At 44.3% G+C, this 72,089-nt stretch overlaps 1 protein-coding gene and 2 non-coding genes across 3 annotated transcripts; 1 reads left to right on the forward strand and 2 right to left on the reverse strand.

The window, feature by feature from the left end:
- Positions 1 to 12,875: 12,875 nt before the first annotated feature.
- RNASEH2C (ribonuclease H2 subunit C) lies at positions 12,876 to 37,024 on the reverse strand. The gene is made up of 4 exons (XM_075836883.1): positions 36,755 to 37,024; positions 33,975 to 34,087; positions 33,733 to 33,852; positions 12,876 to 13,071 (listed from the first exon to the last, which is right to left on the reverse strand). The coding sequence occupies exons 1-4, from the start codon at positions 36,912 to 36,914 to the stop codon at positions 13,051 to 13,053; spliced, it is 414 nt and encodes a 137-aa protein (XP_075692998.1). The 5' UTR covers positions 36,915 to 37,024; the 3' UTR covers positions 12,876 to 13,050.
- A 5,219-nt stretch (positions 37,025 to 42,243) lies between these two features.
- TRNAL-CAA (transfer RNA leucine (anticodon CAA)) lies at positions 42,244 to 42,353 on the forward strand. Its single transcript has 2 exons — positions 42,244 to 42,281; positions 42,308 to 42,353. It is a non-coding gene; the product is annotated as a tRNA-Leu (tRNA).
- A 456-nt stretch (positions 42,354 to 42,809) lies between these two features.
- On the reverse strand, positions 42,810 to 42,881 carry TRNAQ-UUG (transfer RNA glutamine (anticodon UUG)). The gene has a single exon. It is a non-coding gene; the product is annotated as a tRNA-Gln (tRNA).
- Positions 42,882 to 72,089: the final 29,208 nt, after the last annotated feature.

Here is a 72,089-nt window from a genome sequence, read left to right on the forward strand (position 1 = left end):
GCAGTGTATTATAAATGCGATCGCAGAATCGCATATTATAGTCCCCTAATGGGACTAGTAAAAAAAAAAGTTGAATAAAGTTAATTAAAAAAAAAATTTGAAAAAAAATGAAAAACCCAGCTTTTCCCCTTACAAAATGCTTTACTATTAAAAAAACAAAATAAAGTTAAAAAGTTACACATATTTGGTATCGCCGCGTCCGTAACGACCCCGACTATAAATCTATTACATTATTTAACCCGCACGGTGAACGCCGTAAAAAAATTAATAAAAAACTATGGAAAATTGCTGTTTTCTGTGAATACTGACTTTAAAAAAATTTGATAAAAAGTGATAAAAGTGTCGCATCTACTCCAAAATGGTACCAATAAAAACTACAAGTCGTCCCGCAAAAAAAAAGCCCTCATACAACCGCATCGGCGAAAAAACAAAAACGTTACGGCTCTTCAAATATGGAGACACAAAAACAAATAATTTTGAAAAAAATGTGTTTTTACTGTGTAAAAGTAGTAAAACATACAAAAACTATACAAATTTGGTATCGTTGCAATCGTAACAACCCGCTGAATATAGTTATTGTGTTATTTATACCACATGGGAAACGGCGTAGATTTAGGACGCAAAAAAGAGTGGCGAAATTTCAGATTTTTTTCTATTCCCCCCAAAAAAAAGTTAATAAAAAAGTTAATCAATAAATAATATGTACCTAAAAATGGTGCTATTAAAAAATACAACTTGTCCCGCAAAAAACAAGACCTTATACAGCTATGTCAATGCAAAAATAAAAAGGTTATAGCTCTTGGAATGCGACGATTGAAAAACGTAAAAAATAGCTTGGTCATTAAGGTCCAAAATAGGCTGGTCATTAAGGGGTTAATGGGGATATATGATTGCCATCTAGTGGTTGAAAGTGCGCTACTATAGGTTGCTTGCTACATGGTAGTTATAACTATTTCATTTTTTACTAATAAATACATTCTCTTCCAAGCTATCTATTTGAAACATACTAGTTCTTATAGTAATAGGGTCTAATATGGACCAACTGACATTATAGTCTAGGATGTATTTCTAACTCTACATATAAATGAAGTGCCTGCTTGCTACTAGATGACCATCATTGGATGACGGTCTTTTGAATTTTATTAGTATATGAGAGGATCATGATATATAACTACATATGTTTTTGAAGTCTAGCGATTGGTGAAAGGGGCTGCAAAGCGACCGAATGCGGATATTGAGAGTCTTCCTGCTGCATAGGTGCAGTCACATAGAAAGGGCTTTAGCCAGTAGTTAACATGGCTGCCGCACGTGTGCAATAGAGGAAAGAGAAGTTCATTGACCTATATTGGCTAGCGCATGCGCAGTAGTTGATTGCGAACCTTGAGACAGATGGGCATCTTTGAGTGCAGCAGCGACATCCTACAGCATGGACTATGTAAGTACACAATGTTTTGCACTTAATAGATGTTGAATATGTAATATATATTACTCTTATTATTCCCACGTGTGCTCTAAAGGAGTGTCTACAATACTACCTTTGGATTAGATGTATTCGCTTATGGGAGGCATATTTATAACCCACATTTTCATTTGTATTTTATGCTTGAGAAAGGCTCCTGCGGAGTCGAAACGTAGCTGGTTTTGCTATACTTGGGATATGTTAATAAATACAATTATATTTTTGCCATATGGATGCTGTCCTTAAGTTTTCTATATGAGTTATCTGTCTGGATGGGATTTCTGGACACGGAATTTGCATCTTCTTCTCAAAATTGAAGTGGAAAGAATCTGATCAAGTGAGTGCTGTGGAATATTTTTTACAATATCCACAGGATATGTCATAAATGTCAGATAGATGCGGGTCCCACCTCTGGGACCTGCACCTATCTCTAGAACGGGGCACCGTAAACCCTATTCTACTGCTCTGTGGCATGAGATTTCCGACCATGAATTACGGAAACAGCGCAGCTCGCTGTTTTCGTAGCTCCCATAGTAGCGAATGGCAATTACGGAAGCAGCATAGCATGCGAGCTATGCGGTTTCCGTAGCTACCATTCAGTTCTATGGGACTTGGGGACACAGCGTAGCTCACCAAGCTACGCTGTTTCCGTAATTCATGGTCGGGAATTCCATGTGACCGGCAATGGACCAATAGCAGTGGCCCAATTGGTGGGTCTGTTCAGACCAACCAATCACAGTGAGTTTTTACCCAGGGTTGGTGAAAAATACCTCACAAAGGTTCTGATCTCTTTGTTGGTGAAGAGAAGTTGAAGAGATCAGAGCCTGTGTCAAGTTGCGTGCCCCCCCCCCCCCAGAGTAAAAAAAATAAATAAAGAATAAACCCAAATTTTCAGTTCCACTGACCCCACCACCTCCCAATGTATAAGGGAAATAAATTTTTGTCATAATTCACAAAAAAATAATAGATTTTTTTGTTAGGTAGTTGTCTGTCGCGTTAGCGTCAATTCGTTGCATCAATCCATCACTGTCAGTTTAGCATCAATCCGACACTGTCAGTCACGTCACTTGTTAGTGACGGATTGACACCAACTGATAAGTGACGCCACTGACAGTGACTGATTGACACCAACTGTCAGTCGCATCACTTGTCAGTTAATCTGCTTCAATCTGCCACTGTCAGTCACATCACGTCAGTTGGTGTCAGTCACTGTGAGTCGCCTCACTTGTCAGTCAGCGTCAATCAGTCACTCACGTAACGTGTCAGTTAGTTTGGTAAATGTTATAGAAAAAAAATTCTTTGCCAGTGTTGTGTTTTACATGAAAAAAATTAAAAATGCCCAAAACTTAGTGTGTCCGTGTTAGCGTCAGCAAGCTTTAGTGTTTCATGTTGAAAAGAAACAAAAAAAACTTTGTTGTACAACTCTTTGTTATAGTTCACAGAGCTACTACATATATATATATATATATATATATATATTTATTTTACACACACACACACATTTATAAAATGTCAGCGAGACGTTACAACGTTAACTTTATTGTTTGAATCGTTACGATCGCGGCGATACCATATATGTGTATGTGTTATTTTTTTTTTTACACTTTTACTAAATAAAATCATATTTTATTTTTACTGTCATCTTTTTATTTTTTCATAAACTTTAACTGTTTTACTTTTTTTTTTTTGTCCCACTAGGGGACTTCACCATGCGATCTGCTGATCGCTTATATAATGCTTCGATTCCGGCAGTTGGGGCAAGAGCCAGGCTGTGTATAACAGCCGTGCTCCTGCCGCTGATCGTGTGGGTACACTGGCAGTACCCACCCGATCGGAGCGACGGATATATCCGTCGCTATGCGGGAACTAACACCTGCTTGTCGTTAAGGGGTTAAATTCCGGCACAAAGTCAATTAGGCAATCCAACGTATTCCATTCACGGTGAATAATTGTAAAACAGATAGTAATACCACACCAAATAGTTACTAGCTAACATCCCCCATGTGTCTACTTTATGTTTGCATCGTTTTTTTCACGTCCTTTTATTTTTCTAGGACGGTACAAGACTTAGAACTTTAGCAGCAATTTCTCATATTTTCAAGAAAGTTTCAAAAGGCTATTTTTTCAGGGACCAGTTCAGTTCTGAAGTGGCTTTGAGGGCCTTATATGCTAAAAAAAGTCCCGATAAATCACCCCATTTTGAAAACCGCAGCCCTCAAAGAATTCAAAACAGCATTCAGGAAGTATTTTAACCCTTTAGGCGTTTCACAGGAATTAAGGCAAAGTAGAGGTGAAATTTACAAATTATATTTTTTTTGCTGAAATTCATTTGTAATACATTTTTTTCTTTAACACAGAAGGTTTTACCAGAGAAACGCAACTCAATATTTATTGCCCAGATTCTGCAGTTTTTAGAAATATCGAACATGTGGCCCTAGTGTCCTACTGGACTGAAGCACCGGCCTCAGAAGCAAAGGAGCACCTACTGGATTTTGAAGCCTCCTTTTCTTAGGAATATATTTTAGGCACCATGTCAGAATTGAAGAGGTCTTGTGGTGCCCTTAACCCCTTAAGGACGCAGCCTAGTTTGGGCCTTAAGGCTCAGAGCCCATTTTTCAAATCTGACATATTTCACTTTATGTGGTAATAACGTCGGAATGCTTAAACCTATCCAAGCGATTCTGAGATTGTTTTCTCGTGACACTTTGGGCTTCATGTTCGTGGTAAAATTTGGTCGATATATTCAGTCTTTATTTGTGAAAAATTGCAAAATTTAGAGAAAATTTACAAAAAATAGCATTTTTCAGAATTTAAATGCATCTGCTTGAAAAACAGACGGTTATACCACCCAAAATAGTTACTAGTTCACATTTCCCATATGTCTACTTTAGATTGGCATCGTTTTTTGAACATTATTTTATTTTTCTTGGACGTTACAAGGTTTAGAACATAAACAGCAATTTCTCATATTCTTAAGAAAATTTCAAAAGCCTTTTTTTGAAGGTGCCAGTTCAGTTCTGAAGTGGATTTGAGGGGCCTATGTATTAGAAACCCCCATAAAACACCCCATTTTAAAAACTAGACCCCTCAAAGTATTCAAAACAGCATATAGAAAGTTTTTTAACCCTTCAGGCATTTCACAGGAATTAAAGCAAAGTGGAAATGAAATTTGCAAATTTCATTTTTTCTGCTGAATTTCAATTTTATTCAATTTTTTTTTAGTAACAGAGAAGGTTTTACCAGAGAAACACTACTAAATATGTATTGTCCAGATTCTGCAGTTTTTAGAAATGTCCCACATGTGTCTCTAGTGCGCTCGTGGACTAAAACACAAGCCCTAGAAGCAAAGAAGCACCTCGTGCATTTTGAGGCCTCTTTTTTATTAGAATATATTTTAGGCAGCATGCCAGGTTTGAAGAGGCGTTGAGGTATCAAAACAATGGAAACCCACCAGAAGTGACCCCATTTTGGAAATTACACCCCTCAAGGAATTCATTTATGGTTTTTGTTATCATTTTGACCGCACAGTTTTTTCACAGCACCTATTTGAATTGGGCTGTGAAATGAAAAAAATGATATTTTTTCCAATAAAATGTCATTTTTGATCAAATTTTCTTATTTTCACAGGGAACAACATACCCCATTTTGTTGCCCAATTTGTCCTTAGTGCGGCAATACCCCATTTGTGGTGATAAACTGCCGTTTGGGCCCATGGGAGGGCTCAGAAGGAAAGGAGCGCTATGTGTTTGTTGGAGTCCAGATTTTGCTGGATTGGTTTTCGGGTGCCATGTCACATTTGCAGAGCCCCAGAGGTATCAAAGCAATGGAAACCCACCAGAAGTGACCCCATTTTGGAAACTACACCCCTCAAGGAATTCATTTATGGTTTTTGTTATCATTTTGACCGCACAGGTTTTTCACAGCACCTATTTGAATTGGGCTGTGAAATGAAAAAAATTATATTTTTTCCAATAAGATGTCATTTTTGATCAAAATTTCTTATTTTCACAAGGAACAACATACCCCATTTTGTTGCCCAATTTGTCCTTAGTGCGGCAATACCCCACTTGTGGTGATAAACTGCCCTTTGGGCCCATGGGAGGGCTCAGAAGGAAAGGACCACCATTTGGCCTACTGGAGCTTTTCTGGTGCTAAGTCATGTGTGCAGAAGCCCCTGAGGTACCAGTACAGTTGAAACCCCCGAGAAGTGACCCCATTTTAAAAACTACACCCCTTAAGACATTCATCTAGAGGTGTAGTGAGCATTTTGACCCCACAGGTACTGTGTAAAAGATAATGCGCAGCAGATGGTGCAGTGTGAGATTTGCAATTTTATATATGTATATGCCATTTCAGTGTCCAATATAGTGTGCCCAGCATGCGCCACCGGAGATATACACCCCTTAAATTGTAATGTGGGTTCTCCTGGGTACGACAATACCCTACATGTGGCTGTTATCAGCTGCCTGGGCATACGGCAGGGCTCAGAAGGGAAAGATGAGGGGGGTAAGCTGTGCGGAGTGCATCAGGGTAAATTAAAAATCAAGGGATGTATGATACATTTTAAAACAATCTTTTATACAGAGCCCTGGTTTTTCGGGACACGTGTCGCATTGGTATATTGTGTTCTTCCTTATCCCCCTCTTATAGCAGACTCTGCACCTCTTTTGACTCTTTCCCTTTCCACCGGTTTGGGGACCTTCTCCTGGAAAGTGTTGCCCTGGTACGATGCGTGTGGCCTCGCTTCCAGAAGTACTGGGTGCCCCCCCTTCCTGGTCCCTAAAGATTAGATCTTGAAATTCCAGGAAAGTTCCCCTCTGGCCTGCACATCGACGTAGCACATACGCATTGTACAAAGCCATCTGTATGATGTGCCCGGCCAGCTTCTTATACCACACCGCATGGCGCTGTAGGGCTTCAGGACTTGATTTGACAAGTCCATCCCTCCCATGTACCTATTGTAGTCCAGGATGCAGTCTGGTTTGGGGGTGGCCTTTCCTTCATATATCCTAAACCTGTAGGTATACCCTGATGCACTCTCGCACAGCTTATACATCTTCACGCCATACCTTGCCCTCTTACCTGGCAGGTACTGGCGGAATTGAACCCTCCCTTTAAAATGTACCAGGGACTCATCAATAGAAAAACACTTCTCGGGGGTGTATGCTTGGGAAAACCGGGCACTGGAACGGTCTAATAGGGGTCTCCGTTTATACAAACGGTCAAAACTGGGGTCATCTCGGAGTGGGCACGGCTCATTATCAGTATAATGTAAGAAGCGAAGTATTGCCTCATTTATTTATTTTTTTAGGTTCCAGTTCATTTCTGAAGTTGCTTTGAGGGGCCCATATATTAGAAACCCCTATCAAACACCCCATTTTAGAAACTAGACCCCTCAAAGTATTCACAACAGCATTTAGAAAGTTTATGAACCCTTTAGGTGTTTCACAGAAATTTAGAGCAAAGTAGAGGTGAAATTTACTCTTTTTATACCATTTTTTTTATAACACAAAAGGATTTATCAGAGAAACACAAATTAATACTTATTGCCCAGATTCTGCAGTTTAGAGAAATATCCCACATGTGGCCCTCGGGCGGTAATGGACTGAAGCACCGGCCTCCGAAGCAAAGGAGCGCCTAGTGGATTTTGAGGCCTCTTTTTTATTAGGCACCATGTCCGGTTTGAAGAGGTCTTGTGGTGCCAAAACAGTGGAAACCCCCCAAAAGTGACCCCAATTTGGAAACTAGACCCCTTGAGGAATCCATTGTAGTTTTCTTGGGGTGCATGCGGCTTTTTGATCAGTTTTTATTCCATTTTTAGGTGGCGTGGTGACTAATAAACAGCAATTCTACTATTGTTTTTGTATACTTTTTTTTTTACAGCGTTCACCGTGCGCTATAAATGACATATTCACTTTATTCTGCGGGGCGATACGATTACGGTGATACCAGATGTTTATAGTTTTTTTTTATGTCTTATGGCGTTTGCACAATAAAATACGTTTTGTAAACAATCATTCACTTTTTGTGTTACCTTATTCTAAGAGCCAGAACGTTTTTATTTTTCAATCAATAAAGCCGTGCGAGGACTTATTTTTTGCGTAACGAACTGTATTTTCCATCAGTACCATTTTTAGGTACATGCGACTTTTTGATCTCTTTTTATTCCATTTTTTGGGAGGTGAAGTGACCAAACAATTGTGATTGTGGTACGGTTTATTAATATTTTTTTTTACGGCGTTCACCGCGCGGGATAAATAACAAAATAATTTTGTAGTTCAGGCCGTTACGGACGCGGCGATACCAATTATGTATAGTTTATTTGTTTGTTTATATATTTAAATTAATTATAAATGACTGATAAGGGAAAAAGTGGGACTTTTACTTTTATTACTTTTAAAACTTTTATTTTCTTATTTTTACACATCTTTTTTTAACTTTTTTTTTACTGTATTACTTTGTCCCACTAGGGGACATGAGGGCAGGAGGCCCTGATCGCTATTCTAATACACTGCACTACATGCGTAGTGCAGTGTATTAGAACTGTCAGCTACTCACTGACAGCAAGCATAGTGGGTCCTGACGTTGTCAGGACCCACTAGGCTTCCGTCTATGGCATAGCCGGACGCCATTGTTTGGTGTCCGGTTGCCATAGTCAGCATCGCCGGCCGCTATCGCGTAGCAGGCCGGCGATGGCAGCTTAACCCCTAAAAAGCCGCGATCTCTATAGAACGCGGCTTTTAAGGGGTTAATCAGCGGGGACACAGCGATCGGTCCCCGCTGTAGGAGCTGTGACAGCTGCTGAACAAGACAGCAGCGTCACAGCTCCTGTATGTGTCGGGAGGACGGCCGAAACGGCCGTTACTCCCGAGACGTACTATTACGGCATGGAGCGCGAACGATACAGCTGCCATGACGTAATAGTACGTCAAGGAGCGGGAAGGGGTTAAGGTGTTTTTCTAGAGGTATAGTTAGCATTTTGACCCCAGCCTTTTTGAAGAATGTAGTGGAATTAGTCTGTGAAGATGAAAATCTCCTTTTTTTCTGCGAGAACATAGAATTCTTTCATTTTTACAAGGAATAAAGGAGAAAAAGCACCGCAACATTTGTAAAGCAATTTCTTCCCATTACGGCAATACCCCATATGTGGTCATAAACGGATGTTGGGGCTCAGAACAGTGCTCAGAAAGGAAGGGGCGCCTTTTGGAGGGCAGATTTTGCTGGATTGGTTTCAGTGCCATATCGGGTTAGCAACTCCCTGGAGGGACCAAAACAGTGGAAACCCCCCAAAAGTGACCCCATTTTGGAAACTACACCCTTCAAGGAATTTTTCTAGGGGTAAAGTTAGCATTTTGACCCCACAAGTTTTTTTTGTAGAATTTAGTGGAATTAGGCCGCGACAATGAATATCAACCTTTTTGTCCACTAAAATGTTGAATTTTTGTATTTTCACAAGGGATAAAAGAGAAAAAGCCACCCAACATTTGTAAAGCAATTTCTCCCAAGTATAGCAATACCCCATATGTGGTCATAAACGTTTTTTTTTTTAAATTAGAATTAATAAACCCTTTCAGGACTGATCCTTTTTTGCCTTTTCATTTTTCACTCCCCGCCTTCCAAGAGCCATAACTGTTTTTATTTTTCTATCAATAGAGTGGTGTGAGGGCTTATTTTTTGCGGGAGGAGTTGTATTTACTATTGACACCATGTAAAAGTACCATAAAATGTACTGGGAAAATGAAAAATAATAATTTGCAGGCTGAAATTGGAAAAAACTGATTCCTCCATTATTTTTGGAGTTTTGTTTTTACCTCTTTCACCGTGCGGTAAAAACAACAACTTCAATTTTATTCTGTGTCTCAATACGATTACGGTGATACCAAATTTATATAGGTTTTTTTATATTTTAGTACTTCTACAAAGAAAAGACTATTTGTTAAAAAAAATAATTGTTTTGTATCATCACATTCTGAGAGCAAGAACTTTTTTATTTTTTGGTCGATTGAGCGGTGTGAGGGCTTATTTTTGGCGGGATGAGCTGTAGCTTTTATTGGTATCATTTTAGTGTACATACAACGTCTTGATCACTTTTTTATTACTTTTTTTTAGAGCTAAAGTGACCAAAAAAAAAGCGATTTTAGGGTTTTAAAGGAACAGTGTCATCACAAATTATTTTTTTATATGTTAAAGATGTTAGTGCTTTATAAAAAACGTTTATATTCATTTGTGTTTTACTTTTTCTTATTTTTACACTTTTTCTTCCCTATGGGGGCTGCCATTTTTTGTTCCATTTCTGTCTGTGTCGATTAACGACACATACAGACATGGAATACGGCAGCCACAGTCCCATAGGGACTGCGAACGGCTCCCGTCCCATTGACTTCAGTGTACGGCGTCTGTGTGGGAACTGCGCATGCGCCGCTCCCACACAGTCCAATTCGAAATTGGCGCCGTCCGGCGCCATTTTCCTGTGGACCGGAAGTCGCGGCCGGACAGTAATATTACTACTTCCGGTCGCGGCTTCCGGATTTGTGCACTTGGACCAGCGGCAGCAAACGGAGCGGACGGGCCGGAGGGAGCCGCGGCGGCAGGAGCAGGTAAGAGATTTCAATGTATGTTCGTGTTTGTGTGTGTTTACTACTGTATGTAAACCTACTACACTGTGTGTTAGCTCAAAAAATGGCGACACACAGTGTAGGAGGTTACATCGTTAAAAACCCCTCGTTTATCCCGGCACTAGCCAGGATAAAGGAGGGGGGGATGCTGAGAGCTCACTAGAGCGAGGGCTTTTAACCCAATGTTGCAATGCTGCAATTTTGGGAATAGCTCCATCTAGTGACCAAAAATGGGTAGTATTATAAATTAGAATTAATTTATAATATTTCCTGACTCGTGAAAAAAATAAAAAAAATTTGAACAATGTTTAATCACCCACACACTAAATGTTTAATTTAAAAAAAACAAACATGTTTTTCTGGCAACACATTCCCTTTAAATTCTTTATTTCTTACAGCGTTCACCGTGCACAATAAATTATGTTTTACTTTATTCTGAGGGTCGGTACGATTACGGCGATACCATATGTATATAGCTTTTATTATGTTTTGCAGCGTTTGCACAATAAAATTACGTTTCTATAAAATAATATATTTTCTGAGACACCATATTCTGAGAGCCGTAACGGTTTTATTTTTTTAGTCAAAAAAGCTGTGGGAGGTCTTGTAGTTTTTATTGGTACTATTTTGGGGTAAATGCGACTTTTTGATCAGTTTTTATTCTATATCTTGAGGGGTGGTGACTAAAAAATAGCGATGCTGGCATAGTTTTTTTGTTTATTTTGTTTGCGGCATTCACCGTGCGGGAAAAATAAAAGTTAAAGTTCATAGTTTGGGTCGTTATGAACGCAGTGATATCAAATGTGTACTTTTTTTTTTTTTAACGTTTTCATTTTTTTCCTATAAATAAATGACTTATAGGAAAACAAAAACTTATTTTGACACTTTTATAAAACATTTTTATTAAACTATTTTAATTTTTTTTTTACTTTTTACACTATTTTTTTTACCTGCCGCTCTGATCACTGCTAGAATACATTACTCCAGCTGTCAGTGTGACGTCACAGTCACTCTGACTGTAAGTCTATTGTACATGGCAGACCCGGAGGCCGTTGTCTGGCCTCTGGATGCTATCACAAGCATCAGCAACCCCCACAGCTGAATGGGGGCTGCCGATGTGCTACAAACCCCCTAAATGCGGCGATTGCAATCGAGCACTGCATTTAACGGGTTAATTGCCAAAATCAGCGGCGATGAGCCGCTAATCAGCAACACTGGCGTGTCAGCTGTCGGGGACAGCTGACTTCCCGGTTCCCGATGCACATCTGGTCGCCGACAGTGTGCATCGGGAACGACAAAGTGACTTCCTGTCACTGACAAGAAGCCTATCAGGACCAGCCGGAGGTTGGTCCTGATGGGCTTCCATCCATGGCAGACACGGAGGCCATTGTTTCTTCCGTTTGCCATGCTAACTATCGGCAAACCCCGCGATTTCAGACAGGGGTCTGCCAATATGCTAGAAACCCTAAAATGCAGCAATCGCAACCGATTGGCGCATTTAAGGGGTTAATTTGCCGAAATCAGCGCAAAGGATCGCTGGCCGGCAAGAGTGGAGTGTCAGCTGTCGGCAACAGCTGACCTCCTGATTCCCGGTGCACACTGTCGCCAACCGTGTGCACCGGGAACAATACGTCCTCGTGCGGGAAGTAACCTCCCACAACTACGTATAGTTACTTACTCGTGCGGATAGGGGTTAAAGAAGCCGCATTCATGTGAGTTCCTAATGGAGATTGAGAAGTTTTTACACTGCCATAACAGTTGGGTCTAGGGAAGGGTGTGTTCAGGAAGAGGGGAGCTATTCAAACATTTTAAAGCTCTGGGCGCTGGGATAGAGTCGTCGGGATTGGCAGTGTCTAGGGAGTTGACCAGATAAAGATTAAGCCTTATTTGATCAGTATGATGATATGGTATATTATTATTGTTGTTATATCTGTATGGGAAGGGATGAGTAGAGCGCCTGTTATTTCTATCTATTTTGATGACAGTGTTTGGAAATTCCGTTTTTATATACGCATGTACCTCTGATACTTTATGATGTATGCTTGTTTGGCCACAGTTATACCCAAATTTTGGGTGACATTGCCTACTACTAATGTTGTGTTTCTCTTTGACGCCTATTATGTACAGACTTTGTATTACGATGCACAATGTTTTGTTTGTGTGGGAAGGGTAAGGAGAAAATGTTTGTTGATTTAAATTTGAAACTTCAATAAAAATATTTAATTGAAAAAAAAAATGTAATCAAATCAATGATGTGTATTGGATTGAGAAAGGTTGGGCTTGATGGACTGGTGTCTTTTTTCAACCTACGCAAGTCAGTTCCTGAAATGTTTTCCCTTCTAGATATTCCACGAACAACTTTGAATGGCAGTATTACAAAGTGAAAGTTTAAGGACCACATCAACTTAGGCACAAAGTGGTACAACAGGTAAAGTTACAGAACGGGGTCGCCGAATGCGCAGGTGCGTAGTGCATAAAAGTCACCAACGCTCTGCTGACTCAATAACTGCAGAGATCCAAACCTCCGCTGGCATTGATGGTATGCTCACACGCCCTATTTATGGATGTAAATATACTTTCTGTATCACTTCGAAGATCTGTGCTTGCTGTCATTCAATAGGAACCTTCATGGTTTGCTTCCAGAGGATAAGAATCTGTTCTGGGCATGTGATGGACACAAAGGTACATGACTGGGCACAATACAGTCATCAGAGCTGTGTGCTCATACTCCCAAACTGGAAACTGCAAGAAAATTATGCAAAAAGTAGCAGCCCCACATATTACTGTACAGAAAAGATACGTCAAAATATCCAGTTTTATTTATTCTTATTGAAATCACATTGTGGACAAAAACACATCACATTTAGAATGTGTTACATACAGAATGTGATGCAGACATTTGTAAAAAGTAATACTGTAGAGCTTTAACAATTTAGTATAACCTGGTTTTCTTCTACCAAACAGAACATTCCGCTTCTATTCAACTGGTGCATGAATCTGTAAATAAAAATACATCAGATTAGTAAATATATACAGGCTGATGTCAGTTCTATAAACCAAACATAATAAAGAAAGGGCTTTTCTGTAACGCTGCCATCTCTGGAACGTTTTAAAAAATGGGCAGCTTCTTACTACTGTTCACCTCCACCTGAACAAAAAAATGTTTTTTGTAATAGTATTACTGAAATCACTGTTCTCTTTGCACTTCTATACAAATTATGTACATACTGCTCAATTACAGTCCAGAGGACATTTCCCAGAGCCCTCTTTTAACCCCATAATGCACCTTGACGCAACCGTACGTCACGGTTTGCACTGCCATAAGACACCAAGTAGTACAGTTACGTCATGGTTTTGTTCTGTCACCATGTCAAAAGACACGGTGACAGAACAGTGATATCGGTTGTCACAGACAGTCACTATAATGCGGCGGGGGACCAATCACGGCGTGGCGCCACCCACGATCGCTATGATTGGTCAGTCAGTAGTGATTGACCAATCACAGCATCGGAGAATGGTTACCCAGCAGAAAGTGCCAGGAGCCAATTTATTAGCAGATCGGTACCGATCGGCTGCTTTGTCAGCAGGAGGCCTAACAATGGCTGCCAAGCACGGAAGCCTGTTAGCCCCGTCGTGAGGTGGGGCCTAAAAGGCTTCCGGTCACAAAAAGAAGCTGGTAGCGGGCTCAGAAGTTGAGCCTGCGCCATCAGCCATGGGTGTCAGCTGTTTGTTACAGACAACCTGCTGTAACGGCAGGGAACGGAGCTAGTTACGATCCCTGCCATTAACCCCTTAGATGCCACGATCAAAAGTGATCGCTGCATCTTAGTGGTTTGCAAACTATCGTAATTACGGTGGTTGCTATGGCAACCGGAGGCGCAACACCGGCCTCCTGGTCTGCCACGTATTAAAGTCCATTAGGCCACGCCCCCGGTGGCAGAGCCTAATAAACCTACTGCCAATGAATCACTGACAGCTCTAACGTGGGTGGTGCAATGTATTAGAATAAAGATCAGAGGTACAGGCCTTCAAATCCCCTAGTGGGACAAAAAAGTTAAAACAAAAACTGCCTTTTTTCCTAGAAGACTTATTATAGGAAATTAAACAGTTTAAAAAAAAAGTACAAATATTTGGCATCACAGTGTTCATAACGACCCAAACTATAAAATTATAATGTTAATTTTTCCCACACTATGAACACCGCAAGAAAAAAAAAAAAAACAAAATGCCAAAATCGCAATCTTTTGGTCCTCCCAAAACATAGAATAAAAAGTGAAAAAAACAATTCTGTGTACCCCAAAATGGTACCAATGAAAACTAGATTGCCCCACAAAAAAAGAAGCCTTCACACAGCTCTGTTGGCAAAAAATAAATAAAAGTTCTGGCTCTAACTATGACTAAACAAAATGTGCAGAGTGTGTTCCAAAAGGGAGATAAAATCATGCATCATTTATCAGTGCGACACTGGCCACATATCTGTGGATTATTTATTTACTGCATTATTATACCCACTTATGCCCTGATGTACATATGACCCCACATTATAAACTGAAATATCAGTAAAACCTCAAACAAAACTACCAAGCAAAATCTGTGCTCCAAAAGCCAAATGGCACTCCCTCCCTTCTGAACCCTACAGTGTGTCGAAACAGCAGTTTATGTCCACATATATGTTATTACCGCACCCGGGAGAACACGCTCAACAGTTTGAGGTATTTGTCTACAGTGGCACAACATATTGTGCACTAAAATCTAATTTTTTAATTTCCCGCCTTCTAAGATGGCCGCGGACTGGAAGTAGCCCGGCGTCATTTTCGGCGATGTGGCTACTGCCAGAGATGCGGCCGCGTCATAGCCGGCGAGTCGTCACTTCTGGCTACGCGGCCTCTGACGAGGATATTTACGGCGCTACCAACCTTATGAAGCTCCCGGCCCCTGTATGGATCTCGCAGCCCCCGTCCGAAGCCTGGACATCGGAATTCTGAACCCGCATGCTACCGGAATCCAGCCTAGGATTCCTAAGGTAGGTACTTTGGTTGGGAAGCTAAGGGACCTCTCGTTAGAGAGGTATTTAGCCTAGGCACATAGGGGGAATAGAAGGGAGAGTACACAGACCCCCCCCCCCGATCTTGCCCTCTGCTCCTGACCCTGTAGGGACAGGAAGAACACTGGCAAGCAGGTGGTGGGAGGGGCCTTTTAACCTGTGTCTTCCTGCCCCTATAGAGGTCAATAGGGCAACCTCCTGTGGGCAGCTGCTCCCGTGGTGCGGTCATGAGGGATGTACTGGAAAAATGCCAATTTTCACTTTGCACCATCCGCTGCACATTAATTTCTAAGGAATAAAAAACATCTGTGGGGTCAAAATCCTCACTACACCCCTTAAAATGCCTTAAAGGAGCTGTCTCATGAGGGACATTTATGACATATCCACAGGATGTGTCAAATGTCAGATCCCACACCAATCTCTAGAACGGAGCCCCCTAAAGCCCGTTCTGTCTTTTTGTGCTCACGCTGCATCATGGTCACTTACTGATTACATGGTCGGGAGTTACGGAAACAGCGTAACTTGCTGAGCTACGGTGTTTTCATAACTCCCATAGAACTGAACAGTAGTTACAGAAACAATGTAGGTCGCGTGCTACACTGCTTCCGTAACTGCCATTCACTATGGGATTTCCAGAAACAATGTAGCTCAGTGAGTTACGCTGTTACTGTACTTCCGTGAGGCAGCGTGCGCACAAAAAATCTACAACAGGGTTTAGGGGGCCCCGTTCTAGAGATAGGTGCGGGTGCCAGAGGTGGAACTTGCATCTGACATTTATGGCATATTCTGTGGATATGTCATAAATGTCCCATATGGGAAAACCACTTTAAGGGGTGTAGTTTCCAAAATAGGGGTCAATACTAAGGAGTTTCTTTTACTATTTGACCTGAGAGCCCTGCAATTGTGGGCCAATGCTGTGAAAATCACCAATATAGGCCTCAAATGCGCATGGTGCTCTTTCACTCTTAGACCCTGTCATATGTCCAGGCAATTGATAAATGCACTGAGGGGTGTAGTTTTTAAAATGGGGTCACTTCTTGGGGGCTTCCACTGCACTCTGATACCTCATGGGTTTTGCAATTGAAACATGACTCCCAACATGAATCCAGCAAAATCTGCATGCCGAATAGCGCTCCTGCCTTTCTGAGCCATGGCATGTGTCCAAACAACAGTTTATGACCACACGTAGGGTATTGCCGTACTCAAAAGAAATTGCTTTACAAATGTTGGGGAGCTTTTTCTTCTTTGTCCTCTGTGAAAATGAAAAAAAAATGCAACGTTTTAGTGGAATTTTTTTTTATATATATTTTTCACGGCCTAATTCCACTAAATTCAGCAAAACAAAAATCAGATAGGATTGCGTACATGTGCGCATACGTGGATATATATGGGTCTGTATGTGTACATGTGTCTGTGGTGTATACATGTGCCTGTTTGTCTATGTATTTGCCTCTATATATTTGTATATGTTCCAGTATGTGCATAAAGATATGTGCCTGTATGTGTATATATTTGCCAGTATGTCTAAATATATGCCTTTATGTATGTACAGTATAGATGTGGTTAATTTTTGGTTTGTGGGGGGCAGCAATATTACAAAAAAAAAAGTCCTGCACTGGGAGCCATCCAACCTAGGCCGGCCCTGCTTAGACTCATAGTTTAAGTAGCTCTGCAGCCATTTCTGGACAGCGCTAAGGGGAACGGCAGATCCACGGCAGTGGCGGATCATCATTAGGGCGTCATCATGCCCAGTGGCGTCGCTAGCACCGGAGGGAGCCCCGGTGCCAGGACCGCACCTGTCAGGCGAGGTGAGCTTCGCTTCTACTTAGCAGCCGTGGTCTGTGCTGCTTTAGAAGCTCCCCCTCCAGCCCCCCTTCCCTGCTCTAAACATCTCTCCTCTGCTGCTAGCTGTCGGGACATGGGGGAGGGGAGACTGTCGGCAGGCTCTGTGCTGTGAGCAGGAGAAGAGCTGCAGTGAAGACATAAAAGGTAAGTGCATGTGTGTTTAATGTCCATATTCATGTAAGGTACTGTGCAGGTACTGTGCGCGTACTGTGCCCGCTGTGCGCATAATGTGCCCGCTGTGCGCATAATGTGCCCGCTGTGCGCATAATGTGCCCGCTGTGCGCAAAATGTGCCCGCTGTGCGCAAAATGTGCCCGCTGTGCGCATAATGTGCGTACTTTGTGTACTAGTGTTTAGGTAGTGTTAGCAATAGTTACGGCGCGGCAGGGTGGTGGTGGAGAAGGTGGGCCCAAGTTTGGGTAACAGCCCAGGGCCCATGGTCTTCTTAATCCGCCACTGATCCACGGCACAACTGGAGGGCACCAGGTAAAGTATGTATTATTTTACCAGGTTGTATATCCTGGGACCAGAGAGTCGCTTCAATTGTATCCGCGTCCTTAGGACGCGAATACAATTGAAAGCGCAGGGGAGGCAGGGGATCCATCACTTTACTTCCTTGCCATTCTGCACTTTTTTTGTGATGCAGGCAGCTCGATAATGTAATCACGCTATCTGGCATCGTTCCACTGGATCAAGCCCGATCAGAAAAGACCAGGCCTGCAGCATTAACGACAAACGTAAATGGTGATCCTGGGCTGACGCTAGTAAATCCTATCGTGGGGACTCGATTGTATCAAAAGGAGTCCAGAACTAGGTTCATAGTGGCGCATGCACCAGAGATGCACGAAAATTCTGGCACGTCACGTGTGATCTTGCACCACTTACAAGGCTCAGTAAACTATGCAGTGACAGCTCTAAGCGGTCATTGTTTAGTTTAAATCACGTGAAGGACTGTTACCTAAATTCATTGTCGTACTTTTATGAACGGAGGCAACCTGGGACCACATGATGGAAATTAACCAATGACTGCTTAGAGAGGTCACTGCTTAGTTAACGGTCACGGACCCAGGAGGGTTAAAGAGGCTCTGTCACCAGATTTTGCAACCCCTAAACGAGCATTTTTGGCCAAGTTATGACCATTTTTGTATTTATGCAAATGAGGCTTGCAAAAGTACAACTGGGCGTGTTTACAGTAAAAGTACAACTGGGCGTGTATTATGTGCGTACATCGGGGCGTTTTTACTTCTTTCACTAGCTGAGCGTTAGGAATGTGAGTGTATGATGCTGACGAATCAGCATCATCCACTTCTGTTCGTTAACACCCAGCTTCTGGCAGTGCAGACACACAGCGTGTTCTCGAGAGATCACGCTGTGATGTCACTCACTTCCTGCCCCATGTCCTGCATCGTGTCGGCCACATCGGCACCAGAGGCTACAGTTGATTCTGCAGCAGCATCAGCGTTTGCAGGTAAGTAGCTACATCGACTTACCTGCAAAAGCCGATGCTGCTACAGAATCAACTGTAGCCTCTGGTGCCGATGTGTCCTCGCTCGTCCGACACGATGCAGGACCTGGGGCAGGAAGTGAGTGACGTCACAGCGTGATCTCTCGAGAACACGGCTGTGTCTGCACTGCCAGAAGCTGGGCGTTCTGAAGAGAAGTGGATGATACTTCTCGTCAGAACGCCCAGCTAGTAAAAGAAGTAAACACGCCCAGATGTAACACACATAATACACGCCCAGTTGGACTTTTACTTTAAACACGCCCAGTTGGACTTTAGCAAGCCTCATTTGCATAAATACAAAAATGGTCATAACTTGGCCCAAAATGCTCGTTTTTTAAAAATAAAAACGTTACTGTAATCTACATTGCAGCGCCTATCTGCTGCAATAGCAGATAGGGGTTGCAAAATCTGGTGACAGAGCCTCTTTAAGTATGATAATGGTTTTGGGGTTTTTTCATTTCGGTTGTTGGACTAATTCGGATTTGAGGACTAATTCGGATTTGAGGACTACTTCGATCACAGCGTTTTTATTTTCAATAAAATAGTTAAAGGTTGTGTGGCGGGTTTTATTTCAATAAAATATTTTTTATGTGTTGGTCCTCTTTTTTTTTTTTTTTTTTAATTATTACTACTGCCGTAGTAATGGCCGCTGTCTGATAGACAGCATCCATTACTAAGGTGGGACTTAGTGTTAGCAGGTGAAAAGGCTAACACCAACCCCCATTATTACCCTGGTACCCACCGCCAGCAGAGGTACCAAGAAGAGACTGGTACGATCCAGTAGCCGACCATCTGGAGTGATGGTCGGTTAACTGGGGTGGCCGTAGGCTGTTATCATTTGGCTGGGAAAGCCCAAAAACCGTAAGCCTTCCCACCCTGGTAATGCTGGCCTGCTGCTATGTTGTATCTGGCAAGTTAATAAACTGTGAAGATAAAAATCTACTTTTCTTCTGAAAGAACATTGAATTTTTACAATGAATAATGGAGAAAAAGCAACCCAAATCTCCTGGCAATTACGGCAATACCCCATATGTGGTAATAAACTGCTGTTTGGACCCACAGCAGGGCTCATAAGAGAAGGAGCACCATTTGGAGCACAGATTTTGCTGGAATGGTTTTCAGGTGTCATGTCGTGTTTGCAGAGCTCCTGAGGTACCAATATAGTGACGTGACCCCATTTTGCAAACGGCACCCCTCAAAGAATTTATTTAGGGGTGTGATGACTTACGACCCCATCATTGTTTTTTTTGCTGAATTTAGTGGAAATCTGGCATGAAAAATAAAAGGTTCAATTTTTCACAAATGCGGCGTCATTTTGTTGGGCAGATTTTCAGACACAGCATGTAAGTGAAGGAAAGCACCTCAATATTTATTGGGGTATTTCTTCTGAGTTGAGAAATACCCCCAAAGTGATCTAAATATGTTGTCTGGACAAATAGTCCCTGGAAGCAAAAAAGCACCACAAGGATTTCGAGGCCTTATTTTTACTTGGATGATTTTTAGCCACAAGCATAGGCGTAATAAAATTGTGCATATCATACATATTTGTTATAGTATTAGGTATTAATTTAGGGGTATAATGAGGGTTTTTAGTTTTTTTTTTTGTTTTTTTTTTTTTAGAGTGTCCAATTGTAAAAATGGGTAAAAGACCAGAATGATAGAGAGGGAGGTTTCAAAAGTATACATTTTTTAATCCAGTGAGGTGTGGAAGATGCAGAAGCAGTTCTCCATACCGAGTCTGGGTTTTGATGGACAGGTGTCGCACTGATACAATATCCTTATGAATACCCCTTTTTGCACAGAGACTGCACCTTTTTTGTGCCCTGCGTTTTTTTGGTGTTGCAGGCACTTCACTTGGAAAGTGCTGTCGTTGAACGATACGGCAAGAACTACTTGAAGCAGCAGAAGTTTTCTCCACCTCATCTACAAGCAGAAGAAATGTAATAATTTTTTTTCTTGGTACTCCAAGTCGGTACCCGGGTGGCCATCTTTACGGAAAATTAAAGATGAATTGTTCAGTGCAGTTTGTATGAGATACACTGCCAACTTTTTGTACAAAATTAAGCTTTTTCACATGTCTCTATACGGTTTAAACACCTGGTTACAGGTCAAGCCCCCCCCCCCCTAATGAATTTATTATAGGTCTTGAATGCATAAAGGCCTCATCGTGGATGTTGTGAATCCAGGTGTGGGGACAGGGGGTGCAGCTGGCATGACGAACAAGATGTCAGCATGCATACATCTTTTTTTATCCCAGTATTTCAGACACAGGATCCCATCCTGCAGCAATGCCCTGTTTTCACCAATTTGCAGGAAGGACAACTTGCAGATCGATGAGGGTCTTTGGAAGATGCCACAGTTTTTTTTCGGACCATCACACACACCACTGTTATTTTGTCTTTTAGACATTTGAACCCGGGTACACTTGTGTACCAGTTGTCCAAGTACAAGTTGTACCCCTGATCTAACAGTGGGTGCAGGAGTTTCCACAGTATCTTCCCACTGGTTGTTATGCAGGGTGCAGTCTGGTGGCTATATTGTCCTGTTCTTCCCCTCATAGATCCGGAAAGCATGTGTGTATGCGGTCTCAGACTCACACAGCTTGTAGACCTTTATCCCGTACCTGGCACGCTTATTGGGCAAAAATTGCAAAACTTCAGCATGCCCTTGAAGTGCCCAGGGATTCATCAACTGAAATCTGTTTGTCGGGGGGTGTAATTTTAGAACATTTTTGGGAGAAAATGCTCATGTTTGTGCAGAGCCACCAATGGAGAGATGACTTCACGGTCTCGGAAATTTGAATTCAAGGAGTCCTGTTTTCGATCCCACTGGGACAGGATCAGTTTCTGTAAGGGTCTGGAGTGAAATTGACTCCATGGAATAGATTGGATGCAAGACGTCATTCCCAAAATCCGCATTCCTTCCCTTATGGAACAGGCGCTTTTCCCCCAAAATGTCCTCACTTCTGTCAGTAGAAGTATTTGTTTCTCTCTTGGGAGGAAGGAATGTTGAAGGGAGAAGTCTAGTAGCACTCCTAAGACGACCTTCTGTTTTTGGGGAGGAAGACTTGACTTTTTGAAGTTCATTATCCATCCCAATTCCTGTAGTAGGGAAAGAACCTGTGACCGATGACTGTTTAAGATAGACGGAGTATCTGCTGTCAACAGGACGTCATCTAGATATGGGATAATTACTATGCCCTGACTTCTTACGAATGCCATAATCTCTGCCATAATTTTTGTAAAAATTCTGGGGGCGGAGGAAATGCCGAAAGGGAGGCAGACAAACTGGAAGTGGAGAATGGAAGGACCGTTCTGAATCCCGAATCTGAGGAATCTCTGGTAAGTGGGGTGGATAGGAACGTGATAATACGCATCCTTTAAAATCGATCGTACACATTGATGCCTCTTCCTTTATTAGAGAAATAGTCGATCTGATAGACTCCATCTTGAATTTTCTATATTTACCCATTTGTTCAGGATCTTCAGGTTGATTATTGTCCTGTAAGAACCGTTTGGTTTCTTGACTAAGAAGATCTTTGAATAGTGGCCCTTGAATTTTTCGTTGTGGGGAACTGGAGTAATTGCTCTCAATTTGAGTAGTTTCTGGACATCCCGGATAAGGATCTGATGAAGGTCTTTTGCTTGGTACTGGGTTATTAGAAATTTCTCTGGAGGAATGAAGGAGAATTCTATTTTGTACCCTTCCTCTATAATCTTTAGAACCCAGGGGTTCTGGATTATTCCGGTCCATTTGGAATAAAATTGTAGGAGTCTTCCCCCCCACACTCTTGGCGTAATTGCTTTGAGGGCTGAAATTAGTTATTGGGTTTTAGGAGATATCCTCAACCACTTCTTCCTTTGGGGTAACTCCAGCGACCGGACTTCCCTTTCCCGCTGTAGTTCTGTAAGGTTGGCTCCCTCTGTTGGTGAAACCTCCGAAACTGAGGGGGTTTTTTGGTTTCTCTTCTGGAAACCCCTTTTTCCTATCTGCTGCATTCTCCAGCATGTTATCCTGGAGAGGACCGAACATCAGAGAACCTGTAGACAGGATAGAACACAACTTGTTCTTGGACTTCGTATCTCCTGACCACATCTTGAGCCATAATGCTCTTCTAACAGCATTTGAGAGAGCCCCATTCCTCGCAGCAAATCGAATGAATTCCGCTGAAGCGTCTACCAAGAATTCGGTTGCCATCTTTAGTAAGGGTAGAGATTCTAATAGATCTGGTCGTGATGTCTTCATCATCAAATGGGTCTCCAGCTGGTTTAACCATATAAACATTGCTCTTGCTACCGATGTGGCCGCAATATTCGTAGAGATCAAAGCGGAGGAAGATTCCCAAGCTCTTTTCAGTAGCCCGTCTGCCTTTCGGTCCATGGCGACCTTCAACTGAGAGGAATCTTCAAATGGGATTGCGTTTTTTTTTTTAGCAACCCTGGCTACTGGGACATCTACTTTTGGGATCTCATCCCAAGGTTTAGTGTCTTCTGGATCAAAGAGAAGTCTGTTTTCAAATTCTCTTGAAATGGAGAGACTCTATTCCGAATCCTCCCATTCAGTTGTTACAATTCTCTTGAGATTTTCGTTTACCGGAAAAATCTGTGTTTTCTTTTCCGTTAGACCCCCAAACATCTCATCCTGGATGGTATGTGGTTGGTCTTCTTCGGGAATATCCATGGTTTCCCGTATTGCCTGGATTAAGGTATTAGACATCTCAGAAGAGAAGAAATTTTTTTTTCTCTTGAGTGGATGAAGTTGAAGGCAAGAGTTCCTCTCCTTCTAACTCACCCTCCGATAGGTAATAACACTCCTGCTCCGAGTCAGACCCCTGAGATGGAGGACAATATTTTTGATCCACTTCAATCCGTGTGAGGGAGTTTCTTGAGGAGGGGCGAGGGAGGCTACTGACTGACTCACTTCTTCACGAATCATAGCCCTAAGTAAATGTCGGTTGTTCCTCTTTTAGTACTTTTGCAATACAATTGTGACACAATTGTTTCCTATGTGACTCTGGAAATTTTTTCGCACAAGTCGCACATTTTTTAACCTTTTTTTTTTTTTTAACAGTTCTCTGAGAGGAATCTTTATCCTAGAGAAAACAGAAGGCAGGTAAAGTATGGTGTACTTACATAAGGAGTCATAACCCTTCCCCAAGGGTGAGACTCACGTGACCCTGGGACATATCCGGAATTCCGTCAAAACGAGGAAGTTCCATTCCGCAACAGGTAATAGCCAATGTAATATGCAATACACAAGATATAAATCCAAGTTAGAGGTATCAGCTCTAACTACATACCTGTGCGTGTGCCTTTAAATGCGGGCGTCTTGAATTTCCCGCCTTCCAAGATGGCCATGGACCGGAAGTAGCCCGACGTCATTTCCGGTCGCGGCTATTCGTTGAGGTGCGGCCGCGTCACAGCCGGCGACTGAGGCCTGCTATGCGGCGCAGCGAGGATGCTTTTGCCGGTGCTTCCAACCCTGTGGAGCTGCCGGTCCCCGCCTGGTCACGCGGCCAGGCCGAAGCCTGCTTGGGAATCCCGAACCGCCCCACACACTACCGGAAGCCTGCCTAGGATTCCTAAGGTAGGTGTTTCAGGTTGGGAGCTAAGGGACCTCTCGTTAGGCTTTAGGGGGAATAGAAGGGGGAGTGCACGGACTCCCCGATCTTGCCCCCTGCCTGAGATTTCTCCTGCAGCACCACAGGAGCAACGTCTCTCTGCTCCTGACCCTGTAGGGACAGGAAGAACACTGGCAAGTGGGAGGGGCCTTTTAACCTCTCTGTCTTCCTGTCCCTATAGAGATCAATAGGGCAACCTCCTCCTGTGGTGCTGTCATGAGGGATGTACTGGAAATATAGTTAAACACGGACAAGGTTTCCCAGTCCCCTTACTGAGAATTGGAATTGACCCCTCTGTACTACGGAACGGGTAGGGGGGTTAATTACACCAGAGGAATTTATATCAGCTCTTGGGTGATTAAGGAAATGCTTTCCTGTTTTTATAAATCAGTATTTTATATTTTGGAGCATCTTACATACCCTGTGAACCGAACTAAGGGATTTTATATATAATAACTTCCATTATTTGCATGCTGCATCAACACGGGGAGATTGAACAACTTCATTTACTGCTCTTGTAACAAGAAGGGAAAAACTATTTCTCAATTTCACATGGTACTCTTTCACTCCTGAGCCCTGTCGAATGTCCAGGCAAAAGATTAGGGTCACATGTAGGGTGTTTCTACAACTGGGAAACACAGCATAAGGGTATGTTTACATGTTTAACCCCTTCCCCCTTTAGCCACTTTTGACCTTCCTGACAGAGCCTCATTTTTCAAATCTGACAGGTTTCACTTTATGTGGTAATAACGTCGGAATGCTTTTACCTATCCAAGCGATTCTGAGATTGCTTTCCCGTGACACATTGGACTTTATGTTACTGGCAAAATTTGCTCGATATGTTCAGTATTTAATTGTGAAAACAGCAAAATGTAGCAAAAAATTGCAAAAATTAGCATTTTTCTCAACTTAAATGTATCTGCTTGTAAGATAGGCAGTTATACCACACAAAATTGTTGCTAACTAACATCCCCCATATGTCTACTTTAGATTGGCATCGTTTTTTGAACATCCTTTTATTTCTATAGGACATTACAAGGCTTTGAACTTTAGCAACAATTTCGCACATTTTCAAGAAAATTTCAAAAGGCTATTTTTACAGGGGCCAGTTCAGATGTGAAGTGGCTTTGAGGGCCAAAAAAAGTCACCCCATTTTAAAAACTTCACCCCTCAAAGTATTGAAAACAGCATTTAGAAAAATTCTTAACCCTTTAGACTTTTCACAGGAATTAAAGAGGCTCTGTCACCACATTATAAGTGCCCTATCTCCTACATAAGGAGATGGGCACTGTAATGTAGGTGACAGTAATGCTTTTTATTTAAAAAAACAATCTTTTTTCACAACGTTAGGAGCGATTTTGGTTTATGCTAATGAGCTTTCTTAATGCCCAAGTGGGCGTACTTTTACTTTCGACCAAGTGGGCGTTGTACAGAGGAGTGCATGACGCTGACCAATCGGCATCATGCACTCCTCTCCATTCATTTACACTGCACTAGCGATATAGTTATATCACTATGTGCAGCTACATACACAAGCCCTAACATTACTACAGTGTCCTGATAATGAATACACATGACCATCCAGCCTGGACGTCATGTGTACTCAGAATCCTGACACTTCTGAATCTTTTTTGTGAGATTCCGGCAAGTGAAACCAAATCTCGCGAGATTACGGAGCTAAACGAGATTTGGTTTCACTTGCCGGAAGTGTCAGGATTCTGAGTACACATGACGTCCAGGCTGGATGGTCATGTGTATTCATTATCAGGACACTGTAGTAATGTTAGGGCTTGTGTATGTAGCTGCACATAGTGATATAACTATATCGCTAGTGCAGTGTAAATGAATGGAGAGGAGTGCATGATGCCGATTGGTCAGCGTCATGCACTCCTCTGTACAACGCCCACTTGGTCGAAAGTAAAAGTACGCCCACTTGGGCATTAAGAAAGCTCATTAGCATAAACCAAAATCGCTCCTAACGTTGTGAAAAAAGATCGTTTTTTTAAATAAAAAGCATTACTGTCACCTACATTACAGCGCCCATCTCCTTATGTAGGAGACAGGGCACTTATAATGTGGTGACAGAGCCTCTTTAAAGCAAAGTAAAGGTGAAATTGACAAATTTCTAATTTTTTTGCCAAAATTAATTTTAATCCAATTTTCTTTATAACACAGAAAGTTTTACCAGAGAAATGCAACTCAATATTTATTGCCCAGGTTCTGCAGTTTTAGGAAATATCCCACATGTGGCCCTAGCGTGTTACTGGACTGAAGCACCGGCCTCAGAAGCAAAGGAGCACCTAGTGGATTTTGGGGCCTTATTTTTATTACAATATATTTTAGGCACCAGGTCAGGTTTGAAGGGCTCTTGCGGTGCAAAAACAGTGGAAATCCCCCAAAAGTGACCCCATTTGGGAAACTACACACCTCAAGGAAATTATCTAGGGGTATAGTGAGCACATGTTTTTTACAGAAATTATTGGAAGTAGGCCAATAATATTAAAATCTAAATTTTTTCAAAGAAAATGTAGGTTTAGATAATTTTTTCTCATTTCTACAAGGACTGAAGGAGAAAAAGAACTGCAAAATTTGTTAAAGCAATTTCTCCCGAGTAAAACAATACCCCACATGTGGTCATAAACGGCAGTTTGGATACACGGCAGGGATTCGAAGGGATGGAGCGCCATTTGGCTTTTGGAGTTCACATTTAGCAGGAATGTTTTGCGGAGGCCATGTCACATTTACAAAGCCCCTGAGGGGACAAAACAGTGACCCCATTTTGGAAACTACACCCATTGAGGAAATTATCTAGGGGTGTAGTGAGCGTTTTGACCCCATAGATGTTTCATAGAATTTATTAGAATTGGGCAGTGAAAATAAAAACAATGCTTTTTCTTCAATAAGACGTAGCTTTAGCGAAAAATTTTTCATTTTCTCAACAAATAAAGGAAAAAAAGAACTCAACATTTGTAAAGCAATTTCTCCCCAGTACGGCAATACCCCATATGTGGTCATAAACTGCTGTTTGGGCACACGGCAGGGCTCAGAATGGAAGGAGCGCCATTTGGAGTGCAGAATTTGCTGGATTGGTTTCTGGGTGCCTGTGGGACCAAAACAGTGGAAACCCCCCAGAAGTGACCCCATTTTGGAAACTACACCCCTCAATGCATTTACCTAGGGGTGTAGTAAGCATGTTAACCCTGCAGGTGTTTTGTAGATATTCGTGTGCACTCGATGTTGCAGAGTGAAAATGGGATTTTTTCCATAGATATGCCAATATGTGGCGCCCAGCATGTTTCACCATAACAAGACAGCTCTCTAATTATTATGCAGTGTTTCCCAGTTTTAGAACACCCTACATTTTGCAGGGCTCAGGAATGAAAGTGTACCATGCGAAATTGAGGCCTAATTTGGCAATTTACAAAGTATTGGTTCACAATTGCAGAGGCTCAGATGTGAAATAATAAAAAGAAACCCCTGAGAAGTGACCCCATTTGGAAACTGCACCCCTCAAGGCATTTATTAAGGGGTGTAGTGAGCATTTCACCCCACAGGTCTTTTCTATAAATGAATGCGCTGCGGATGGTGCAAATTAAAATTTTATATTTTTCCCTAGATATGCCATTTCAGTGGCAAATATAGCATGCTCAGCTTATGCCACTGGAGACACCCATCACAAAAATTGTTAAAAGGGTTCTCCAGAGTATGTCGATGCCATATATGTGGAAGGAAACTGCTGTTTGGGCCGCTGTAGGGTTCAGATGGGAGGGAACGCCATTTGGCTTTTGGAGAGCGCATATTGCTTGGTAGTAGATTTGTTTGAGTATTGCTGGTATTTCCGTTTATAGTGTGGGGCATATGTAAGCTGGGCAGAGTACATCAGGGGCATAGTCAGGAGGTATGATAATGGGGTAAAAAAAACAATAAAATGATCCATAGATGTGTGTTACGCTGTGAAGTAATCCTTTCTGCACAGGCCGGTGTCGCACTAATATATGGCGTCCTTTCTTATGTCCCTTTTGGTCCACACTCCGCATCTTTGCAGTTTGGGGAATTTTGCTAGGAAGTGTTGTCCTGGTATAATACGGGCACCGTCACTTCCAGTGGATATGTTTGGGCTCTCCCCTTCCTGGTTCCCTAATTTTAGGTCCTTGATAAAATCGCCTCTTGAAACAGAAGAAATGTTCCCTTCGGGTCGGCACAACTGCATATTTTTTATTTCCTGACTTATTGGAGCCATAACTAATTTTATTTTTTCATAGACGTATGAGGGCTTTTTTTTTTGCGAGCTGTAGTTATTATTCGTACCATTTTTGGGGACATGCGACTTTTTGTTCACCTTTTATCCTATTTTTTGGGAGGCCAGGTTAACAAAAAACCGCAATTCTGGCATAGTTTTTTTTATTTTTATATATATATATACAGCGTTCACCACGCGTTATAAATTACATGTTAACTTTATTCTGCGGGTCAGTACGATTCCGGCAATACCTAATTTATAGCACTTTGTTTTTTATGTTTTACAACTTTTTGCACAATAAAACTACTTTTGTAAAAAGAGTATATTTTTTCTGTCGCCAAGTTGTGAGAACCATAACTTTTTAATTTTGTCAACGAAGCTGTATTAGGGCTTGTTTTTTGCGAGACGAACTATAGTTTTTATAGGTACCATTTTTGGATATGTGCGACTTTTTGATCACTTTTTATTCCAATATTTGTAGGGCAAAGTGACCAAAAAAACCAAACTCTGGTATAGTTTTTTACGGGTTTTTTTTACGCTGTTCACCGCATGCAATAAATATAATATTTTGATACCTCAGGTTGTTACGGTCGCGGCGATACCAAATACGTATGGTTTATTATTTTTTTTCCAATAATAAAGGACTTGATAAGAGAAAAAGGGAGATTGTGTTTTCTTTTATTACTTAAAACTTTTATTTTTTTCACTTTTTTTATACTTTTTTTTCAAGTCCCACTAGGGGACTTGAAGGTCCAACTGTCTGATGTCTTTTTCTAATACATTGCACTACCTACATAGTGAAATGTATTAGATCTGTCAGTTATTCACTGACAGCAAGCCGATTAGGCTTTGCCTCCCGGCGGGGCCTAATCGACTTCCGTAATGGCAGAGCAGGAGGCCATTGTGTCTCCTGTTGCCATAGCAGCAGTAGCCAGTCCTGATTGCCTGTCAGGGCTGGCGATCTGCTAGAAACCGCTAAGATGCAGCTATCGCTTTCGATTGCTGCATCAAAGGGGTTAATGGCAGGGATTGGAGCTAGCTCCGGTTCCTGCCGTTACAAGTGGATGTCAGCTGTGACCGGCTTCGGTGCTAGGCAGACCGGGAGGCCAGTATTAGGCCTCCGGTCGCCATTGCAGCCACCGGAACCCCGGGAATTTCATTGCTGGGGTTCCGATGAGCTGCAAACACCTTAAGTGCTGCACTCGCGTTTGAGCGATGTACTTATGAGGTTAATGGCAGGGATCTAAGCGAATTTCGGTCCCCGCCATTACAGCCGGATGTCAGCTGTAAGATACAGCTGAGATCCGGCGATAATGGCACCACCTCAGCTTCTGAGCCGGTGCCAAACATTTGGCGTATGGGTACGGCAATTTGCGGTAAGTCATGGCTTTCCATGGCGTACCCATACGGCAAATGTCGGGAAGGGGTTAACAAAAAAACTCTGAAAATACGGAGCTGTTTAAGGGAAAACAGCTCCTGATTTTCAGGCGTTTAAGCAACTCGCGTTTTTTTACACCCGTTTTTAGAGCTGTTTTTCTATTGAGTCAAGGAAAAACTGATCCAAAAGTGACATGCACGGCCGCGTAAAAAGCGCCCCGTCGGAACAGAACGCCGTATTTCCCATTAAAATCATTGGGCAGATGTTTGTAGGCATTCTGCTTCCGATTTTCAAGCAATTTTTCAGGCCGTTTACGGCCCCAAAAACGGACGGAAATAGGCCGTGTGAACATACCATTAGAGAGCTGTCTTTTCATGGTGGCACAAGCTGGGCACCACATATTGGCATATCTATGGAAAACGTGCCCTTTTTACTCTGCAACATCGAGTGCACACTAATTTCTTGAAAACACTTGCGGGGTTAACATAATTACTACATGTCTAGGGGAATACCTTAAGGGATATAGTTCCCAAAATGGGCTCACTTCTGAGGGGTTTCCACTGTTTGGTTCCCACAGGGGCTTTGAAAATGCGACGTAGCACCCAGAAGCCAATCCAGCAAAATCTGCACTCCAAAAGCCACATGGCGCTCCTTCCCTTCTGAGCCCTGCCGTGTGCCCAAACAGCCGTTTATGACCACATATAGGGGAATTCCCTACTCGGTAGAAATTTCTTTAGAATGTTAGACATGTTGGGGTGCTTTTTCTCCTTTTGTTTGTTGAGAAAATGAAAAATTTTGAGCTAAAGCTACGTATTATTGGAATTTATTTTTTTATTTTCACTGCCCAATTCTAATAAAATCTATGAAACACCTGTGGGGGGTCAAAATGCTCACTACACCCCTAGATTAATCCCTCAGGGGGTGTAGTTTCGTAAAAGCAGTCACTTTTGGGTAGTTTCCACTGTACTGGTTAGGGATGTTACGATACCAGAATTTGATACCAGAATTTTGACTTACCGATACTTCGTTTAGTATTGCGATTTCGATACCAATTCGATACTTTGCCAACAGTAATAAAAAAAAGTCCTTCCGTTTTCTGATGTGAGGCGCATGGTGTGATGATGAATTTAACCTCCATGTGCCTCACACTAATAGTAATTAATCCCATCAGGTTTCTCAGTCATAATGGGTTAATGTGTAAGGTACATGATGGGGTTAATTACTATTAATGTGAGGAACATGGAGGTTAAATTCATCATCGCACCTCGTGCCTCACAATAAGTGATAGAAAGCAGTTATAAAATTTTTTTTATTTTTTACAGAGTACACATCATAAATGATGCAAAAAAAATCGTGCAGGTTATTACGCCCGTGCCAATACCTAATATGTGAATATTTTATGTATTGAGACTTATTTTAATGTTTATTGTAAAAAAGGTGTACATGTATTTTTTTATTTTATTTAACATTACTTTGTTTTTAATTTATTTTTAAACTTTAATGTACTGACATATCTATATGCCAGTACATTAGCCTGTGTACGGATAGTACACAGGCAGTTGTTAGGACATACCGAAGTATGCCCTAACAACAATAAATATGGTAGGACAGCCCTGGGGTCCTTCAATGGACCCTGGTGCTGTCTGCCCATATATGGTATGTCCCTCAATCGTGTCACAGGGATTCCTGTGACACGATCCAAGGGGCATCCCCCCTTCTCACTTCCTCTTGAACGCTGCAGTCAGCTTTGATTGCAACATTCAGGGGAATAGCAGCGGAGATGAGAGGTTTCTCTGATCTCCGCCGTTATAGAGCGGGGCTGCAGCTGCAGCCATTGCCCCGCTCCTGACAACAAGTGCGTGCGCGGTCAGCATGAGGAGATGCGGCCGGTGTTGCACTATAATAAGCGGCGGCGCAGGCACGGAGTACAGAACAGGGGGGTGTTTTGAAGTGCTTCCGCCATGTTCTGTCTTCAGTGCCGCCGCTCATTAGTGCAGCGCCGGCCGCATCAAATCATCCTGATGGCGCCGCACATGTCAGGTCTCAGGAGTGCGGCACTGACTGTATTACACAGCCGCAGCCCCGCTCTCATACATTCATGTGTTACTATACTGAGCTGTGCGGACGCACAGCTAAGTATCGAAATACATGAAATAACGGTATCGAAACGTTTGGGGATGCAGAGTATCGAAACAGTATCGAAGTTTTGATGCATCGTGCATCCCCAGTACTGGTACCTTAGGGGCTTTGCAAAAGCGACATTGACCCAAAAAAAAAAAAAAAACAGCAAAATTTGTACTCTAAAAGCCAATTGGCGCTCCTCTTCTGAGCCCTGCCGTGTGCCCAAACAGTTTATGACCACAAATGAGGTATTTCCATACTCCAGAGAAGTTGCTTTACAAATGTTGGGGGACTATTTATTCTTTATTCCTTGTGGACATTTGTTTTTGCTTTTTTTAGCTAAAACGACATCTTAGTAGAAACATTTTTTTTTTTCATTTTCACGTCCAAATTCTAATAAAATCTAGGAAACACCTGTGGTGTCAAAATGCTCGCTACACCCCTAGATGAATTCCTTGTGGGTGTAGTTCCTAAATGGGGTGTCTCCTTTGTTTTGGCATCACAAGACCTCTTCAAACCTGACATGGTGCCTAGTGTATTTTGGGGAGTTCTTATTACAATATATTTATATTGTAATAAAGAGGAGTCCCCAAAATCCTCTAGGTTCTCCTATGCCTCGGAGGTCTGTGTTTTAGTCAATTTGCACACTAGGGCCACATGTGGGATATTTCTAAAAACTGCAGAATCTGGGCAATAAATATTGAGTTGCGTTTCTCTGGTAAAACCGTCTGTGTTACAGAAAAGAATGGATTAAATGTGAATTTCGGCAAAAAAAATGAAATTTGTAAACTTCCCCTCTGCTTCCACTTTGCTTTAATAGTTGTGAAACGCATGAAGGGTTAAGAAACTTTCTAAATGCTGTTTTGAATACTTTGAGGGGTGCAGTTTTTAAAATGTGGTGATTTATGGGGGTTCGTATTGTATGGGCCGCTTTAAAGCCACTTCACAACTGAACTGGTCCCTGTAAAAATAGCCTTTTTAAATTTTCTTGAAATGTGAGAAATTTCTGCTAAAGTTCTAAGCCTTGTAACGTCCTAGAAAAATAAAAGGATATTCAAAAAACGATGCCAACAAAGTAGACACATGTGGGAAATGTTAATTAGCAACTATTTTATGTGGTATTACTATCTTTTTTACAAGCAGATACATTTAAAATTTGGAAAAATGCTAAATTTTGCAATTTTTTGCTAATTTTGGTGTTTTTCACAAATACTGAAAGTATCGTCCAAATCTTAAAGAACAATTTGTCACGAGAAAACAATCTCCGAATCACTTGGATAGGTAGAAGCATTCCGAAGTTATTACCACATAAAGGGACACGTCAGATTTGAAAAATAAGGCTCCGTCAGGAAGGTCAGAAGTAGCAGCAACGGGAAGAGGTTAAAGGAGTTTTTCATACTGACGACCTATCCATATTGACTTCATTTAGGATAAGAATACAGGCACACTTTTTTTGGTTTTGATTTACTGTTTGAACAGTGTAGTAGACTACACCATTTCATATACGTTTTTCTTACAATAGTACCCTACGAGCGACATATGGTAAAGTTAATGGAGATTTATTAAGACTAGCGCTTCATACACCAGTCTTATACTAAAGCGTGTCGAACTGAAATGAGCCAAATTTATTAAAAGGCACACGTCTTAATAAATTTGGTGCATCACAGGCAGTTCTAAAAGACAGAAAATGTAATCTATTCTTGCTTTGAGCTGGCTAAAATTTGCACCTTTTTCTGTCTTTAAAAAAATGCTAAACCTGTAGGAAATGTGCTTGTTCCTTTCCTCCAGTTAATCCCATCCACTTTTTCACAGGGATTTGCATCTTTTTTAATCCACAAAACTGGTGAAAAATACATTAATAAATTCCCCCAATGTTTTTGGAGACTACTAGAAGAAGGTGTTCTTACCGCAGAAGCGATTTTCGGCCATGCCAGTGACATTACTAACACATCATCTGCAGACGGGGCAATCTCCAAGTTCCACTGTGTGAATGATTGAAAGGTGGATCTGACATTTAAACAGCGATCCTGGAGAGGAAACAGTGGACATTACAGATTAACAGAATTAGAGTTCACACTGCAAAGTTATCTGAAATGCATGCGTGAATAGTAATGACGTGCTCTCTATACATAAATTGGTTGAATCTTACCTCTTCCTCAGAGCACGGTTTCGGATTTTCCTTCAAGACGATGCCCATAAAACCAGCTGGTAAAGAGACTTCCTGCCCTCTGAGCATCCTGCCTCTGAAGGACACTTCTTTTCCTAGTTAGAAATAGTAAAGTTCAAGACTACACATCAGTTTTCTGACCTCTCATCTCCAAGCCACATACATTTATTACAATCCTTATTTAGGCTTTTACTGCTCTGCTCAGACACTTACACACGGCCATTAGGCATGTTAGACTATTGGCGTGTTCACATGCGGCACATGTTGCATACATTTCTGTATCTGTCTCATTCATCTGAATAGGGCTGTTTCTGCAGCTTATGCATGGAAATAATAATGGCAGCTTGATAGCTGCTGGAGCAATACTACTAGCACCGTAGTGAAGACCAGCTACACTGAGATGTTTACCGTGTTGTGAGACGGGATGTACCATGTGAAGTCAAGCCTATAAGTATGTATTCCACACACAATTGGTAATCGATTTAACCCCCGTTGGCGACATCCGACGTACTATTACGGTGATGTCACTAAGGGGAAGTATGGAGCGCGCTCCATACTCAGCAAGTGACGGCGGTGTAATACAGCCGACACCTCACTCCAACGGGAGGAATCAAAGATCAGATTCTGCCTGTTTAACACCTGAAATGCCATGGTCAATCGTGACCGCAGCATTTAAAAATTGTTAGAATCAGGAGGACGCCCCCTCACGACACAATAGGCCACTGACGATTGTGGTCATGGAAGGGTCTAATAAAGGCCCCCAGGTCCGCCATCTTTGTACTCCTGTGAAGTACCTTCAACGGAGGCTGCCAGTATCACGATATACTGCAATACATTCGTTTTGACTAATAAAAAAAACAAAAAAAGTAAAAAAAAAAAAAAGTTAAAGGTTTATGGGTTTTTTTATGTTCCAAAAAAATAAAAAATTAAGAAGTATTACAAAGTAAAGAAAAAAAAAACAAAAAAAAACCCTTTACACAAAATCAATGTTTAAAAAAAACAAAAACACTAAAAATTGACATAACTGGTATCGCCACGTCCATAAAAGTCTGATAACAATATAGTGTTGTTTAAGATGCTCAGTGAGCGCCGTAAAAAGAAATATATATATATATATATATATAACGCAAATTGGTGTTATATATGGTGGTATCGCCATAATCATATCAACCTGTAGAATAAGGTGCACAGGTAGTTTTTACAGCCTGGACGCCTTAAAAACAATCCCCAACCCAAAAAAAAACATGGCGTAAGCTCTGTTTTTTTTTTCCCCATTTCACCCCACAACTAATTTTATTTCAGATTCCCAGTACATTACAATCAATGGTGCCATGAAAGACTACAACTTGTCCTGCAAAAAACAAGACCTCATATGGCTATGTCGACAAAAAAAGAAAGAGGTTATGGCTTTTGGAAGGCCGGGAGGAAAACGAATTGGTTTTCCAGTCAATACAAATTGATGGCCTATGGCGGACGGGGACGTTCCTTTCTTTTCACGCATTAAAAGGCCATTATTAAGACGAAGTCGACAGAGAAATGGAAGGTCATTTGTTTTACGCTTCCACTAACGTGAATAGAGACATAAACCCAAGCATATTACCGGGCGGCACAACAGTCTTTATAACGCACATTACCTGTCGGCACAACAGTCTTTATAACGCACATTACCGGGCGGCACAACAGTCTTTATAACGCACATTACCGGGCGGCACAACAGTCTTTATAACGCACATTACCGGGCGGCACAACAGTCTTTATAATGCTTATTACCGGGCGGCACAACAGTCTTTATAATGCATATTACCGGGCGGCACAACAGTCTTTATAATGAATATTACCGGGCGGCACAACAGTCTTTATAATGAATATTACCGGGCGGCACAACAGTCTTTATAACGCACATTACCTGTCGGCACAACAGTCTTTATAACGCACATTACCTGTCGGCACAACAGTCTTTATAACGCACATTACCGGGCGGCACAACAGTCTTTATAACGCACATTACCGGGCGGCACAACAGTCTTTATAACGCACATTACCGGGCGGCACAACAGTCTTTATAATGCTTATTACCGGGCGGCACAACAGTCTTTATAATGCATATTACCGGGCGGCACAACAGTCTTTATAACGCATATTACCGGGCGGCACAACAGTCTTTATAACGCACATTACCGGGCGGCACAACAGTCTTTATAACGCACATTACCGGGCGGCACAACAGTCTTTATAACGCACATTACCGGGCGGCACAACAGTCTTTATAACGCACATTACCGGGCGGCACAACAGTCTTTATAACGCACATTACCGGGCGGCACAACAGTCTTTATAACGAATATTACCGGGCGGCACAACAGTCTTTATAACGCACATTACCGGGCGGCACAACAGTCTTTATAACGCACATTACCGGGCGGCACAACAGTCTTTATAACGCACATTACCGGGCGGCACAACAGTCTTTATAACGCACATTACCGGGCGGCACAACAGTCTTTATAACGCACATTACCTGGCGGCACAACAGTCTTTATAATGCATATTACCGGGCGGCACAACAGTCTTTATAATGAATATTACCGGGCGGCACAACAGTCTTTATAATGTCTCTGTGTAACTAGGACATTTCACCGTAAAACACTGTTGCTCATGCGCTCTACATCACCACACGCCCACTGTCCTAGAACAACATAAAATCTAAAGCATAAAACCGCACACCCAGAAGGGATATTGAAAAACAGCGGTAAAGAACTCACCTCCAGGCTCCTCTCTCACTGCAGGGCTAAAATATTCGCCGACTTTGGCAGTCCCTTGACTCTGTATTTGACACGGCAAGAGGTGTAAAGGCTCCCGGGCAGGAGAGCGCAGCCCACCCAGCTCGAGCCGGGTAAAAGGTGTAGGGTGGCCGTCTGTCATATCTGGGAAAGACGCACACTACTACTCACAAACATCACATCTGCCTCACGGAGCACGCTCCCGCCAATGAATAGCATACCGGAAATGACACAGAAGCCTGTAGTTCTTTAGAGTACAGCGTTCACACTACAGAGTATGGTATAAATTCAAATAATTACTAAATTAAATAATGTATTGCAACAATACAGTAGGAATATTTCATACATCTCTAATAAAAAACAACAACCAGTAGAATAATTTTTTTTTGTTAGAAGTGGGGCCCGAACCCACGTCTTTCAAAAGAAACTGCGTCCACGAAGGCAGCGCATTTGACCGCCCGGCCATACCGATAACAAACGCAAGCGCAGCACATGTATTTGTGATAAGTGAGTAATGTGCCCAATCTGTTTTTTTTTTTTGTCTTTCTGCTTTATTGTTTATTTTAGGCTTTCTGCTTTATTATTTACATCCAGAGCTTGTTTACATGCACATAGAGGCATTACCCATGTACACAGTCATGGCCGCCATCAAGGCAGTACATTTGACACCCCCGTCAGGGGTCCGGGCTAAACAGGGGTCCACCCAGGGCCAGCGTTATCACCTGGCAAACCGGGGAAAGTGCCGGGACCCACTACTCTTTGAGGGGACCACTCGGCCGCCGGGTGCTAACGATGTCGTCATGGCTCCTCTGGGAGTGGAATCCCCGGCCAGAGCGTTGCCGACGCTCTTGCCGGGGATTCTTCTCCTAGAGGGAGCCCCTGTCTGGGAGCGGAATCCTCCCTCCCTGGTAGTGCCACACAGCCCCGCCCTCCCCGTAGGTATCGCCTTTGGGGCCGCCTTTGGGGCTCCCTCTAGGAGTGGAATCCCCAGGCAGAGCATTGCCGACGCTCTGGCCCATTGCTGCCTGAGGCGAAAATTGAAATGGCGCCCCCCAGATTTTTATTGACATCCCCCTGGCTGTTCTACATCACTACCAGCCTCCTCCAACTCTTGCGGATGCGCCGTTGCCTTGTACTCCCCTGGCATGCGCGGTGCAGCGATGAAGTCGGGCCGAGTACACCTCGGTAAACGGTGCGTGCCCAAGGAGAACAAGGCCGCGGCGCATCCGAGAAAGTTGGAGAAGACTGGTAGTGAAGTATAACAGCCAAGGAGATGTCAATCAAGCATGGAAAGGTGGGTTTGGAGGCAGGACTATGTGACTCTTCAGGATAGCGACACCGCCCCATGGCCCTTTAATGAGTAATCAGCATATAATGTGTGCCGTTTAAAAGTTGATTTTATAGATTTTGCTGCATCTGAAAAAAACATACAGGGGAATGTTTAGAAATATTGTCACGTCATGTATTACTGCATGGTGGCGGTCTAAGGGGTTAAAACTACCTGACAGGTTCCCATTAAATATACAATGAATTGAAAACAATTCCATCTGCCTGCAATTTTGTTATTATAAATATATCCTACATAATTACAGCACCAGAACAAAGCTCTGACATATATACAGCACCAGAACCAAGCTCAATACATATATACAACACCAGCACCAAGATCAGTACACATATACAGCACCAGAACGAAGCTCAGTGCATATATACAGCACCAGAACAAAGCTCAGTACATATATACAACACCAGAACGAAGCTCAGTATATACAGTTAGGTCTATAATTATTTGGACAGTGACACAAGTTTTGGCATTTTAGCTGTTTACCAAAACATATTGAATATACAGTTATATAATCAATATGGGCTTAAAGTGCAGACTCTCAGCTTTAATTTGTTTAATTTTGTTTTGTTTTACTTTTTGACCAAGTGGGCGTTGCACAGAGGAGTGTATGACGCTGACCAATCAGTGACCAATCAGCGTCATACACTTCTCCCCATTCATTTACACAGCACATAGCGATATAGTTATATCGCTATGTGCAGCCACATAAACACACTAAAACGTTACTCAAGTGTCCGGACAGTGACTATACATTACCTCCAGCCAGGGCGTGATGTCTATTCAGAATCCTGACACTTCGCTAACACAATCCCAACACTAGAGCACAGCAAGCGTAATCTCGCGAGATTACACTGTAAACTGTCATTTCAAACAAGATTACGCTTGCTGTGCTTTAGTGTCGGGATTGTGTTAGCGAAGTGTCAGGATTCTGCATACACATCACGTCCTGGCTGGAGGTAATGTATATTCATTGTAAGGACACTGCAGTAACGTTATAGTGTGTTTATGTGGCTGCACATAGCGATATAGCTATATCACTATGTGCAGTGTAAATGAATAGGCAGAAGTGTATGACGCTGATTGGTCAGCGTCATACACTTCTCTCCACAACGCCCACTTGGTCAAAAAGTAAAACACGCCCAGTTGTCCATTAGGAAACTCATTAGCATAAAGCTAAAATAGGTCATAACTCCGTCAAAAATTATTGTTTTTCTAAATAAAAAACACTGCTGTAAGCTACATTAACCCTCTTTAAGGGTTCCGTTGTTTTGACGGAATCAATACCGTAGTTGACTACGCTATTCATTCTGTCAAATCAATGGAATCCTTAAACCGTGACAAACGGAAACAATTTGCACCGACTCCGTCACCATTGAAATCAATGGTGATGCCATCTGTTTGGATTCCGTTCATGGGTTCCCCTAAAGGAAAGCTCCGACGGAACCCATGAACTGATACCCAACGCAGATGTGGCTTAACAAGTTTTTTCAAGAAAAATGTTCTGGTTCTATTTATACTGTATACGTATATTTTGGTCAAAAGATGGTGCAAAGTTAACAATTACTCATTCAGAAATGTCAGTGTCAACGGTAAAAACTAGTCGGAGAATAGAATAAGATATTATAAGATTATAATTCATGACTGAGCTCTTGCTTCATGTGCTGTTTGTGAACATGACCACAAGGGGCTGTCACATTGCCTATTGCTTGAGTCCTGAGCAGAGCATCAGCTAGCGCTTTGCTAGGGACTCCAGCATTGCTCCTGACATCCATATTTGGTCAATTTAGGGGTTTCCTATCGATGGAGACCCCGAGCAGAGCATCAGCTGATGCTCTGCCTGGGGACTCCACAACTTCTGCTGACGTCACTGCACCGTGCCCAGAGCTGTTGGTAACAGCGTGGGCACAGGGCTGTGTGCACACTTTATTTTACATAGAAATGCATGTGATCGCTGTGTGAACAGGGCCTTATAGGGGTTTTCTCGCGAGAGACATTTATGACACATCCGCAGGGTATGGTTGAACAGCAGCACACGTCTCTCAAATTTCAACCAATATGTTCTTTTATTGGTCAAACATCCAGTAAAAAATGGCAACGTTTCGACTCGTGACAAGTGGAGGGTCTTTGTCACGGGTCGAAACGTTGCCATTTTTTACTGGATGTTTGACCAATAAAAGAACATATTGATTGAACTTTGGGAGACGTGTGCTGCAGTTCACCACGCTTTTTCTGAGTATTACATTACGTCAGACTGGGTTTGTCTGATCTTACAACGTGACACGGCTCCTGATATCGGGATTTGTGCTGCTTCAAATATTTTATTTTTTACATCCGAAGGGTATGTCATAAATGTCAGATAGATGCAGGTCCAACCTCTGGAACCCGCACCTATCTCCAGAACGGGGCACCGTAAACCCTGTTCAGCCGCTGTGTGTTGCGGCTGAATGAGGTGTTTTCCGACAATGTAAAACTTTATATGGTCGTGAGTGACGAAAACAGCGTAACTCGCTGAGCTACGCTGTTTTCGTAACTCCAACAGTAGTGAATGGCGAGCTACGCTGTTTCCGTAACTACCATTAAGTCCTACGAGACTTACGTAAACAGCGTAGCTCCGCAAGTTACGCTATTTACGTAACTCAGGACCATATAAAGTTTTTGATTGTCGAAAAAAAAAACCTCATTCAGCCGCAACACACAGCGGCTGAACAGGGTTCAGGGTACCCCGTTCTGGAGATAGGTGCGGTTCCCAGAGGTTGGACCTGCATCTATCAGACATTTATGACATACCATGCGGATGTGTCATAAATGTCTCTCTTGGGAAAACCCCTTTAGGCCCTGTTCACATTGAGATTTTTTACCCGTTTTTTGACGCGGGAACCGCGCCAAAAAACGGCCGAAAATGGCTGTCATTGATTTCAATGGGAGGCGGAGGCGTTTTTTTACCGCGAGCGGAAAAACCGTCTTGCGGTAAAAAGAAGCGTCATGCCCTATCTTCGGGCGTTAATGCCTCTGATCTCCCATTGACATCAATTGGAGGCAGAGAAAGCGTATTTTGCGGTGTTTCTTGCCCGTAGCACCCAATGGGCGCAAGTAAAAAACTCTGCGAAAAACGCCACAAAAATTGCGGCAAACGGCGTGCAGGCAGGTCAAAATCTGCCTCAAAATCCCAAACGGAATTTTAAGGCTATGTTCACACGGAGTATTTTGCAGGAGGAATATCTGCCTCAAAATTCCGTTTGGAAGATGGAGGCAGATTTTCCTCTGCCTGCACGCCGATTTTCGCGGAATTTTTAGTGGCGTTTTTCGCCCGAGGCCATTGAGCGCCGCGGGCATAAAACACAGCGAAATACGCTTTCTCTGCCTCCCATTGAAGTCAATGGGAGGTCAGAGGCGGAAACGCCCGAAGATAGGGCATGTCGCTTCTTTTTACTGCTCACGGGAAAAAGACGCCAACGCCTCCCATTGAAAACAATGGTAGGCATTTTCGGCCCGTTTTTGCCGAGTTTTGCGACGCGGTTTCCGCGTCAAAAAACTTGTCAAAATACTCCGTGTGAACATAGCCTTAGGCAGAATTTTTCCTCCTGCAAAAAACTGTGTGAACAGGGCCTTAGGGTCAGTTCACACAGAGTTTTTTTTACACATATTTTTACGCGGAAACCGCGTCGGAAAACGTGCCAAAAAACGGCCAAAAATTCCTTCCATTGATTTCAATGGGAGGCGGAGGCGTTTTTTTTTTCCCATGAGCTTGAAAAAGAAGGGACATGCCCTATCTTCGGGCGTTTACATCTCTGACCTCCCATTGACATCAATGGGAGGCAGAGAAAGCGTATTTGGCAGTGTTTCTTGCCCACGGTGCTCAATGGCCGCGGGCGAAAAACGAAGCGAAAATCGGCGTGCAGGCTGAGCAAAATCTGCCTCAAATCTCCAGATGGAATTTTGAGGCAGATTTTCTGCCTGCAAAAAATTCTGTGTGAACTAGTTCCCAATCCGCCCCTGGCTGTCGCTAGGTCGCTGTCATTACTCCTAGAACAAATACTGTTTGCAGGTCATAGATTCCTGCAAGCTGTCATAGTAAACCTCCAGCTTTGATAATCATTAGTATTCGTTCCCAAGCAAGACAACAAGTGTCAGGATGGCCGAGCGGTCTAAGGCGCCAGACTCAAGAGGTTTCTCTTTCCCTAACTTGGGTGTTCTGGTCTCCGTATGGAGGCGTGGGTTCAAATCCCACTTCTGACATAATATTTTTTTTCCTCATGCCTTCAGTTATTAATCGTTTTAATCTTGGCGCTTTCAATAATTATATTTAATTTGACGTCAATGTACTTCCGATGATATGAAAAAATAGAAACCATTGAACCTTTTAGCAGAGAAAAAATAAGCTGCAACTGAAAGATAAGTAAAAAAACCTGTCAGACTTGGGCTTCAAAGCTACGCCTGAAGGGAAGCCTGCGGCTACACCTTAAACCGCTATGCCATCTTGACATCGTGACGGCTGCTAATATACAGAATATTACATTAGTTTCAACGCCATGTTACTGATTATTCAAGGTACTTGCTTTTGTTCTCATACGCAGTCAATTCTCCTTTTTATCCAGATGTGTTTTGATACCTTCAATTAAGTCATATGTAACCCATTGTGGACAGAAAAATATAAAGTGGTTAGAAGCCACACAAAAAAAAAAAAACCAGCTCAGGTCCCACCGAGATTTGAACTCGGATCGCTGGATTCAAAGTCCAGAGTGCTAACCATTACACCATGGAACCGCTGCTCCTCCAAAAGAAACTCTGCTGTAATACTGATGAACGCCTGAGAATGTTTTGGCCAATGTGTTTAGATCTTTATTGTTGTTTCCACTCACAGTGGAAACCCCAACTGAGTGCGAGATCAATTGTATGACACATACCACGGGCGACTAATGGACCACATTGCCGTATTATGGGTTCTGACATGGTCCATTGTTTTGACTGAAACCATACCACAGCATGATGCAGCGCTATATTACCTGGAAAATCTGATGGAATCTTTGAAGTGAGTCTCGGAAGCAGATATAAACACAGCCTTAGGCAGTATTCACACTGCTTCACGGAGCTATAGGCACATACATTTAAACGTATCCATAGGCCCCCATCCATTTTGAGATTAATAAGTCATGTTGCTTTAAAGCTAATACATTTATGTTGTCACGACCCATGGGTATGAGGACCCACTAGACCACACCGCCGTAACGGAGTAGCAGCTGGCCAATCAACAATCTATGCAAAGTCCAGACAGTAGCAGAGGCTTAGGCACAGATGGAACTTGAAGGATTATGGCGCCATACATGGAGATTGATACCAGGCGTGGCAGATGACACCAGATGTGGTGTACGACCAGGGACGTAACTAGGAAAGACTGGGCCCCATAGCAAACTTTTGACTGGGGCCCCCCCTCCCCTGGGTGTCACACAACCCCCCCCCCTTGTAGATCGTGCCTTTTTTACAAACCCCCCTTTTGATAACGCCATACATCCCCACTGTAGATAACGCCATACAGCCCCCTTTGTAGATATCTACAGAGGGGGCTGTATGGCGCTATCTACAGGGGGGCTGTATAGCGTTATCTACGGGGGGACTGTATGGCGTTCCCTACGGGGGGGTGTATGGCGTTATCTACAGGGGGACTGTATGGCGTTATCTACAGGGGGGCTGTATGGCGTTATCTACAGGGAGACTGTAGGGCGCTATCTACAGGGGGACTGTATGGCGCTATCTACAGGGGGGACTGTATGGCGTTATCTAGAGGTGGGACTGTATGGCGTTATCTACGGCGGGCTGTATGGCGTTCCCTACAGAGGGGGCTGTCTGGCGTTATCTACAGGGGGGACTGTATGCCGTTACCTACAGGGAGTCTGTATGGCGTTCCCTACAGGGGGGTCTGTAGGGAACGCCATACAGCCCCCCCTGTAGGGAACGCCATACAGCCCCCCCCCTGTAGGAAACGCCATACAGCCCCCCCCCCTTGTAGGAAAAGCCATACAGCCCCCCCCCCTTGTAGGCAACGCCATACAGCGTCCCCCCTCCCAAAAAAATGCGACCTACAGTGTGATAAAGACTTTACAGACCTAATAAAAGACATGTACCCCCTATCCACAGGATAGGGAATACATGTGTGATGGCTGGCATTGATAGGGAGAACGGGGGACTGAAAGTCCCCCTGAAGTTCTCCATGACTAACATCTGACTTCCGGCGTCTGTGTCGGCAGCTCACTAAAAATGAAAGGAGCGCTGGTCACGCATGCGCACAAGCGTGACCGGCGCTCCATTCATTTTTCCAGAGCTGCCGACACAGACCCCGGAAGTCCGAGGTTTGTGATGGAGAACGTCAGGGGACTTTCAGTCTCCCGTTCTCCCTATCGCTGCCAGCGATCACACATGTATCCCCTATCCTGTGGATAGGGGATACATGTCTTTTGTTTAATGGCAGAGCGGGGAGATACCTCCCTGCTCTGCCGTACTGTTCAGTGGCGTCCCGCTGTAGCAGCCATAGCGGCTGCTAGCGGAGCCTGCGGCCATGGTGGGGGCCCGTGCCGGCGGGCGACACGGGCCCCCTCATGCCGCGGGCCCCGTAACAGCCGCTACTGCTGCTACGGCGGTAGTTACGCCACTGTGTACGACAACAGGCGTGACAGATGGCACAACACGACTCCAACACTAGAAGAGGCACAGGAACAAACAGCACGGGATACAGGTAGCAGGGTACGGGAACACTTGGAATAGGATATGACTAAGGGACCATTTTCTGAGACTAACATGGGAATACACAACAACGCTCAGGCAAGGAGTGAAAGGGCAGAGCCCTTTTTATAGTCCAAGGTGATCTGGGGATAATTTGCAATTATTTTCATGTGCACCCTAGAGGGCACTGCAGAGTGGAGCGGAAGCAAGTGCTGGCGTCTCCTAAGAGGGAGAAACTGGCCAGAACCCAGGAGTCTGAGGTCGCGGCCGTCGAGGGGGGAGTGAGGATGATGGGCCATGACCACGGACGTTACAGTACCCCCCCCCCCTTACGCCCCCTCCTCTTGGGTCCAGAGCGCGAGAGAAATTTCTTAATGAGATTAGGGACATTAAGGTTTTCTTCAGGCTCCCAGGACCTCTTACATTGCTCCAGAAAATGTGGCTGGGTGCTCTGAAGTGGTACCGCCCACGTGAAGGGTTTGTGTTCATGCGTTTGCGCAGGAAAGCAAGGTACATAAGTTTGTTGCGGTAGAACTTAGGGAATCCCAGAAAACGCTGTATGGACCGTAGGCCCTGAGGACTTGGCCATTCCAGAACGGACTTTACTTTCTCAGGATCCATCTTCAGGCCTTGGTCCGAGCTGATGTAACTCAGGAAGGGCAGGGAATTATTTTTAAAAATGCACTTCTCCAGCTTGCCATACAGACGATTCTCCCTGAATCGCAACAGAACCTGACAGACATGCATCAGGTGTGTAGTCGGATCTGGGGAAAAGATCAAAATACCATCGAGATAGACCACCACACAGACATAGAGGAGATCTCGGAAGATGTAATTTACGAATTCTTGGAAGACTGCGGGAGCGTTACACAGACCGAAGGCATCCCCAGGTATTCGTAGTGCCCGTTTCGAGTGTTGAATGCCGTCTTCCACTCATCACCTTGACAGATTCGTATCAAGTTGTAGGCAACCACGCAAGTCCAGTTTAGAGAAGATCCTGGCTCCTCGTATACGGTCAAATAATCGGGAGATCTGTGTCAATGGGTATTTATTCTTGACAGTAATCTGGTTGAGAGAGCATGGTAGTCAATGCAGGGTCGGAGAGATCCGTCTTTTCTTTTTTTACGAAGAAGAACCCGGCCCCGTTAGGGGAGGAGGACTTTCATATGAAACCCCTCTCCAGTTTCTCCTTGATATAGGCTGACATGGACTGAGTCTCTGGCAAAGAGAGGGGATATACCCGTCTATGGGGAGGTGAAGCGTTGGGAATCAGTTCAAACGGACATTCGTAAGACCGATGTAGAGGAAGCATTTCAGCCTCCTTCTTGCTGAAGACGTCTGCAAACTGAGTAAAATGTGAAGGTAATCATGCTAATGACTGAGGCAGAGGAGGCTGGACAGGACTAATCTGTCTGTAACAGACAGCGGTGGAGACATTTGGAACCCCATTGGTGAACTTCTCCTGAATTCAGAAACAAGGCATGCCCAGCAAAACAGGATTGACAGGTTTAGGCAAGATGACAAATGCAATTTGTTCGGTATGAAGGGCTCCAACTTGGAGCTTCAGTGGCTTGGTCTCAGACACGATAGGATCGGGCAGAGGAAGTCCATTCACTGAGGCAACTGCCAGAGGCATCTCCAGGAGGACTGTGGGCAACTGGAGATGATCTACTAGGTCTTGTTGGATAAAGTTTGCCGTGGACCCTGAGTCCAGGTAGGTAGAGACCCGGTGCGTCCTCTCGCAGAACACTATAGTCACGGGAATGGACAGTTTTGGAGAGAATTTCTTATGTAGCCCCGTTCCACCTAGGGTTGTCTTTCCAACCAATCCTAGGCATTGGAGTTTTTTGGCTTCTGGGTATACAGACACACAAAATGGCCTCCGAGGCCGCAATACAGACAGAATCCCGAAGCCGCATCTGTGTTGTTTCTCATGGACTGAAAGCTTGAGACGGTCCACTTGCATAGGTTCCTCTGGTGGAGCAACTGATGAGGGCAGCAGGGGTTGCTGGAATGTAGGAGCCAGCCTAGGGAAAATTCTGTCCCGGCAAACCTCTTGGGACCTTTCCTGGATCCTCATGTTAATCCGCGTTGCCAGAAAAATTAGATCATCTAGGGTAGGTGGCAGATTTCGAGTGGCATGCTCGTCTTTAATATTGTAAGAAGGTAGCCACCAAGGCCTCGTTCTTCCAGGTCAGCTCTGCCACCAGGGTACGGAACCGAATTGAGTACTCGCCCATGGAGGTGTCTCCTTGGTGAAGGGTCCTCGAAGATAGTCATTAGCGACTGCTGCATTTGAGTTGTTTACAGAGGGAGTGAGCTCCCTCTGTCACCCATCGGCGGCCTGCAAATGCAATTGCGGGCATTCGATGGGGTGCCATGGCAGCCGGGTGGCCTAACAAAGGTCCCCAGGTCTGCCCAGGCTATATGCTTATTAGGACGTGCCAGAGGCATGTCCTAATAGATGCCTGTCCATTCTTTACTGACAGGCAATAATGCTCTGGTATACGAAGTATACCAAAGCATTATAGCAGCGATCTGAAGATCGCTTAGTGAAGTCCTCTAGTGAGACTGAACATTTTTTTTTGTCATAATAAAATATTTTTATTTAGTAAAAGTGTAAAAATAAAATAAAAACTACACATATATGGTATCTCCGCAATTGTAATGACCCCAAAAATAAAGTTATCATATTATTTAAACCGCAAGGTGAACCCCGTAAAAAAAAAACAACGACAAAATTGCTATTTTTTCCCCATTTTCCCCAAAAATAATAATAATAAAAGATGAATCAATAAGTCCCATGTACCCCAAAATGGTAGCAATGAAGTCCCGCAAAAAACAAGCCCTTATATGGCAACATTGACAGAAAAATAAAAAAGTTATGGCTCTTGGAAAGCAGCGATGCAAAATAAAATTATTTTAGTTCAAAAGTGTTTTTATTCTGCAAAAGTAGTAAAACACCTAATTAAAACTATACATGTTTGGTATCGTCGTAATCGTACCAACCCATAGAATAAAGGTAGCATGTTATTTACACCGCATAGCAATCGGCGTAAATGTAAAACGCATAGAACAAAGGCTAAATTGATGTTTTTTTTATATCCCCACCCAAAAAAAGTAAATAAAAAAATTCTACATACTCCAAAACGGTGCTATTGAAAAATACAACTCATCCCGCAAAAAACAAGTCCTCATACAGCCATGTCAACGTGAAAATAAAAAAGTTATAGCTCTTCGAATGGGACGATGGAAAAACTATAAAAATTGCTTGGTCATTAGGGCCCAGAATGCAAGCAGGGGGAAGGGGTTAATTAGAAATCTCAATGCTATTTGTAAATAAACAGGCATCTAGCCTTTTTTTAAATGCTGACATAGTATCTGCCATCACTACCTCTTGGGGAAGGGCATTCCATAGCTTGACCACTCTAACTGTAAAGAACCCTTTTCTATATTGATGTCGAAAATGTTTCTTTTCTTCCTCATGCAATGGATGTCCCCTGGTCCTTTGTAGAGTCTTTGAAAGGAACAGATCATCTGCTAGTTCTCTGTATTGACCACACATATACTTATACATATTAATAAGATCCACTCTAAGAGATCTTTTTTCCTAGCTGAACAAGCCCAATTTTTTGTAGCCTTTCATTGTAAGCGACACCTCCCATCCCATTTAATAATCTCGTTGCCCGCCTTTGAACCCACTCCAGTTCTCCTATGTCCTTTTTACAATGTGGAGCCCAAAACTGAATTCCACATTCTAGATGTGGCCTTACAAGGGATTTATAGAGTGGTGATATTACATTTGAATCCCGGGTTCTTATCTCTCTTTTTGTACACCCTAAAATCCCATTTGCTTTTGCAGCTGCTGCCTGACATTGAGTGCTGCTGCTTAGCTTATTTGTTGCCAGAATACCTAGGTCCCTCTCTTGTTCCGTTATCCCCAGTTTTATTCCATTTAATGTATGTGAATTAATGCTATTATTGCGTCCTAAGTGCATTACTTTTATCAACATTAAATTTCATCTGCCATGTTTTTGCCCATGCTGCCAGCTTATCTAGGTCTTTCTGTAATATTTTAAAGTCAAGCTGAGTTTTAAGCATCCTACAAAGTTTTGTATCATCAGCAAAAATGGACACCCGGCTATCAATCCCATCCATGAGGTCATTAATAAAGAGATTAAAAAGAACTGGGCCTAACACCGATCCTTGTGGTACCCCGCTGCTGACTTCAAGCCATTTTGACAAGATCCATTTATAAATTTTTTTTGTTTTCTGTCCCTTGACCAATTCTTTACCCACTTGCACACATGTTCCCCCAGTCAGGGCCGCCATCAGGAATTTCAGGGCCCCATACAGCTAAATTGTCTGGGCCCCCCTACCGTGGCACCGCCTGTTAACGATACTCTGTCCAGCACCATATCACGCTCTTTGTGTGATACATAACTAATAACTTTTTATTTGTCCGAAAGATTTTGAAGCCTGCTACTACGACAAGGTCGACTCTTTTGGCAGGGCCCTACTCTACTCTAACATAAACATATATAGACTTTATTCCTTTTTATGCAGATTAAATGAATATAATACTTAAAGGGGTTTCCCAGCCCCTAAAAATTGATGGCCTATCCTCAGGATAGGCCATCAATAGCTGATGGGTCGGGGTCCAACTACCGGGACCCCCGCCGATCAACTGTTTTGAAGGGAGTGAAGCACTTGTACGAGCACTGCTTCCCCTTCATTTCTACTTGTTCTTTGAGAATCGTCGACACAGATGTAGTGCAATTCAGAGTATTGCAGCCTTCTCACATTCACTTCATTGGGAGAGGGCTGCAATACTGTGAATCGCCGATACATCCGTGTCGACGATTCACGGTGAGCCAGTAGAAATGAACAGGAGGCAGCGCTCGTCCCGACCCTAAAGTTATTGATGGCCTATCCTGAGGATAGGCGATCCATTTTTAGGGACTGGAAAACCCCTTTAAAAGGAACCTTTTAGCACACTAATGCTGCCCTAACAATGGACACAAGCCAGTGCTAAAGCTATGACTTCTCTTATATGACGCGGCACTTTAGAGTAACACATAGTTTAGTTTAATCAGTGCACCTGTCACTATATCATACTGTCTGCAGTTAGGGCAACATTAGCAGGCCGACAGGTTCACATAAACAAAATAGAAGATACAGGATTTGTTTTGGTGCAATCTTAAAATCCCATCTATGATCAAAAATAGATGCATAAGAGCAGAGGAGAAAAAGGTTGTTAAAACAGTGGCATAACAATTGCGGTCACAGGGGGGGTGGGTCGACCTGGAATGGGCGAGCACCACTTAAAACTGGATCCTCGTATTTAACGAAGCGTTAGGAGAGTGTATGCTGCGTCTTATATAATGCTGCTGGCCTCCCTTACTTGCTTCTGGCTCTGCTTCCTAATTCTGACTGACATCTCTCCATTACAATCGCTAGGGCTTGGTGTCAGTCAGAGGTGTGCTATGTCCACCTTTGGCTGACACTAATCCCTCCAATTACCTCAGTACCCAATGCACCAGGGTTACTGCGGATTTTCCGCAATGAAATTTGTTGCATAAAATCTGCAGTGTGTGTTCCTACCCTAACAATAAGGGTATGTGCAGACGATAGCTGCCTTTTACGTCTGAAATTACAGACTGTTTTCAGGAGAAAACAGCTCCGTCGTTTCAGACGTAAATGCTCCTCCTTGCATTATGCGAGGCGTCTTTGACGGCCGTAAATTTGAGCTGTTCTTCATTGAATTCAATGAAAAACGACTCAAATCACGTCCAAAGAAGTGTCCTGCTCTTCTTTGACGAGGCAGTCATTTTACGCGTTGTCGTTTGACAGCTGTCAAACGACGACGCGTAAATTACAGGTCGTCGGCACAGTACGTGGGCACACCCATTCAAATGAATGGGCAGATGTTTGCCGACGTATTGTAGCCGTATTTTCAGGCGTAAATCGAGGCATAATACGCCTCATTTCCGCCTGAAAATAGGTCGTGTGAACCCAGCCTAAGGCCCAGTTCACAGAGTTTTTGGGCCTTGATATTGGCTCGGACACTGCGTCAGAATCAGCGCCAAAAAACGTCCAAAACCGCCTCCCATTGAATTCATCTGAAATCAATGGGAGCCAGTCGCGGAAAAAACAAAAAGCAGCATGTTCTTTTTTGCCGCGGTTCCGCCTCTGACCTCCCATCGAAATCAATGGGAGGCAGAAAATGCATTTTTCGCTGCATTTTTTTGTCTGCGGTCCTCAATCGCCGCGGGCAAAAACACAAAAATGTGGCAAGATAGTGTGGGCAGGTCAAAATTCTTTAAGGAATTTTGAGGCAGATTTTTTCTGCCTGCAAAATACTCCGTGTGAACAGGGCCATACATAATCAGCACTTTCAGACACTTTACTTACTGTGTCAGAAGTGCTGCTGGCTCCTACTCCAGTCCTCGTTGTCAGGCGATGTCTTCCAGGTCCAGTCTTCCAGGTCCAGTCCTTCACCTCCAGGCTCCAGAAAATGGCGGGGATCGTAGAACGGCCGACGCCGCGCTACAACTTGACTCCTCCCCCTCTCCTTACGCAGCTATGCTCTGGAGGAGGAGCAGAAGGAGGCCCAGGTGAGCCGTGTGTGTGCCGGTGTGCGCGGGCGCTCGTGGTTGTGCGCAGTAGCTCACGGGTGCGCAAGATCGCACGCAGGGGGGGCAGTGTTTGACAGACGGCCTGGTGGTGGGGGGCCCCATTTTTTTCTACCAAAGGCAAGTGGCGGCAGTTGCCGGGCCCCCTTTCAATTAGGTTTGGCCGGGCCCCTTACAGCAGTACCCCTAGTACTGCCCTGATGGTGGCCATGCCCCCATTCCCTGTGTCTGTAGCTCCAGAACAAGGCTGTTGTGTGGAACAGTATCAAATGCTTTTGCTATATCCAAATAAATCACATCAGCCGCATGAGAATCTAGGAACGGTACTGACAGGAGGTGTAGCAGGATGAACAGTAGGAGCAATAGGAGCAGGTGTCGTGAAGGCTGCAGCTTACGCATCCAGCCGATGTGCAATGGCGTTCACTGCTTTGAGGAGTTGGTCCTGTCATGCCCGGAGGTTTCGCATGTCTGCCTGCATGTTGTGTGATGTCGTCAAGGTCTTGGGTTGACCAGCGGGGTCCATGTCCTGAGCATACTGTCACGATTCGTGGGTATGTGGACACACTAGGCTGCACCACTGTAGCGGAGTATCAACTGGCCAAACAACAGTCTATGCAAAGTCCTAGCACAAGAGTACCTGTAAAAATTCAGAGAGTAGCAGAGGCTTATGCACAGATGGAACTTGAAGGTAGATGGCGGTTGATACCAGGTTTAGCAGGTGACACCAGACGTGGTGTACAACAACACTAGAAGAGGCACAATACGACTCCAACACTAGAAGAGGCACAGGAACAAACACAGCACGGGATACAGAACTAATTACTAAGACTAGCATGGGAATACACAACAATGCTCAGGCAAGTAGTGGAATGGCAGAGCCCTTTTTATAGTCCAGGGTGATCTGGGGATAATTTGCAATTATTTTCATGTGTGCGCGCTGGCCTTTTAAGGCCAGGAACAAGCGCGTGCGCACCCTAGAGGACACTGCAGGGTGGAGCGGAAGCAAATACTGGCATCTCCAAGGAGGGTGGCGCTGGCCAGAACCCGTAAGTCTGTGGTCGCGGCCATCGAGGGGTGATATATGTCAGCATTGTCTGAAACAATTCTATGGTTTTTGTTCCTGAGCTGCATGTTTATATTTAGTCTTTCTTGCTATGGAGAATATAGATAAATATTTACCCGTTTTGTTCTGTGAAAAGGAGCATATTACCCTTGAGTGTCTGGAGAACTGTTTTGTTTACTGTAAGGCCCTATTCACACGACAGGGATTCCCGGGCGTGTGATGGCCGTTCTTTGAACGGCCGTGTGAACAGTGAACAGTAGGAACAATAGACTCCAAATGGGGCTATTCACACGGCCGATTTTTGGGACATGCTCTATTTTCGGCCGCCCAGCCGCCCTGCTCCCATAGAAGTCTATAGGGCCATGTAAAGAACGGCTGTCACTTGGATGTGATCCGACTGACGGCCGAGCTTTCTGGCACTCGTTCGTTCTCTTCTCCTCCTCACAGTGCGAAGTGCATGCGAGGAGGGTATTTTTTGCTCCGTTGCCGAAGCTGTGGCCGGGAATTCCGCTCCAGGAGAAGTCCCTGACTTCACTGTCTATATATGGACAGTGACGGCAAGGACTTCTCTTGGCCCGGTCCCCTACTCCTGAAAAGGAATCCCCGGCGGTGTGGCCGTTTTTTCCGCTCCAGGAGAAGTCCCTGACTCCACTGTCCATATATGGACACAGTGACGTCATGGACTTCTAAAGCGGAATCCCCAGTGCTGTGGCTGGTGTTTCCGCTCCAGGAGAAGTCCCTGAATTCACTGTCCATATATGGACATTGAAGTCAGGGACTTCTCCTGGAACGGTCCCCTAGAGTGGCACTATCTACAGGAAGGTAGGGGTGCCATCTATGGGGGTTGCTATATAAAAGGGTGCTGTGTAGAGCTACCTACAGGGGGCTGAGTGGCATTACCTACAGGGGGCTGTGTGGCATTACCTACAGGGGGCTGTGTGGCATTACCTACAGGGGGCTGTGTGGCATTACCTATAGGGGGCTGTGTGGCATTACCTACAGGGGGCTCCGTGGCATTACCTACAGGGGGCTGTGTGGCATTACCCACATGGGGCTGTGTGGCATTACCTACAGGGGGGCTGTGTGGCATCCTAAGGACGCAGATACTATTGAATGTAGCATTGCTAGAACTGTAGCAGACATAGCGGCCCTCATGCCCAGTGGTGCCGCTACCAGCCGCTAAGGCTGCTACAGTCATAGATACACTACTGAGCAGAGAAGGAGAGCCCGGGTGGAAAGGCAGCTGCAGAGTCATCGGGCCAGGTGCTTCACAAGCAGGGGAAGGGAGCCAGTGCAGCGCCCCCTTCCACCTGCTGGAGTGGTGAGTCTTGTGCGATGGCACAGGTCACACACCCCAAAGGCCGGCCCTGATAGCACCCCCCCCCCTTGTAGATAGAGACACTGTAGCTCCCTGTAAGTGCCAAATCCCCGGCCAGCAGCTCCTCCGAGAGTGGAATCCCCGGCCAGAGCATCGGCAACGCTCTGGCCGGGGACTCCACTCCTAGAGGGAGCCACAGCACTCTGCGAACACCAATGTCACCTAAGCCGCTAAATATAAATAAATATGCATTACTGCTAAATCTATTACATGGACAGTGACGTCAGGAGTTTCCTGGCCCTGAAGTCCTCGAGCAGAGCGTCAGCTAGCACACTGCCCTGGAGCTCCAGCACTAGTGAAGCTCCTGATGTCACTGTCCATATTTGGACAGTGACCTCAGGAGCTTCCCTAGCGCTGGAGCCCCTGTGCAGAACATCAGCTAGCGTCCTGCCCTGGGGCTGCAGCGCTAGGGAAGCATCTGAAGTTACCGTCCATATATGGACAGTTACGTCAGACGTTTCCTGGCACTGGAGTCCCCAAGCAGAGCATTAGCTAGAGCTCTGGAAAGGGTCTCCAGCCCTAGGGAAGCTCCTGATGTCACTGTCCATATTTGACCAGTGACTTCAGGAGCTTCCCTAGTGCTGGAGCTGGTCGGAAAGTGGAGCGTACCCGGCTATTCCCAGTACCCCTGGTGGCAATGGGTAATGGGGTAATAATGGGGGTTAGTGTTAGCCTTTTCACCAGCTAACACTAGGCCCCTCCTTAAAAATTCACATTGTCAATCAGACAGCAGCAATTACTAAGGCAGTAGTAATACAGTATAGTGATTGACAGCGGCAATTACTAAGGCAGTAGTAATATAGTTTAAAAAAACACAGAGACATTAAAAAAATATGTTATTGAAATAAAAAAACCCAGACAACCTTCGTTAACCATTTTATTGAGAATTAAAAAACTGCCATCATCCAAGTAGTCCTCAAATCAAAAGTAGCCCAGCAACTCAACCTGTAAAAAAAAACACACAAAAAATAAATAATTAGTATAACATAAAAAAATAAACAAATTATTATACTTACTTTTCCTGGGTCCATCGGTGGAGCCACAATGTCAGCGATCTATGCTGTTTCCGTAACTTCAGTAGTTATAGGGGGCGTTAGCACTAAAAGTGCCTAGGGCAGCATCAACTCTAAATACGGCCCTGTTTTCATATACCTCCCTGGTCCCCCTTCTATGCCCATTTCCCCGTCGTCCCACAGAGCCTCTGCCCACCACAAATAAAGTTCAAAATCCTCTTCAGTGTCCCCTGCACCCCCATGAGACCCCCCTGCTACTTTCTGTTCCCCATACTACCCCTTCCACTTTCTGTGCCCCCTCCCTGCCATCAATTGTATTCCCTGTCCGGCACCCTTATAAAGCCCCGGGCACATTCTGACCCCACAAAGTGTCCCTTCCTCCGACTTCTGTCCCCCCACCTAAAACAGTGGCCTGTCTACTGCTATCTACACTGTCACTGCTTTCTCGCAGAGCCCTGTTACCTTCTGAACCCTGCTCGGTTCTTTGTTTAACAACTGCAGTTGCTGTCCGAATTGCTGAGAAATCAATGGTTGTGAGAAAATGGCAGCAAGTCAAAAAGAAAAAAAGACAGAAACCAATGAAAAGAAGTTGATGGATCAAGCAAAGCTCCCTATATTATGAAAGCTAGAGAAAAAGGTGACTGGGCATGTGACCTTCTTGTGGATGTTTTTAGTGGGTTGGGACCAAAAAAATTGACAAACGAAATTCATCAGTTTTTAAAACGGACAGTAAAAAACTGATGCAAAACAGGTCATAATCGGCCGTTAAAAATAGAAACACGGCCCGGAATGGACCATATGGACAGTGACATCAGGGTCTCCTCTTGGAGTGGAATCCCCTGAACAGAGACACCAGGGGCTCCCTCTAGGAGCAGAATCCCCGGCTAGATGGATTCCACTCCTACAGGGAGCTACAGTGGCGCTATCTACGGGGGGGGGGGGGTGGTGCCATCATTTTGCTATCTGCGATGGAGCTGAGGGGCACTATCTACAGGTGTGTATGGCACTACCTACAAGGGGGCTGTGTGGCGCTACCTACAAGGGGGCTGTGCGGCACTACCTCCATGGGGATGTGTGGCACTACCTACAGGGGCCTGTGTGGCACTACCTACAGGGGCCTATGTGGCACTGCCTAACTGCCTACAGGGGTCTATGTGGCACTACCTACAAGGGGGCTATGTGGCACTACCTACAGGGGGCTGTGTGGCACTACCAAAATGGGGCTGTGTGGCACTACCAAAATGGGGCTGTCTGGCACTACCTATAAGGGGGCTTTGTGGCTCTACCTACAAAGGGGTCTATGTGGCACTATCTACAGGGGGCAATGTGGCCCTATTTATCCTGAGGATAGACAATCAATTTTTAGGGACTGGAGAACCCCTTTAAGAGGAGACTGGTCAAAGGTCTAAATTAATTGTGGTATCTGGTCTGGAAACTATGTAGGTGATGTGGGTGCCGCATGTGAGGAGGAGACGAAGACTTAATCCAGGCATGCAGTGATGGTGGAAGATCTTAAAGCCTGCAGGAGCGAGAAGCATCAGCCAGAACTGCAACTTGGTGAGTGATTCTGCTGTGTACAGTCAGCAGCTTCAGTGCAATGATTTTTTATTTCAATGGTAATGTTTTATGGGAATGATAGGCAAGTTCCCTCAAAAATTATAAATATTATACATTTACAAAAAACCACACAAGGTGTGCACCACCGTTCAATATGAAGTAAACTATAAAGGGAAAGGGAAAAGATTAACTAGTAACTAGCTAGTTTCTACTTTTGAAACTTTTAACCAAAGACAGACCTAGTCCTCGTATTATGATATATATTTTCCCATTTATCATAATACGAGGACTAGGTCTGTCTTTGGTTAAAAGCTTTAAAAGTAGAAACTAGCTAGTTACTTTCTTTTCTACCTATTACTCAGTATTCACAAGGATAGGCAAAGCTCTGTACTCTACAAGCTCTGATGTTACACAGAGTATTCTCTCTAATCTGATTTCATTGGCTCTTTATGGTGTCAATCACCATTTGACCTATACAAGAGCTGTCAATGCGATGGTTGCCACCCCTAGAAAAGGCCGGCCGAAGGCTTCGTTCACATCTGCGCTAGGGTTCCGTTCCGACATTCCGTCAGAGCTTTTCGTCGGTACGGAGCCCTGACAGACACAAACGGAAACCATAAGTTTCCGTTTCTGTCACCATTGATTTCAATGGTGACGGATCCGGTGTCAGTGGTTTCCATTTGTCTCCGTCATGCAAGGACTCAACAGCGTAGTTGACTACGATATTCATTCCGTGAAAATCACGCGCTTAGCACGGATATATTATACGTTCGTGCGAATAAGGCCTAAATGTGACGTTTTTAGAGCTCAGTTTCATCAAATTGGGCGAGACCACCTGCCACGACAAGGTGACTACAAACAAGGGTCCCTACATATCCTATGCATATGCCATAAATGCCTAAGATGGGAATACTTCATTAACCATTTCCTGACCCACATTTTCAAGTTTTAGCCATGTGCCATTTTAAAAGCAAATTGTTGTTCTATTACTCTTCCAACCTGCATGTATTCGGTCTTGTTTTTCTCAGAACATATTGGGCTTCCATATGTTAAAACAATAAGTGTAATATTTTATATACTTTTATAAAAATATAGAAGAAAAAAAATTGTGAATATGTGATTTTAGGTGATTTTTTTTTTTACATCTGATGCATGCCACTGGGTACACACACATGGCACAAACTTGGCAACTTCTGCTGACTTCAGCGATACCAAATGTACAGTATGTGCATATTTTACACGCTGGGCGCAAGGTGGAGTTTAGAATGGCAAACTGGCCTTTGGAAAGCAAATTCTCCAAATCTGGTTTGCTCACACTATATGACCATTACAGATGTTGTGAAGTGCCAGAACACTGTGAACAGGGGCGGATTGGCCATGCACTTCATAGGGAATTTTCCCGGTGGGCTGGCCGCTCCACTACTCAGGGTCGCTCTCCTGTACAGTCCTGTATACATCTGTGTATGTGGCGACTGAACTGTGATATAAAAAGAAATCCCCCACATACACAGATGTATGCAGGAGCCTCCTCCGTCTGCTGGTATCAGTGATTTCAGGACCTTTGAGAACATCACGTGACTATCAAGTGATCAAAGATCCTGAACCAATCACTGCAGCTTCAACACTCTGGACACAGGAGAGAAGTAAACCTGAGAAAGGTAAGTGATAAATGAAGTGTGAATATATGTGTGTGTGTGTGTGTGCGTATATATGCGTGTAAATATGTGTATGTGTGTATATTTGAGTGTGTGTGTGTAAAGGATCTGCCAGACACAGCTTCTGTGTCGACGCCCGTGGTTAATCAGTCTGCACCTGCATCCTAGGTCTGATAGAGTGACTCGATCTGCTACCACTCAAGCTGGTAGGCTCAGGAGTGGGAGAACCTATCACAGCCTGGCCAGACGGTTCTAGCTCCCGCACTCGGTCCATTTATACCTTCATTTCCTGCTTGTCTTTGCCTGTGATTCTATCCTGTTTCCTGGCTCTGCTGCTCCTGCTATTATTATTGACCTTGCTTCATTTTGATCCTGGCTTTACTGACTACGCTCCTGCTCTGCGTTTGGTACCTCGTTCACTCCTGGTTTGACTCGGCTCGTTCTATACGCCTGTTGCTCACGGTGTTGCCGTGGGCAACCTCCCCATTTCCCTTAGCTTCTGTGTACCCTTGTCTGTCGTGCACATATTGAGCGTAGGGACCGTCGCCCAGTTGTACGTCGTCGCCTAGGACGGGCCGTGCAAGTAGGCAGGGACTAAGTGGCAGGTAGATTAGGGCTCACCTGTCTGTCTCCCTACCCCGTCATTACATAATCACAGGCCCATATACCTTTTCTACCCTGGTCCCTGACACAACTATGAACCCCCTTGAGACCCTGGCTCAGCAAATGCAGGGCCTCTCCCTACAGGTCCAAGCCCTGGCTCAGAGGGGCAACCAGTGTGATGCCACCCTGGTAGTGCCCCCCACCTCACCTCTTGAACCCCCACCTCAAGTAGCCTGACCGGTTCTCAGGGGGCCGGAAGACTTTTTTCTCCTTTCGGGAGAGTTGTAGGCTCTATTTCCATCTAAAGTCCCACTCCTCAGGTTCTGAGAGCCAGCGAGTAGGTATAATTATGTCCCGGCTCCAGGACGGGCCCCAAGAATGGACCTTCTCCTTGGCTCCTGACGCCCCTGAACTTTCCTCTGTTGATCTTTTTTTTTCTGCTCTCGGGCTCATATATGACGAGACTGACAAGACTGCCTTTGTCGAGAATCAGCTGGTGACCTTACGTCAGGGTAAGAGACCCGTTGAGGAGTACTGTTCTGACTTTAGAAAGTGGTGTGTAGCTTCTCGGTGGAATGACCCTGCCTTGAGGTGCCAGTTTAGATTGGGTCTGTCGAACGCCCTGAAAGACGTGTTAGTTAGCTATCCCTCTTCAGACTCTCTAGATCAGGTTATGGCTTTAGCGGTACGTCTTGACCGACGTCTCAGGGAACGACGACTTGAACGTTTTTGTGCTTTCTCCTCTGACTCCCCCATGATGGCTCCCGAGGTTCCGTTGCTTCGTTCTTCCACGGAAAACTCGGATGAACCAATGCAACTCGGGGCCTCCGTGTCTCCCCAACAACGTAGAGAGCTCCGCAGGAACAATGGTCTCTGCTTCTACTGTGGGGATGACAAGCATCAAGTGAACAACTGTCCTAGGCGTAGGAATAAGCAGCCGGAAGAACTTCCGCGCCTAAGTGATCATCGAGGAGGTCACTTGGGCGCACAGGTATTTCACGTAAATATGGAACCTAATAAGATCTTGCTTCCCTTTCAGGTCTCTTTTGAGGGTAGGTCTGCTACCGGCAGTGCCTTCGTGGATTCAGGGTCTTCTGCTAATATTATGTCTGTGGAATTTGCTATGTCTCTAGCTATGCCATTGATTGATTTGCCTAAACCTGTCCCGGTAGTGGGTATCGACTCCACTCCACTTGCTAATGGTTATTTTACGCAGCATACCCCTGTTTTTGAACTCATTGTTGGCTCCATGCATTTGGAGCAGTGCTCTGTACTGGTGATGCAGGGATTATCGTCCAATTTGGTTTTAGGCCTTCCCTGGTTGCAGATGCATAATCCCACGTTTAACTGGAATACTGGGGATCTTACCAAATGGGGTAATGAATGCATGATGTCATGTTTTTATATTAATTTTATTTCTCTCCCTGAGGAGGTGAACACTCTACCTGAGTTTATTCAGGACTTCACTGATGTTTTTTTCTAAAAAGGCCTCTGAAGTGTTACCTCCTCATAGAGAATACGATTGCACAATCGATTTGGTACCAGGAGCTAAGCTCCCTAAGGGTAGGATATTTAATCACTCTTGTCCCGAACGTAAAGCCATGAGAGAGTATATCCAGGAATGCCTGGCCAAGGGTTACATTCGCCCCTCTACGTCTCCGGTAGGTGCTGGCTTCTTCTTCGTAGGGAAGAAGGATGGTGGTCTTAGGCCGTGCATCGATAACCGAAACTTGAATAAGGTCACAGTAAGGAACCAGTATCCCCTTCCTTTGATTCCTGATCTCTTCAATCAGGTTCAGGGGGCCCAATGGTTCTCTAAGTTTGATCTTCGGGGGGCTTATAACCTTATCCGCATCAAAGAGGGGGATGAGTGGAAGACTGCGTTTAACACGCTCGAAGGTCATTTCGAATACCTCGTCATGCCCTTTGGGTTGTGTAATTCTCTCGTAGTCTTCCTGAATTTCATAAATTAGATTTTGAGAGACTACCTGGGGGTATTTCTTGTAGTGTACCTTGATGACATACTTGTGTTTTCCAAGGACTGGTCCTCCCACATTGAGCATGTCAGGAAGGTGCTCCAGGCCCTTCAGGAAAACAAACTCTTTGCTAAAACCGAAAAATGTGTGTTTGGGGTGCAGGAGATACCATTTTTGGGTCAAATTCTCACTCCTAATGAATTCCGCATGGACCCTGCCAAGGTTCAGGCTGTGGCTGAATGGGTCCAACCTGCCTCCCTGAAGGCGTTACAGTGCTTCCTGGGGTTTGCTAATTATTACAGGAGATTTATTGCTAACTTCTCGGTCATCGCTAAGCCTCTTACGGATCTTACTCGCAAAGGTGCTGATCTCCTCCACTGGCCTCCGGAGGCGGTCCAGGCTTTTGAGGTCCTTAAGAAGTGCTTTATCTCGGCCCCAGTGCTGATTCAGCCTAACCAAATGGAGCCATTCATCGTGGAGGTTGACGCCTCCGAGGTGGGAGTGGGTGCTGTCTTGTCCCAGGGTACCAGGTCCCTCACCCATCTCCGGCCCTTTGTACTTCTCCAGGAAGTTCTCACCCACTGATAGTAACTATGACAATGGCAACCGCGAACTCTTAGCCATTAAATGGGCATTTGAAGAGTGGCGCCACTTCCTGGAGGGGGCTAGGCACCAGGTAACGGTCCTTACCGACCACAAGAATCTGGTTTTCCTAGAATCTGCCCGGAGGATAAACCCGAGACAAGCTCAATGGGCGTTATTTTTTACTAGATTCAACTTTTTGGTCACCTATAGGGCCGGGTCTAAAAATATTAAAGCTGATGCACTGTCGCGTAGCTTCATGGCCAACCCTTCATCGGAGGAAGATCCTGCTTGTGTTTTTCCCCGAGGTATAATCATTTCCTCTGTTAAAGAGGCTCTGTCACCACATTATAAGTGTTCTATCTCCTACATAATCTGATCGGCGCTGGAATGTAGATAACAGCAGTGGTTTTTATTTTGAAAAACGATCATTTTTGAGCAAGTTATGAGCAACTTTAGATTTAGTTTCTTAATGCCCAACTGGGCGTGTTTTTACTTTTGACCAAGTGGGTGTTGTAAAGAAGTGTATGAGGGTGACCAATCAGTGTCATACACTCCTCATTGTTCCAGCCCAGCTTCTTTCACTGCACAATCTCACTGTGCTGTGGATCATGCTGGGCTGGGACAATGAGAAGTGTATGACACTGATTGGTCACTGATTGGTCAGCCTCATACACTTCTTTACAACACCCACTTGGTCAAAAGTAAAAACACGCCCAGTTGGGCATTAAGAAACGAAATCTAAAATTGCTCATAACTTGCACAAAAATTATCGTTTTTCAAAATAAAAACCACTGCTGTTATCTACATTCCAGCGCCGATCAGATTATGTAGGAGATAGGGCACTTATAATCTGGTGACAGAGCCTCTTTAATTCTGACTTAGTCTCCGAAATTGCGGCTGATCAAGGTTCAGCTCCCGGGAACCTTCCTGAGATCAAGCTGTTTGTTCCCCTGCAATTCCGGCTAAGGGTACTCAGGGAAAATCATGACTCTGCACTGGGCATCCAGGCATCCTGGGTACCAAGCACCTCATTGCCACAAACTATTGGTGGCCTGGGTTGCCTAAAGACGTTAAGGCCTACGTTGCCACTTGTGAAATTTGTGCTAGGTCCAAGACTCCCAGGTCCCGACCAGCGGGCTTACTATGTTCTTTGCCCATTCCTCAGAGACCTTGGACCCATATCTCCATGGATTTTATCACCGATTTGCCTCCATCTCAAGGCAAGTCGGTGGTGTGGGTTGTAGTAGACCGCTTCAGTAAGATGTGCCACTTTGTGCCCCTCAAGAAACTATCCAATGCTAAGACGTTAGCTACCTTGTTTGTCAAACACATCCTGCGTCTCCATGTCAATATTGTTTCTGACAGAGGGGTACAATTTGTTTCATTGTTTTGGAGAGCTTTCTGTAAAAAGTTGGAGATTGATCTGCCCTTCTCCTCGGCCTTCCATCCTGAAACTAATGATCAAACCGAGAGGACTAATCAGTCTCTAGAACAATATTTAAGGTGTTTTATCTCTGACTGTCAATATGATTGGGTCTCCTTCATTTCCCTCGCCGAATTTTCCCTAAATAACCGGGTCAGTAACTCGTCAGGGGTCTCCCCCTTTTTCTGTAATTTTGGGTTTAATCCATGGTTCTCCTCCGTTTCACCTGGTGGTTCCAACAATCCCGAGGTAGATGTCGTTCATCGGGAACTGTGCACAGTCTGGGCCCAGGTTCAGAAGAACCTAGAGGCGTCCCAGAGCATACAAAAGACTCAGGCAGTTAGAAGACGTTCTGCTAACCCCTTGTTTGTGGTCGGGGATCTGGTGTGGCTGTCTTCAAAAAATTTGCGCCTTAACCCTTTCAAGACACAGCCTGTTTTGGCCTTCAGGACACAGCCAATTTTTTCAAATCTGACATGTTTCACTTTATGTGGTAATAACTCCGGAATGCTTTTATCTATCCAAGCGATTCTGAGATTGTTTTCTCGTGACACATTGGACTTTATGTTACTGGCAAAATTTTCTCGATACATTAAGTATTTAATTGTGAAAAACACCAAAATTTAGCGAAAAATTGCAAAAATTAGCATTTTTCTAAATTTATATGTATCAGCTTGTAAGACAGATAGTATTACCACACAAAATTGTTGCTAATTAACATCACCCATATGTCTACTTTAGATTGGCATCGTTTTTTGAACGTCCTTTTATTTTTCTATGACATCACAAGGCTTAGAACTTTAGCAGCAATTTCTCACATTTTCAAGAAAATTTCAAAAGGCTATTTTTACAGGGGCCAGTTCAGTTGTGAAGTGGATTTTAGGGCCTTATATATTAGAAACCCTCGATAAGTCACCCCATTTTAAAAACTTCACCCCTCAAAGTATTCAAAACAGCATTTAGAAAGTTTCTTAACCCTTTAGATGTTTCACAGGAATTAAGGCAAAGTAGATGTGAAATGTTCAAATTTCTTTTTTTTTGCAGAAATTCATTTTTCATCTATTTTTTTTGTAACACCGAAATTTTTACCAGAGGAACGCAACTCAATATCTATTGCCCAGATTCTGCAGTTTTTAGAAATACCCCACACGTGGCCCTAGTGCACTTATTGACTCAAGCACAGGCCTCAGAAGCAAAGGAGCACCTATTTTAGGTTCCATGTCGGGTTTGAAAGGCTCTTGCGGCACCAAAACAGTGGAAATCCCCCAAAAGTGACACCATTTTAGAAACTATACCCCTTGAGGAAATTATCTAGGGGTATAGTGAGCATTTTGACCACGCAGGTTTTTTGCAGAAATTATTGGAAGTAGGCCGTGAAAATGAAAATCTACATTCTTTCAAAGAAAATGTAGGTTTAGCTAATTTTTTCTAATTTCCACAAGGACTAAAAGGAGAAAATGCACCACTGCTTTTGTAAAGCAATTTCTTCCAAGTAAAACAATACCCCGCATGTGGTCATAAACGGCTGTTTGGACACACGGCGGAGCTTAGAAGGGAAAGAGCGCCATTTGGCTTTTGGAGCTTAAATTTAGCAGGAATGGTTTGCGGAGACCACGTCACATTTACAAAGCCCCTAAGGGACCAAAACAGTGAAAACACAAAAAAAGTGACTCCATTTAGGAAACTACACCCCTTGAAGAATCCATCTAGGGGTGTAGTGAGCATTTTGAACCCACAGGGGTTTCATAGATTTTATTAGAATTGGGCAGTGAAGATAAAAAAAATCCATTTTTTTCCAATAAGACGTAGCTTTAGCTCAACATTTTTCATTTTCTCAACAAATAAAGGAATAAAAGAACCCCAACATTTGTAAAGCAACTTCTCTGGAGTACGGCTTTACCCCATTTGTGGTCATAAACTACTGTTTGGGCACACGGCAAGGATCAGAAGAGAAGGAGTGCCGTTTGGCTTTTGGAGCACAGATTTTGCTGGATTGGTTTCTTGACACCATGTCACTTTTGCAAAGCTCCTAAGGTACCAGTACAGTGGAAACTCCCCAAAAGTGACTCGATTCACGAAACTACACCCCTTGAGGAATTCATCTAGGGGTGTAGTGAGCATTTTGACCCCACAGGTGTTTCATAGATTTTATTAGAATTGGGCAGTGAAAATAAAAAAAATCCTTTTTCTTCAATAAGACGTAGTTTTAGCTGAAAATGTTTCATATTCTCAACAAATAAATGAAAAAGAGCACCCCAACACTTGTAAAGCAACTTCTCCTGTGTACGGCAATACCACATATGTGGTCATAAACTGCTGTTTAGGCACAGAGTAGGGCTCAGAAGGGAAAGAGCGCAATTTGGCTTTTGGAGTACAGATTTTGCTGCATTGGTTTCTGGTCGCTATGTCGCATTTGCAAAGTCCCTGTGGGACCAAAACAGTGGATCCCACCCAGAAGTGACCCCATTTTGGAAACTACACCCCTCAAGGTATTCACCTAAGGGGGGATTCACACGAGCGTGTATTCGGTCCGTGCGGGCCGCGTGGTTTTCACGCGGCACGCATGGACCAATACAAGTCTATGGGGCAGTACAGACAGTCCGTGCTTTTTGCGCAGCGTTTGTCTGCTGCGCAAAATGCGCGACAGGTTCAATAACTCTGCGTATTTCGCGCATCACGCACCCATTGAAGTCAATGGGTGCGTGAAAATCACGCGCACCACACGGAAGCACTTCCGTGGGACGAGCGTGATTCGCGCAACAGCAGTGAAAAGGATGAATGAAAACCGAAAAGCACCACGTGCTTTTCTGTTTCCGAACATCCAAACGGAGTGTCTTTGCGTACCGAACTTCACCGGGTTCGGCCAAACTCGTTTTGGCCGATCCCGGCAAAAAAATTATCGGTACGCGACGTCAGGAGATAGTCACTGTCCATGGTGCTGAAAGAGTTAAACTGTTTCAGCACCATGGACAGTGACTTGCGATCCCAAAATACATTAACCTGTAAAAAAAACCCGAAGTTCTAACTTACCGATTACTCCTGTCTCCTTCCTGCAGTCCGACCTCCCGGGATGACACTTCAGTTCAAGTGACAGCTCCAGCCAATCACAGGCCAAGCACAGGCTGCAGCCAATCACAGGCTGCAGCGGTCACTTGGACTGCTGCGTCATCCAGGGAGGTGGGGCCCGATGTCAAGAGAGGCGCGTCACCAAGGACGCGTCACCAAGGACGCGTCACCAAGGCAACGGCCGGGAAGTTCTCGGTAAGTAGGAACTTTATCTTTTTTTTGTACAGGTTTTTCGCTGTTGTGTTCGGCATTCACTGTCGAGGGTGCTGAAAGATTTAGCTCTTTCAGCACCTTGGACAGTGACGGGCGTTGACAAGCCTCATCTCTATGATGCCGGCTGCGCGAAAATCACGCAGCCGCGCATCAGACACGCATGACACACGCAGCTGTCAAATGGTTTTTGCGCTCGCAAAACGCTGCGTTGTTTGCGTGCGCAAAAACGCAACGTTCGTGTGAATCTCCCCTAAGGGTGTAGTGAGCATATTAACCCCACAGGTGATTGGCAGAAATTGGTGTGCACGCGATGTTGCAGAGTGAAAATGGTTTTTCAATAAATATGCCAATATGTGGTGCCCAGCTTGTGCCACTGGAGAGACACACCCCAAAAATTGTTAAAAGGGTTCTCCCGGGTATGGCGATGCCATATATGTGGAAGTAAACTGCTGTTTGGGCACACTGTAGGGTTCAGAAGGGAGGTAGCGCCATTTGGCTTTTGGAGCGTGGATTTTGCTTGTAGTAGTTTTGTTTGGAGTCTTACTGGTGTTTCCGTTTATAATGTGGGAGTACATGTAAGGCGGGCGGAGTATATAAGGGGCATAGTGAGGTGGTATAGTGGGGTAAAAAAAAAACAATAAAATAATCCATAGATGTGTGTTACGCTGTGACACAATCCTTTCTGCATAGGCCAGTGTCGCACTAATAAATGGTCCTTACTTATCCCCCTTTTGGTCTACACTCCGCACCTTTGAAGTTTGGGGAATTTTGCTGGGAAAGTGTTGTCCTGGTATAATACAGGCACCCTCACTTCCAGCAGATATGTTTGGGCCCTCCCCTTCCTGGTTCCCTAATTTTAGGGGCCTTGATAATACGCCACTTGAAACAGAAGAAACGTTCCCCTCGGGCCGGCACAACTGCATATTTTTATTTCCTGGCTTATTGGTGCCTTGACTAATTTTATTTTTTCATAGACGTAGTGGTATGAGGGCTGTTTTTTTTTGTGTGACGAGCTGTAGTTTTTATTGGTACCATTTTGGGGTACATGCGACTTTTTGATCACTTGTTATCCTTTTTTTTTTTGGGAGGCAAGGTGACCAAAAAACAGCAATTCTGGCATATTTTTTTAGTTCTTTTTATACAGCGTTCACCATGCGTTATAAATTACATGTTATCTTTATTCTGCAGGTCAGTCCGATTCCGGTGATACCTAATTTATAGCACTTTTTTTCTCTTTCAAGCCACGCCTTTAATCCCACCCAATCCCCGCCCATACACACCAGGTTCAGCCCACCCAGTATCCTGCTCCAATAGTGCCTCCCGCACAGTATAATACCAAATAGCTGCCCCCACACAGTATAATGCCCCATAGATGCACCCATACAGTATAAAGCCAACACAGATGCCCCCATGCAGTATAATGCCCATACAGAAGCCTCCATGCAGTATAATGTCCAATCAAATTCCCCCATACAGCTTAATGCCCCCATAGCTGCCCACATACAGTATAATGCCCCCCCACACAGCCCCCCTCCCAGGTAGTGCCACACAGTCCCCCTCCAAGGTAGTGCCACAGCTCCCTCCCAGGTAGTGCCACACATATCCCCCTTCCTAGGTAGTGCCGTACAGCCCCCCTCCCAGGTAGTGCCGCACAGTCCCCCTTCCTGGTTGTGCCACAGAGCCCCTCCCCCTCTAGATAGTGCCATTGGGACTCCCTCTAGGAGCGGAATCCCCAGCCGGAGCATAGGCCGTTCCTAGAGGGAAGCCCTGGTGTCACTGTCCATATATGAAAATATACAGCCCCCTCATAGGTAGCGCCACACAGCCCCCTTGTAAGTAGCGCCACACAACCCCCTTGTAGATATCGCCACACAGCCCCCTTGTAGGTAGCGCCACACAGCCCCTTGTAGAGAGTGCCACACAGCCCCCTTGTAGAGAGCGCCACACAGCCCCCAGTAGACATTCTGAGAGCCATAACGATTGAGCGGTGTGGGGGCTTATTTCTTGCGGGACGAGCTGTAGTTTTCATTGGTATAATTTTTTGGTACATACGATTTTTTGATCACTTTTTGATTGTTTTTAGCGCTGAGATGACCAAAAAATCAACTATTTGTGTGTTTTACTATTTTTTTATTTACGCCATTCAATATTGTAATAGTTCGGACTTTTACGGATGCAGCGATACCAATTTCGTTTTTTTTAATTATTTTTTACATTGCGCTTGGGGGAAAATGGGAAAAGGTGTGTGACGGAAGACTGAACAGACATCACCTCCAGCCACTGCAGATTCGGATAAACATCCTGGCACAGCTGAGGCAATGTCTGTTCAATCTTCCATCGCTCCGGTGAAGTACCTGCGGAGGAAGTGACGTCACAGCGTGATCTCGCAAGATCACGCTGTGCTATGAATCAAGCTGGGCTGGAATGACGCTGATTGGTCAGCGTCATACACTTTTCTATACAACGCCCACTTGTTGAACAGAAAAAAACGCCCAGTTGGGCATTTAGAAAAAATTTGCATAAATCGAAAAATGTTCATAACTTGGTCAATAATAAATAAAAAAATTAAAAAAAGTAGTTATCTGCATCAAAGCGCCTATTAGATTAGGTAGGAGATAGGGAAGTTATAAACTGGTCACAGAGCCTCTTTAATGCATCTCCTGGGAGCTTTATTAGAACATACATTATATTAATAGAAATACTGTGGTGTGAAAGCCGCCTAAGAGCATCCAATGCAAATGTGAACACAGCCCGATGCTGACAATAATAATAAGGCTGCATTATTAGATCTATCACCAATGTGGTTACAGCTAACGGTTTGTTGACTCTGCCTACTTGTGCTGGCCCCACCCACAACATGGGGCCACTTTTAGTTTTCTTTCCAGGGCCACTTTAAATCCTTAACGCCCTGTGACGTACTATTACGTCACGGGCGGTGGACTGTTAACGCGAACTGACGTACTATTACTTCACCGCGTTAACAGGGTACTGTGTCTGCAGACACAGTTTTAAAGCAGTGATAGCTTAACGCTATCATTGCTTCAAGTCCAGTACTGGAGCTAGACTCCAATCCGGCCGATTAACCCCTTAGATGCAGCCCTGAAACAGATCAGAACTCTGCAATGAAATTGCGGGGTTCCGATGATTGCTCCGACAGACCGGAAGCCTAATAATGGCCTCCTGTCTGCCTAGAACGGAAGCCTGCTACGTCCTGCATGGCCTAAAAGGCGTCCGGCTGCAGTAACAAGATGGCGCAGGTTCAGAAGCTGAGCCTGCGACATCAGCCGCTGGTGTCAGCTGTATGTTACAGCTGACACCGTGCTGTAACGGCAGGGAACGGATCAAAAGCGATCGCGGAATCTTAGTGGTTTGTAACGATCGGCATCGAGACTATGTGATCTTGACGATGCCGATCCTTGCTATGGCAACCGGAGGCCTAATAATGGCGCCCTGGTCTGCCACGTACAATAGCCTATTAGGCCCTGCCCACAGACGGGACCTAATAGGCTTACTGTCAGTGAATGACTGACAGCTCTAATTCATTGCACTACGTGGGTAGTGCAATTCACTAGAGTAAAGATTAGAGGTGCAGGACCTCAAGTCCCCTAGTGAAACAAAAAAAATTGTTGAATATAAGTGTAAAAACAAAAATTTCAAGTTAATAAAAACAAACACTGACTTTTTTTCCTATAAGCCTTTTATATCCGTAACGACCCAATATATGAAACTGTAGTGTTATTTTTCCCGCACGGTGAACGCCGCAAAAAACCCCAATAAAAAACAATACCATAATTTCTTCTGTTCTTGTCCAGGCCGGCCTCCTGGGATGATGCCTGCAGCCCATGTGACCACTGCAGCATTCACATGGAATGGAACGTTATCTCAGGAGGCCAGCCTGGATGAAGAACAGAAGAACCCGACACTATGACAACGAAGAATGGGGAAAGTAGGACTCTTTGTTTTTTTTATATAAATTTTAAACAAAAAAAAAGGGTGTTTTCTTTCTGACATTTGCCTATCTATTGCGGATTTTACTTCTCCATCGAATTCAATGGGTAAAATCCAGAACAGAAAAGCAGCGATTCCGAAGCATAAATTCATATGCTGCTGATTAAAAAACTGCACCCCAGATCAATTTCTGAACAGATTATCGGTGGATTATTTCTGCAGCGTGTACATGAGATTTGCTCAAATCTTATCCACTCTACTGCTACTGTATAACGCTGTGAATTTTCTGCAATAAAATCTGTTGTTGAAAATCTAGTGTTTACGCTACGTGTGAACATATCCTAAGGCTACATTCACACGAGTGTGTACGTTTATTGTCCGCAAAACACGCAGCCTTTTATGTGCATCTCCATGTAAGTTCGTACGTGTTTAGCACACGTGTGTTATCCGGGTTGTATGCGTATTTCCGGATGCAAAAAAAAAAAAACAGAAGGAGGACTTGTGTCACAATTTTGTCCCAACCCTCAGAAAACACCCACAGGAAGGACACATGCTTTTACAGCGTAGAGAGCTTTGTCTGATTCCTCTACTTTGTCAGTTTGGTTTTTGACTACTTTTTGGCTTGTGAACATGCCATCAAAACTTATGGACCACGTTCTGTTGTTGTGGCTGATCTCTCGGAGATATGGAGAGCGATGCCAGATGGTGGAGGAAAAACCTAGGAGGAGAAGGAGGCTTTGGGATTATACCATTGTCTCCTAAGGTGCCACCAAAGGACACTTCCACACCCTTCCGGCAAAATTTTATTCTTTCTGTCGGATGTCCGTCAGTACATTTGACCGCCTGATGGAGGCAGGGCCCCACAATCCATGAGGCGATATGAGCTTCTCGTCTGCGGCGGCCTGCTGCGTCTCTGAGGGGGCGGCAGTGCCACTGAAACCAGCCGCCGCCACCCCCTCCTGCACTATAATTGTACCTACATCTGTAGGATGCAGCTATAATTACATGCATTACATGCCCCGCTATTTAGCGCCTTCCAACAACTAAAGCGGCACGATGACGTCATCGCGCTGCTTGCGTATTTAAAAGGCGTTGATTGGCAAGGCGGAATGAATTGCCCTGACACTCAGCGCCTTTTAACTACGCAAGTGGTGCGATGACGTGCTTGTGTCGTTCAGCCCCAGCGGACCTGCTTAGAAGTCAGTGTCACGATCTGAGGGTATGTGAACCCACTGGGCCGTACTGGTATAGCAGCTAGCCAACAAGATACCAACTCAATGTCTATAGTTCGAATAAGGGTACCTGTGATAATACAGACAGTAGCGATGGTTAGGCTCGGATGGGACCTTGGCAGCAGGCTCACGCCAGGTGCGGTGTACCACAGCAGGCGTAGTATATGGCACAACACGACTCCAACTCTCTACAACACTGGAACAAGGTAGCACGTGATACAGGTATGGGAACACTGGTAACTGGAAAACACTAAGGGACCACGGGTAAACACAACAACACTCAGGCAGTGACGGAAGGGGCAGGGCCCTTCTTATAGTTCAGGGTGATTATGGGTTAATTTTACATACTTTTCAGCTGCACACTCTGACCCTTTAAGGCCGGGCATGAGCGTGTGCACGCTCATCATACGGGACACTGCAGAGTGAAGCGGACGTAAGCGCTGACGTCTCCTGAGGAGATGCGGGCCAGCGCCCACAGATCCATAGCTGCGGCCATCGGGAGTTGAGTAATCCCATCAGTCCGTGGCCATGGGCGTTACAGTATCCCCCCTCTTACGCCCTCTCTTCTTGGAGCCAGAGAGAAACTTCTTCACGAGGGTAGGAGCATTGAGGTTCTCCTCTGGCTCCCAGGACCTCTCTTCTGGACCAAACCCCCTCCAATCCACCAAGTAAAAGGCTTTTCTTCTTATTCTCTTGAAGTCCAAGATCTCCTTAATCTCAAATTCATGAGATCGACCGCCAGCAGAATAGAGGACCGCGTCTGCTGCCAGATCTGTAGAAAGTCCCGGAATGCAGAGTCAGCTGCAGGCACCTGGGACGTAGCAGAAACAGGAAGAGGCATTCGTGGATGTTGGCCGTAGACAATAAAGAATGGTGTGGAGGCAGTGGACTCGCTTGTGTGGTTGTTGTAA

The sequence above is a fragment of the Rhinoderma darwinii genome, chromosome 9 (genome assembly GCF_050947455.1).
Source record: "Rhinoderma darwinii isolate aRhiDar2 chromosome 9, aRhiDar2.hap1, whole genome shotgun sequence".
In the NCBI taxonomy this organism is placed as follows: domain Eukaryota; kingdom Metazoa; phylum Chordata; class Amphibia; order Anura; family Rhinodermatidae; genus Rhinoderma; species Rhinoderma darwinii.

Bases quoted from the DNA above. Each gene is read 5' to 3' on its own strand.
- RNASEH2C (XM_075836883.1), bottom strand. From the start codon at position 36,914: ATGACAGACGGCCACCCTACACCTTTTACCCGGCTCGAGCTGGGTGGG. The intron at 34,088-36,754 runs GTGAGTTCTTTA...ATTTCTAACTAG, and splicing joins AGTGAGAGAGGAGCCTGGAG to GAAAAGAAGTGTCCTTCAGA. The intron at 33,853-33,974 runs GTAAGATTCAAC...TTTCCTCTCCAG, and splicing joins AACCGTGCTCTGAGGAAGAG to GATCGCTGTTTAAATGTCAG.